The sequence below is a fragment of the Manihot esculenta genome, chromosome 13, assembly GCF_001659605.2.
Source record: "Manihot esculenta cultivar AM560-2 chromosome 13, M.esculenta_v8, whole genome shotgun sequence".
Taxonomy (NCBI): domain Eukaryota; kingdom Viridiplantae; phylum Streptophyta; class Magnoliopsida; order Malpighiales; family Euphorbiaceae; genus Manihot; species Manihot esculenta.
This window is the reverse complement of record NC_035173.2, coordinates 20841447-20913535: the sequence shown is the minus strand read 5'-3', so window position 1 is coordinate 20913535 and position 72089 is coordinate 20841447. Positions and strand designations below refer to the sequence as shown.

The following is a 72089-nucleotide window of genomic DNA, read 5'->3' as shown; positions in this document are numbered from 1 at the left end:
ATGGCACCCCAAACTTAGAGAAGCTGAAACACCAATGATCGAAGGATTTAGATGAGAATCCGACAAACGCCACAACGAATAGTTGATAAGTTAGCCAAGATTCCTGGTGCAATTGATGAAAGCAAATCCTCACTCTCACTCAAAGCAATACACGCCAAAGGCATGAAAGAAATTCTGAAAAGTTTGATTAAAAGCTGCCTCTTACAATTGTTTCTTATCCTTATATAGTAAGGAGAAAAACAAATAAAACCCTAAGACACTCTTCTTGGGCCTGACTTAAACACATAAGACCCAAGCCTAATCACACACTAAAATAACACATAGTATTAAAATATAAGCCCACAACATGGCCCAACAGTCTAAAACTTAAAAGATAAAATATGGCCAGAATACAAGCCCAAACAAAACTAAAATAAAACATGTGTTTAAATAATAAAACTAGCAAGCCCATCATAACAAAGTTGAATTTTCACAAAAGCCTTACTTGATCTTCACTTTAGGCTTTCCTTTATGTAGTTTTAGCCCATAGGTTTGATTAGGCTCCCTCAGCTTATGATTGCAAGTGTTGCACCAAATCTGTCCCATATGAATTAAAGCACGCCCCAAATATATATGGATTATATGAATATGATTTTGAACTACTCTTGGATCCATTGGAATGATATAAGTTTGCTCCACACCATTGTTAGAAATTTGTCCTATTGGATCCGTATCATTCCCTCTTTCTTTAGAAAAGATTCGTCCTCGAATCTTGCTGATATTTATGTCAAGAAGGAAAGCTTTAGGCACCCATGTATCTTCAAAGACCTCCTTTTGAATAGGTGGAAATAGTATAAAACTTTCATCATGGATGTTTTCATCAACAACCTGCACATCAAGAACAAATGAACTAGACATAAAAATATTAGTCATAGAAAGATCATGTGGATGTGACCCATTCTCCTCTACAACTTCCAAAACAGTCTTATTCATCTCCTCCACCTCATCAATCATGTGCTCCCCATGTCCACCATCATTCACAACCTCTTCTATAAGCTCATTAATGGAATCTTCAAGAACAACTACATTAGATGCATGCATTACAACTTCCTCTTCAATTTGAATCTCTATGGAAGTTGACATTGGAACTTTTGCCTCTTCTTTCTCCTTTTCTTTCTCCATCTTCCCTCCTTGAACTAGTCTTGATTCTTTTCCAGCCTCGTTACCCTCAAACTCACTCTTTTCTCTCATTTTTTCCACAGAACTCAAGCTCTCACTCACCTTTGTAGCCAAGGCCGAAGCCTCCCTCTCCCTCTCCAGCATTTTTATGTGATCGGCATATACCTCTTGAGGTGATAAAGGAGCGAGTATAAGCTTCTGTCCTTCATGAGTGAAGGAGTACTTGTTATTGAGCCCATCATGTTGCACCTTTCTATCATATTGCCACGGCCTACCCAACAATATATGGCTTGCCTGCATAGGTACCACATCGCACAAGATCTCATCCTTATACCTACCAATAGAAAATGGTATAACCACTTGGCGTGTAACTCTGACCTCACCACAGTCGTTCAACCATTGCAATCTGTATGGCTTAGGGTGTTTAATAGAAGCCAAGCCCAATTTCTCCACCATATACACACTAGCCACATTTGCACAACTACCTCCATCAACAATGACAGTACACACTTTTCCATTAACCAAACACCTAGTGTGAAATATGTTTTCCCGTTGTTTCAGGCTTTCTTCCTTAACCTGCATATTCAGAGCACGCCTAGCAACAAGCATCTCACAATGTGCAGCAAGCAACACATTATTAACAAACACATCCGAATCATCACAGTCATTATTGCAATTATGAGTTCTTTGAGGTATTCTTGTAGAAGTGGACGCTGGTGAGACATTTTGATCTTTACTCATCCTACCTTTAATCAACAAAGAACAAAGAGAACTAGCAAATATTGTGTTAGAAAAGAAAGAACTCAAGTGTTTGCACACTTACCACTCTTTTGCTGATTCTTCAATTGCACTTCAGAAACTAAGGTCAACCAACTAACCACAAGGTGCGTTTAATGAAACAAAAAAAAAACCAACCTAAAGAAAGAACGAAGAGCGCAAAAACTAGAAAGAAGACACTGACAATTTGGAAAGTAACACACGAACTAGGTTTTGTGCTACTTGAAAATATCACCTAGAGTATAGACCCAAGCAAACAATACTCCAGCAATGTCAAGGAAGCAAAAGCAAGTTTAAATCAAAAAAGAAACTTTGAATTCAAATAAAAACGAACCTGGACAAAAGTTTGAAATTAATTCACTTCAAAGCAAATTAAATATGGATCTAATTAAATCTACCCAAAAAGGAAAGTATCAAAACACTGCAAATAGAATCAGAAAAAAAAAATGTAAATTTCTGTCAGATCAGAGACATGGACGAAAATTCTGGTGTTAAAAGAAGGGATTGACATCAAATCAATGTAGATGCAATTGCCTTAAATGTGCACTTTAGGCAATAGGCAGAATTTCTTTTATCTCATAATCTGGATTCAACCCAATTCAAAATTCAAAATTCAAAATTAATTCCTATAATTTACTGCAATCAATTGAAATAGGTAAGGCAATATGGACGAAAAAGGAAGTATATCAGAATTTCGGCCAGATCAAGGTAAATAAGGCAAAGGCGATTTTTTTTTTTTTTTTTTGGATTTCAATTTTTTTTTTTTTTTAGATTAATAATCAAGAAGGTGCAGCCATGGATACACAAGCTTTCACCGGAAAGAACAAGGAAGAAAAGGAAAACTCAAAAACCCTAGATCCTAAGATAAATCAGAATTTACCTCACTTTGGCTCTGATACCAACTGACGCGGAACCCTATGGCACAAGCCTCAAACCCACACGCACAAGTAGATACGGAATCCAAATATCTGATAAACCCACCTCCTATGGCACCCCAAACTTAGAGAAGCTGAAACACCAATGATCGAAGGATTTAGATGAGAATCCGACAAACGCCACAACGAATAGTTGATAAGTTAGCCAAGATTCCTGGTGCAATTGATGAAAGCAAATCCTCACTCTCACTCAAAGCAATACACGCCAAAGGCATGAAAGAAATTCTGAAAAGTTTGATTAAAAGCTGCCTCTTACAATTGTTTCTTATCCTTATATAGTAAGGAGAAAAACAAATAAAACCCTAAGACACTCTTCTTGGGCCTGACTTAAACACATAAGACCCAAGCCTAATCACACACTAAAATAACACATAGTATTAAAATATAAGCCCACAACATGGCCCAACAGTCTAAAACTTAAAAGATAAAATATGGCCAGAATACAAGCCCAAACAAAACTAAAATAAAACATGTGTTTAAATAATAAAACTAGCAAGCCCATCATAACAAAGTTGAATTTTCACAAAAGCCTTACTTGATCTTCACTTTAGGCTTTCCTTTATGTAGTTTTAGCCCATAGGTTTGATTAGGCTCCCTCAGCTTATGATTGCAAGTGTTGCACCAAATCTGTCCCATATGAATTAAAGCACGCCCCAAATATATATGGATTATATGAATATGATTTTGAACTACTCTTGGATCCATTGGAATGATATAAGTTTGCTCCACACCATTGTTAGAAATTTGTCCTATTGGATCCGTATCACTAGGTAAGTCACTAAGGGAAAGCATGAACATGTTTCTGACCCAAAGGAAAGCTTAAGCACCTCCTTTCTCGGCCAAAAGCACCTTTAACAAAGAACCACCGCTTCACATTTGGTGGCTAAAGCTACATGCAACACCTCACCACCTTCGGAGGCCGAACATTAGAGTTTAGGGGGCCGAACATGGGGTACTTTCGGCGGCCGAACTTCAACTTTCGGGGGCCGAAAGTGGCAAAGACTTCCTTAGCCTTTTCTCTTCAAAACTCATTTCTTTTCTAACACAAAAGCTTAAAACATGTAAACACATTTTAGAAAACCTTCACTCTACCCTTCAGGGATGCTTTGACATCCTAGATTCCATCGGACGGTAGGAATTGCGATGTCTGAACATGCCGGGTATTACATTCTCCCCCCCTTAAGAACATTCGTCCTCGGATGTTTCTAAAACAATAAACACATAAAAAGGAGGAAACTAACCTCAAAACAGATATGGATATTGCTGAAGCATAGACTCTCGCGTCTCCCAGGTACACTCTTCTAAATTATGGTGGTTCCACAAAACCTTCACCATCGGAATCTCTTTGTTCCTTAGCTGTCTGATCTGTGTGTCAAGAATCCGTACTGGTTGCTCTATATATGAGAGATCTCCAAGGACCTCTATATCAGGCTCACTAAGAACCTTACTCGGATCTGACATGAATTTCCGTAGCATAGAAACATGAAATACCGGGTGAATTCTCTCCATGGAATTAGGTAAATCCAGCTTATACGACACATTTCCGATCCTCTGTAAAATTTCAAAGGGTCCAATGTACCGTGGAGCTAACTTACCTTTCTTTCCAAAACGAACCACTCCTTTCATTGGAGACACCTTCAGCAATACCCACTCACCTTCTTGAAACTCTATTTGTTTCCTACGAATGTCTGCATAGCTTTTCTGTCTACTCTGAGCTATTCTAATCCTCTCTCTGATGACAGGCACTGTTCTACTGGTAATCTCTACCAACTCTGGCCCTGCAATAGCCTTTTCTCCTACCTCTTCCCAGCAAATTGGTGATCTGCATTTCCTCCCATATAATGCTTCATAAGGAGCCATCCCTATGCTAGCATGATGGCTGTTATTGTAAGCAAACTCCACCAAAGGTAGATGCTGCTTCCAAGAACCGCCAAAGTCTAACACACACATTCTGAGCATATCCTCTATGGTCTAGATGGTCCTCTCCGTCTGCCCATCAGTCTGTGGGTGGAAAGCAGTACTAAAATCTAACCTCGTGCCCATCGCACTCTGCAGACTTCGCCAAAATTTGGAGGTGAACTGAGGTCCTCTGTCTGAGACTATAGACATTGGAACTCCATGTAACTTTACTATCTCGTCCACATAAACCTGTGCCAGTTTATCTACAGAATAGTTACTTTTAACTGGAATGAAATGAGCAGATTTCGTGAGTCTGTCCATAATCACCCATATGGAGTCTATCCTGCTGGACGCTGCCGGTAAGCCCACAACAAAATCCATAGCTATATTCTCCCATTTCCATTCTGGAATCGGCAGTGGGTTAAGCATTCCAGCCGCCTTCTGATGTTCAAGTTTCACCCTCTGGCAAACCTCACAAGCTATCACAAACTGCGCCACTTCTTTCTTCATAGCTGGCCACCAATATACCCTCTTCAGATCTCGATACATCTTGGTGGCTCCTGGGTGAATACTATACCTTGCATTATGAGCTTCCCTCATAATGTCTTCCCTCAGATTACTATCATCTGGTACACAAAGTCGACTCCCATAACGAAGGATCCCTTGACTATCAAATCTGAACTCTGCATTATTGCCTGACTGAACAGTCTTGGCAATTTTGTCCAACTCAGGGTCTTCATGCTGTTTCTGAGCTATCTGCTCAAGAAACACAGGTGTCACTCTCATCTGTGCTATCAACGCACCTGTATCAGACAACTCTAACTGTAACCCTTCATCAATGAGCTTATAAAGCTCCATCACCACTGGTCTCCGTTCTGCTGCTATCTGGGATAGACTGCCTAATGACTTCCGGCTTAAGGCGTCTGCCACAACATTTGCCTTACCCGGATGATAGTGGATCTTACAATCATAGTCACTGAGCAATTCTACCCATCTTCTCTGTCTCAAATTCAGCTCTCTCTGACTCAGGATGTACTGTAAACTCTTATGATCAGTGAAGATCTCGCATTTAACCCCGTAGAGGTAATGCCTCCACATCTTGAGTGCAAAGATAACTGCTGCCATCTCTAGGTCATGGGTGGGGTAATTCAACTCGTGCTTCTTCAACTGTCTAGAAGCATAAGCAATCACCCTGTCTCTCTGCATCAAAACACAACCCAATCCCACTCGAGACGCATCACAGAACACTGTGAAATCTGTATTACTAACAGGCAGAGCTAACACTGGTGCTGTGGTCAATCTCCTCTTGAGCTTCTCAAAGCTCTCTTCACACTGGTCTGACCAGACAAACTTCTGGTTCTTCTGAGTCAATTTGGTCATAGGAGCAGCTATTTTCGAGAAGTCCTGAACGAACCTCCTGTAATAACCTGCCAGTCCCAAAAAGCTTTTAATCTCTGTTACTGTAGTGGGTCTGGGCCAGTTAGTTACAGCCTCTATCTTCTTGGGGTCTACCTCAATCCCTTCTGCTGATACTACATGTCCCAAGAAGGAAATGCTCCTTAACCAAAATTCACACTTTGAGAACTTGGCATATAATCCACGCTCTCTCAGTGTCTGCAGAACTATTCTCAGATGCTGGGCATGCTCCTCTGCATTTCTGGAATACACTAAGATATCGTCAATGAAAACAATAACAAAGTGATCCAGATACTCGCTGAAAACTCGATTCATGAGATCCATGAATGCTGCAGGGGCGTTAGTCAACCCAAACGGCATTACTAAGAACTCATAATGCCCATATCTGGTCCTGAAAGCTGTCTTAGGCACATCTGTCTCTCTGACTCTCATCTGATGATATCCGGATCTCAGATCTATTTTAGAAAAACAACCTGCTCCAGCTAGCTGGTCAAATAGATCATCACTCCTAGGTAAAGGATACCTATTCTTGGTAGTGACCTTGTTCAACTGTCTGTAGTCGATACAAAGTCTGAGGGATCCATCCTTCTTCTTGACAAAAAGCACTGGAGCACCCCAAGGTGAGGTACTAGGGCGGATGAAACCCTTATCTACCAAGTCCTGCAACTGCTTCTTCAATTCTTTTAACTCTGCTGGCGCCATCCTATAGGGAGGAATAGAGATAGATCTAGTACCAGGCAGCAATTCAATTTCAAACTCTATCTCCCTATCAGGTGGTAGTCCTGGAAGTTCGTCTGGGAAAACGTCTGGAAACTCTTGGACTATTGGTATCGAAGCTGGCTCTCTAACCTGACTGTCTAGCTCTCTCACATGAGCTAGAAACCCCTGACAACCCCTCCTAAGCAAACAACGAGCCTGAAGGGCTGAAATCAAACCTCTGGGTGTACCTCTCTTGTCTCCTCTGAAGACACACTCTGACCCATCCTGGTCTCTGAGACTAACTATCTTATTTCTACAGTCCAAGTTAGCACCATATGTAGACAGCCAATCCATCCCTAGAATGACATCAAAATCAGTCAAGTCTAGAACCACAAGGTCAGCTGGAAGGCATCTACCCTTTATGAACACTGGACTGAAACGACAGACTGACACTGCCACTGATGGGTCACACTTGGGTCCACTGACCCAGAGAGGATACTCTAACTCAGAAATGATCAAACCCAATCTCTCTACGGCTCTCGAAGCAATAAAGGAATGAGAAGCACCGGGGTCCATCAAAGCATACACATCAGAACACCCAATGATGAGATTACCTGACACCACTGTGTTTGACGTGTTAGCCTCCTCCTGAGTCACAGTGAAAATCCGTGCTGGGGCTACCGGATTTCCACCTCGGGAACCTGCTGCTGAAGTAGAGGCTGCCCCTCTCCCTCTACCTCTGCCACTACTCTGAGGCATGACTGGAGCTGCTGGCTGTACGACACTGCCTGAACTCATCTGCTGAGATGGTGCCATAAAAGTCATCTGAGGACAATACCGAGCAATATGCCCTTCCTGTCCACATCTATAACAAGCTGTAGATCCCAACTGACAAGCTCCCCTATGTGGTCTTCCACATCTCTGACATACTGGATTAGCTGTGCCAGAGCTTGAGCCACTACCAAATCCCAGACCAGACTTAACTTTACCCCAGAACTTTTTCTTTGCTCCTTTTGCCTTGTCCCATCTCTTACTGCCTGATGTACCTGTACTAGGGGCCTTAGAACTCGAAGCCTGTGCTCTTGATTGTTTCTGAATATTGGAACTTGCCTCCATTTTCCTGGCTGCATCCACTATAGAGTGGAAACTCTCCTTTTCTGCTGGAAGAATCAAGGAAGAATACCTGGGATGAAGTCTCATAGTATATCTCCTTGCCTTCTTCTGATCAGTATCATAGGCTTGACCCACATATTGAAGCAAATCCAGGAACTTGTCTGTAAATTCATCAACACTCATTTCATCTGTCTGTCTCAACTGCTCAAATTCCACTACTTTCATCTCCCTAGAACTGTCAGGAAAAGCCCACCCTGCAAATTCATTGGCGAACTCTCCCCATGACATACTGGCCATCCTGGGTTCCACATAGTTTTTAAACCATTCCTGAGCTTTCTTGCATTTAAGTGTGAACCCTGCCATTTCAATGGCTCTACAATCATCTGCTCCCAACTCACTGGTTATCATCCTGACTGATCTGAGGTATTCAAATGGATCATCCCCTGGGTTAAACTTAGGAGCATCCAATTTCAGGTACTCTGTCATTTTCACCCTTCTTCTCTCGGGTAAATGAGGTCGAGGTATCTGAATTACTGGTTCTGGTTGTGGTGGAGGTACTGGTTCATCTTGTTCTGGATACGCTGTACTTTGATGCACAGGTGAGGGTGGATACATGGGATATGGTGGATCATAATGAGGTATGTATGGCATGTAAGGAGAATATGGGATGTAACTGGAGTACTCCGACACATCTCCCATTGAATAATCTGGGTCCTGAAAAGAGAATGGATAACCAAACCCCGAGGCCTGAGTGCCTCCCTGAAACTCTCCCATACCCTCATCAGACCTACCAATACCCATGCTTTCATCCATGGCCTGTTCTACCTCCATAGCTTCTCTCACTTCCTCTGATCTTCCTCCCCTAACAACGCCTCTTCTGCTCTCGTCTAAAGACCTTCTAGGGTCCATTGACATACCCTCCCTGCTTGATCTCTGAGATCTTGCCCTAGGCAAAACAGGAGGTTGAGCATCTACTCTCTCACTTTCTGGTGGATCTCTAGTCAATCGAACTGATCGACGAGCTCCTCGCATCTTAACTTTCTGAGAACAAAACACACAATATAGCACATCAACATATATACAGCACATGTCAATAATACACATGCATATTCATGGCATATCATAACAAGACAGGACTAACATCCTATCCGAGTGGACATGTTTTCCTATTGTGCTTGACCAATTCTATCCTCTATGAGCCCGACACTCTCTCTATAGGTCCGATCATGTGAACCTAGGGCTCTGATACCACTCTGTAACGACCAGGAAATGGACCGTCACCGGCGCTAGGATTCAGGTCGGCATAAGGCCGCCAGAACCCGTAGCAAGCCTGCTATACTCTCTGTGTACCTGTAAAAACTCATACATGATCATATATTTTCTGTGAAACTATGGCTTAACCTGTGCATGCACAATCTCTATACTTTGTACTCTGTACCCCTGACTAGAGCTTGCTCTTGATGGGTTAAATCATACCTGGTAAGCCTGGTTTTTCACCTGTTTGTAAAACAGTTATATAACTTGATCATGTATACAAAAGACTTATAAAATAGAATAACTAAGTCAAGCACACTTTAACTATTTACACAACTAATATATCTCTTTAATATTACATATCCACTCTAACTATTACAAGCTCTTTATTTATTTTTTTTTATGCACCTCTGACTTGCCCTTGTACAACCTGTATACTGAAACCTGCAAAACTGGGAATAAGGGAGAGGGATGAGCTCTATAGCCCAGTGAGTAGAACAATAAAACCTGTCATTAAAACATGATCTTATGGAATGCATCATATCACAGACAATTCACATCTAGGGTAAACCTGTCACCACATAGTCCCAGTATCTAATCCGTGCCAGGCCGTCGACTGGGGTCCTGGTCTTCCTGTAATGCATACATACATCCATACATACATACACACATATTTTAAATTTCCAGGCCATTGATGAGGTCCTGGATTTTTCCTGTATAAATAATAAATCTGCCAGGCCATCGCATGGGGTCCTGGACTTCCTGTACAAAAACAAACCTGTCAGGCCGTAGAATGGGGTCCTGAACTCTCTATACCTGCCAGGCCGTAGAATGGGGTCCTGGACTTCCTGTCTGGGACTATTGGATCATTCAGCATTCACCCACATCAACAATTAACTATGCAATGCAACATATTCGTGATTTCTAATGCAATCATCCTATGCATACTCATGATGAATGAAATATGCTAAAAACATTACATTTCGTAATTAAAAGAATTAAGTGTAGTTCCACTCACCTCTGACTGACTCTGACTGACTCTGCAGGCTCCTGAAGCGGTACTCACTGCTGAACTCTTTGGTTCCTCTGGTCTGTGCCTACACAGATAGACTTAAATGAGGGACCAAACATACTCTAACATATCTCTAAACATCTCCCCAAAAACCCCTTAAAACACCTTAGAACAACCATGGAAAACATGCAAAGGAAAGCTGGACAGGGCACTTTCGGGGGCACCTTCGGCGGCCGAATGTGCATGACAGATCCGAAAGTCCAAATGTTCGGGGGCAACCTTAGGCAGCCAAAACTGCCGAGGTTCGGCGGCCGAACTCCCACATTCGGCGGCCGAACCTGAGTTCATCCAGAACTCAGCTTCGTGCACAGCCATGCCATCCAAACACTAACCCTCCAAACATGCATCCCACCTCTCCAAACATGCTCTAACACTTAATCATGCATATAGGAGTCTTAAACCACATTAAAACTCCAACCAACAACACACATCAAGCATACATATAGCATAAACAATTTATGCACCCTACTATGCACAACTTATGCATACACATGCATAACTCCCCTTCTCCTTCATCAAGCTGATGTAAAACATGATAAAAACGAAGGATTCACACTTACCTCTTGAAGAACAAAGGCTGGTGTGACTCCAAACTTGAAGAGATGGAGATTCAAGCTTCACAAGTTCTTAAACTCCACAACTTCTCAAAACTATCTTAAACTCACTTTAAACTTGTTTTTCTTTGAAAGATTTGATGAGAAACTAGGTAAGTCACTAAGGGAAAGCATGAACATGTTTCTGACCCAAAGGAAAGCTTAAGCACCTCCTTTCTCGGCCAAAAGCACCTTTAACAAAGAACCACCGCTTCACATTTGGTGGCTAAAGCTACATGCAACACCTCACCACCTTCGGAGGCCGAACATTAGAGTTTAGGGGGCCGAACATGGGGTACTTTCGGCGGCCGAACTTCAACTTTCGGGGGCCGAAAGTGGCAAAGACTTCCTTAGCCTTTTCTCTTCAAAACTCATTTCTTTTCTAACACAAAAGCTTAAAACATGTAAACACATTTTAGAAAACCTTCACTCTACCCTTCAGGGATGCTTTGACATCCTAGATTCCATCGGACGGTAGGAATTGCGATGTCTGAACATGCCGGGTATTACAGTGGTGGGTGCCCATGGCAGCCATTTTGATACTCATGTCAGTATTTTGAAGAATAGAGAGAATGTAATGGATTACTTAAAACTTGAGTGATATTAGAGATAGCATACCTTTACCTATGGAATCGTGCTCCTTTTATATTATAAGAAGATGGAGATAAATATAGTATTTTCTGAAAATCCGGTGATGATGTGGTCGGCCGCTCAATAATAGACATTGTCTACTAATAGTTTGGTAATCCCGCAATCTCTGGCAAAATGAAAATGTGTCTGATAATGGTAATTTTGTGCCAAGACTCAGCCTATCAGGAGAGGGTGAGTTATGACGGCAATAAAGTGTCTAGGTCTCCCTCTACTCAGGTGAGGTCGTGTTTTCCACTTGTCAGATTTTTACCATGTGACTCCTGTCTTGTGGTGACAGTTCATAACTTATTTTAGACGGATGTTATGTTAAGTAACATCAATATTCATTTAAATTAATTTGATAATATTATTGAGCATGATCTAAGATCCAAATTTAGCTAATTGAATCATAATTTGGATGGCGAAAAAAAACTCATAATTTTTTATAGTTAAATTTTAAAAAATTACTTTCGTTCACTAATATAATTAAAAATTAAAAAAAAAACTGCAATTTTAAAATATTGTAATCAAATTAAACCACCAAACGAATGTTCATAATAAATAACGATTAAAACACGTATAAGTATAACAAAAATAATTTAGTTCAACTCATATTAACTTATGAATAATTGTTTGAAAATATAAGAAATTGCTTGTTGTCATAATATTATCTTTTAAAACAACAAAAAATGTCCTCGATAATAATTTATTGGGAGTTATTTTATTTTATTTTTTGTCTGAATTTTTTTTATTAAAAATAATATTTCTTTTCATCATTATTTTCAATATCATGTCCTTCGTTCTCTTCCTCTTATTTGAATTACTCGTATTCTTCCTCTTCTTCAATATTTTGTACAACACCTATTTAAGTTTTTATTTTTATTGTTGCTTCTTGCTTTTTTGGAAGTTGATTGGGTTTTGCGGAAAAGAGCATACTTTTGCTCTTAGTCCATGTTAATAAATACCATAGAGGTAAATGTTAGTAATATGACCTTCAGTCAATCTGTTAGTTATAGTTGGATATTATTTTTCATGTTTTTTAAGTATTAAATACATTATACAAAGAATGTTATTTATTTTTAGTGTTAATTTAATTGAATTTCAAGTAAAGACAAAGTTCATAAGACTATATCACTCTAAAAAAAAAAATTATGATGTAGTTATAATTGTGAGATTCCAATTATATTTAAGTAATGTCTCCAAATGTTACTGAGCGATGTTCTTATCATGATTGGACAATGATTAGAGCTGTTGAGACTAGTACATTTTATGTTCTTCCCTTTTAGAGAAAACAACTGATCTCATAAGTTGAGATATGTGATATCTAGAACTAATATGTATGTGCTTATTTTATGAATAAGTGCACAAAATTGATGTGCCTGAGAAATCCATATGGAAGATAATCTGTGTCTATAGATTACTCAAGTGATGGTTGTGTAAATGATCATTTGACTTGAAATCAATAAATAATCTTATATAGGAACTTTTATGTTTTGATTCATCTTACACATTACTTGGTTCATGAGTAACAGATGGCGATGAATTGGATATATTAGGAACTGTATGAAGATGTTTATGTAACTGAGATAGAATTTATCACCCTAGTTTAAATAAGGGAATGGAAATGTCTATTTGTTCCCTACTAGTATTGATCATGAAATCCTTGCACAAGGTAGAATGAAATTAGCAAATGAGATTTGAAATTTTATTCAATAGGCCAATGGCTAATAAATGAGAACTAATATGATTTAACATTGCAGAAACGTTCTATGCATTAAATGTTGAATCGGGACATTTGTGATTAAGGGATATTAATTACACTGACAAACTATGCGATGAAAGGTTAAGTCAAACCACTTTTGGCATTCTGAATATTTGGATAGTTTTGATATCTTGCGAGACAATGTTCTTGACCTTCAAATTAATTATGTAACAACCCGAAAACCGGACCACTACCGGCGCTAGAATCTAGATCAACTTAAGGTCACCGGGACCCGTAGCAAGCCTACTATACAACCTATACACCTGATAAAATCCCATACGTGATCATACATTTTCATAAAAACTTTAAACTTTTTATATACCAAGCTTGACCTATGCATGCACCGTAACTGTAAACATAAAACCCCACACTATAGCCCTCATCAAATGCTCTAGTGGGGCAACATAACATATACCAAGCCTGGTTCAACATAACTCATCATTAAAACATTAACATAAGATCATGTATAAAAAGGGATTAACCATATATTAGGGCCAAGCACAATACTAATCCTCATTATATCACTAGACAATACCTTGCATTATATTACATCATTTTACATATCATGTCCACTACTAATCTATTACATATACAAAGCTTTTACCCTTGACGACTTCCCGATCTATCCTGAACCTGCAAACCTGGGGGTTAGGGAAAGGGGTGAGCTACTAAAGCCCAGTGAGCAAAACAATAAAACAATTTAAATAACATATGCCTCCATGAAATGCATCACATCACAAACAAATCACATCAAGGATGGACTTGTCACCAATGACCCTCTACATAATCCAATGTGCCCGGCCCACAACGGGAGCTCCTCAGGACTTTCGCTTAACATATCATAACATAACATATCCAATGTGCCAGGGGCGTAGAATGGGCCTCGACCTGGACTTTCTCTTACTCTGTGCCAGGGGCATAGAATGGGCCTCGACCTAGACTTCCATACCATATCATATCATATCATATCAAGGGCCAATGGGTCATCCAACATCCATCCACATCAACATCATATTATGCAATGCATCATATTCGTGAATTCTAATGCAAAACAACCTATTACATACATGGCATTCATGATGCATGAACATGCTTAAAAGTTTAATTGCTTTTAATAAAAAGAGTTGTGTTCTACTCACCTCTGGCAAACTCTGAACTAACTCTGAAGCAGCTAACAGTGCTGGCCTCCTCGGTTCCTCGGGTCCGATCCTACACAAGTAGACTCAAATGAGGGACCAAACAAACTCTAACATGACTCTAAACAACTCCCCAAAAACCCCTTAAAACACTATAAAACATTCATAGAAAACATGCAAAGGAAGGCTGGACAGGGCACTTTTGGCGGCAGGTTCGGCGGCCGAAAGTCCCTCCAGAGCCAAAAGTCAGGCACTTTTGGGGGCAGGGTTTGGCGGCCGAAAGTCCTTCCAGAGCTGAAAGTCACCCACTTTTGGGGGCAGGTTCGGCGGCCAAAACTCCCCTCCAGAGCCGAAAGTCCAAACTTTCGGGGGCGAGTTTAGGCGGCCAAACTGCCTCCACAAGCAGGTTCAGCGGCCGGAACTGGCTTCAGCGGCCAAACCTGGGCTCTTCCAAAGGGCAGAACCCGATTCTGCCTTGCCAATCCAGCCACCCTCAACAACCCAACATGCATTCAACTATTCTAAAACATGCATAAATACTTATTCAAGCATATAGGGGCATAAAACTAGCCTATACCCCAACAAACATCACATCAAGCATACATTTATCAATAACTACACATAAACCCTAACATTTTACAACTTGCCTAAACATGCATCAAAACCCCCTTAATCCTTTTTAAAACTTAAAACATGAAAGAAGAGAAGGATCTACACTTACCTCTTGAAGATTGAGAGGAGGGTGATCCAAACTTTGAGATTGGGAGAAATCGAGCTCTGGGGGTCTCCAAGCTTTAAAAACTTGATCTTTGCTCAAAATCTTCAAAACAAAGTCAAAACTCATCAAAACTTGAAGGGATTTGAAGGAAAACAACAAATCGACTAAGGAAGGGCGAAATCTCACCTATGCCCGAAAATAGAGAGAGAAAACTCGCCCATTTTCAAACAAGGGGTCTTTTATAGGTGGTTAGCCAGACCACCTTCGAGGGCCAAAGGTGCTTCCGCAAACTCCCTATGTTCGGCGGCCGAACCTGGGTTTTCTTCCTTGGTCTTTTTCTTTCAAAACTCAATTTCTTTCTTTATTAAAACCATAAAAACACATGAAAACACTTTAGAAAACCACATTCTACCCTTCTAGAGGGTTCTGACATCCGAGATTCTGCCGGAAAGTGAGAATTTCGATGCTGGAGTCTAGCTGGGTATTACAAATTAATTATATTTGTTGCCAACATATTTGGAATGTAATGAGTCACACACGTAAAAAATTGCATGAGAAAATAAAACGAGAAGTTAAATTAAGCAGGACTTGATTACATATAAATTTTGAGATAAAATTGTAATTTAAAAGAATTACAATTTTAATTTAATTAATTAAGTAGAGACTTAATTAAAATTGTTTAAAATTTATATGGCCTATTTATTAAAGTTATGGATCATAATTGTAATTTATTTATTTAATTAGTTAAATAAATAAATAAGTACTATTATACTGAAACCATGGGATTTTAGTATAAAAGGGCATGTTATGATAACTGGGGGTGTAAATAAACAAAACTATTCGTTAGCTATTCAAGACTCGGCTCGATAAAAACTCGATCGGACTCGGCTCATTTTCTAAATGAGCCAAGCTCGATCTCACTTTTTAGGCTCATTTAATAAATGAGCCGAGCTTGAGTTTAGCAGTGTTCGGTTGGTTTAAGCTCGCGAGCTCAGCTAGTTTTCAAGTTTATGAACAAGGTCGCGAGCTGACTCGTGAACAGGTTCGCGAATAAGCTCGTGAGCAAGCTCGTGAACAAACTTATGAGCAGACTCGCGAACAAGCTCATGAGCAGGCTCGCGAACAAACTCGTGAACATGCTCGTTCGCCAACACCAGTTCCACATCCAAAGTTGAAGGGATATAGATGATTGTAGCTTGTCTATAAAAGGACAACTCTTCTATATTCTTTTTAATTAGTTTTGGCTTTGAAAATTTTTAATTAAATAAAAAAATTAATTTAAAAGTCTCTTAATACTTTATAATTTAAATTTTATTTTTAATTTAAATTTATTTATAATTTAAATGAATTTGAATGATTTTGAGCTTGTTTATAATATAATTGAGCTCAAATTGGAGTCTAAATGAGCTCAAATTCAATTTTTTGAGTGGAGTTTGAGTTGGCTCGTTAATATGATAAACGAACTTATTTGGAACTCGAGTTTAATATTTATTTTATGAATCGAGGTCGAGCTTATAAATAAAGCTCGAGTCGAGTTCGAACTCGAACTCGAACTTTTAAATTTATTTTCTAATCGAGCCTGAATTTATTGAAATTCAGCTCGGATCGACTCGGTTCGATTACGGCCCTAATGATAACCTGTGTGACTTTTGGTAAGAACCCTTTTAAGAGTCTCCAGAAATTTGTAAGAAAAGCAGAGAGCTAGCATTCAAAACCTCTCCCATTCTCAATCTCTTAAAACCATTCTAAAGTTTTTCGATTGCCGTTCTGTGTGGATATTGTTAAAAACTGGACATTTGGATATTTTATGGTTTGCGATAAATCAATTAAGACGAAATGTTTTACTGTAAAAAAAAATAAAAGGTTTTTTTTTATATTATTGCTTTTTCGCTTAAACGTGATTGAAAAACTTTTATTTTTCTATTTATTCCATTATATTCGATTCCATTGAAATCTAATGGTGGTATCAGAATCTGATTAAAGTATAATAATTAATTATATTTATTATTAGAGTAATCTAATTAAATTTTGTGTGCTAAATAAAAGTTGGTATTCTTAAAAAAATTTATGGGATTTGAAATCAAAACAATTTTAATAAAAGTTGGTATTCTTAAACAATTTCTTATTTGAATTTTTAATTGTTTATTAAAAAAATGGTTCCTGGAAAATGTGTTCATGAAGAACACGACTGCAGAGCCACGTCAATCGTCGTGCTTTCCTCCGGCGGCTTCGTGAGTGTCACGGACGATGGTCCTACAGATCCTACAACTTCAACGTCGCGGGAAGTGGCTGCTCTATGATTTGGCGGAGACGACTACTCCCTACTAATGGCATCAATCTCAACTCTTCACCATTTCTGAAATCACATGAGCTGCAAATTTTAGCCCATGATAGGCCACGCCAGACGGTGAGACCCGGTCGGCGTCCGCCGTCAAGTTGCATTGTTGCCTCTGTAGGCTGAGAGGTTGATCTCCTGTAACCTCTTAATCTCATCTCCCGAAAGCAAATGAACAATGGAGCCGAGCTCCGATCTCCTGTGACTCTGCAGCAAATCTTGCCATGCTCCGACCTGCTGTAATTCTGCACCAAACCTTGCCGAGCTCCGACCTGCTGTAATTCTGCAGTAGACCTTGCCGAGCTCCGACCTGCTGTAATTATGCAGTAGATCTTGCCGAGCTCCGACTTGCTGTAATTCTGTAGTAGATCTTGCCAAGCTCCGACCTTCGACCTCCTGTAATTCTGCAAACTATCAGCTTTAACGATTGTGTGCACTCCTCTTTCCTTACGAGCACAGTAACCGGACTGTCGACCTCCTCCTTCTCTCTCAAACCAAACTTTCGTGAATGTGAATATTACTATATGCAGAATGTAAACTCTCTTTTTGAAAAAATAGCCGATCAATTTGTTTCGGCTTTTCATTCTTATTTATACTGAATCAAATCAACCATTACGAACTGAAAACGAAATTTACTCCGACCTTGAAGCCACATCGCGTAAGATTCGGGTTATAGAATAGTGGGCAACAGACTCTTAACAAATTAAAACATGCAGAACACGTGGGTACGTGTTTTATTAATAAAACAGAAAACAGTGCACGTGAGTACGTGCTTAACAGAAAATGGTGCGAACAGGCTTACTTTCATCCTTTCTCCCCCATAAGCTTGTTCTTCACATCCCCGATCCCGATCATCATGCTCAGCTAGTCGATCTTGTCCCGAGACAATGGTTTTGTCAGAATGTCAGCCAGTTGTGCTTCAGTTGTGATAAACGGGATTCTTTGTGTGTGCGATTGCAGATTTGTTGTCCACTCTTAACACGAACTTGTTTGTCTTCCAACCGATCAGCTCATGTAACAGTCTACTAATCCAAGTGCCTTGACAAGTCCCTATTGTTGCAACAGTATGCTCGGCTTCACATGAAGATAAGGCTATGACTTTCTGCTTCTGTGAAATCCAGGTGACTGGGCTTTGGCCGAGAAAATAGATTACCCCTGTCGTACTTTTTCGATCATCTACGTCTCTGGCTAAGTCACTATCACTATAGCCTACCAGCTTGAACTCCTCCTCTTCAACTTTGTTGTAATTGCAGCCATGATGCAATGTGCCTTTTACATAGCGTAATATCTGTTTTATGGTTGCTAGATGTTTCATTGTTGGGGCTTCCATGAAGCGACTTACCATCCCAATTAAATATGCGAGATCGGGATGAGTGTTCACCAAGTACCTTAGACTTCCGATTGCACGTTTGTAAAGTGTTGCATCTACTGGAGGACTTCCGTCTGATTTGCTCAGTTTTACCCGTGTATCCATTGGAACCCGACACGGCTTACACTCAGCCATGCCAAGCTTCTCGAGTAACTTCTCTGCATACCCTGCCTGGTTAAGGGTGATACTATACGACCTCTGCTTGACTTCTATTCCCAAATAATAGCTTAGCTTTCCAAGATCACTCATCTCGAAGTTCTCTCTCATCTTGGCTTTGAAATCCTCCACTGCTCTCAGCTTTGAACCCATGATTATCAGATCATCTACGTACACTCCCACAATCTGCAATTCATCTCCTTTGTGTTTCTTGTAGACTGTATGTTCGATCACACATCTTTGAAGCCCTAGTTATCGGAGACATTTGTCTAGCTTTATATTTCATGCACGAGGCGCCTGTTTAAGACCATACAGGGCCTTCCGTAGCTTCAGAACCTTTTCCTCTTTCCCTTGTTCAACGAATCCGTCTGGTTGTGTCACATAAACCTCTTCTTCTATCTCACCATTCAAGAATGCGGATTTGACATCCATATGATGCACTATCCAGCCTTCTTGAGCGGCTACAACAAGTAATACTCTCACAGTCTCTAGCCTGGCTATGGGAGCAAAGACTTCTTCAAAGTCTATGCCTTGTTTCTACACATACCCCTTTGCAACTAGTCTCGCTTTATACTTAATGATCTCCCCCTCCGGATTCTTCTTTACTTTGAAAATCCATTTCAGACCAATAGCTCTCTGGTCCTTTAGGAGTTCTGTTAGTTCCCATGTTCCGTTTCTCCGAATAGCCTCCATTTCTTCTATCATTGCTTTTCACCAATGTTCACTATAGGCAGCTTCATGATAAGATGCTGGTTCTTCAATTGACATCAGGTAAAGACCGTAGTCTTGGTCGACCTCCATTGTGTTGTCATAAATTTCTTGAAGAGTCCTGAACCTCCTTGGTCCCTCCGAGCTGCTTTCTCCTGTCTCTGAATGTTCTGGACTTGATCCGGCTATAGGTGATAAGGAAACTGGCGTCAGTTCCTGACTTCAAAAGTTTTTGTCTTCTTGTATTTGTGCTTCCTTGTATATGATGACAAGTGGTCCTTCTGTTGTGGAGTTTGATGTTGTCTGGTCTTGCCATTTCCACTTCTCTTCTTCCTGAAACACAACATCCCGACTTACCACAATTCGATTAGACTTTGGATTCAATAATCGGTATGCTTTGGATCCTGGTTCATATCCCAATAAAACTAGCTTTATGCTCCTGTCATCCAATTTTCTCAAGTGAGGAGCTGTGTTCTTGGCATATGCAATGCAACCAAAAACACGCATATGATGAACACTTGGGAGTCTTCCATGCCACGCTTGATAGGGAGTCATGCCTTGGACACTTTTTGTGGGTGATCTGTTCAATATGTATACTGCAGTACGTGCAGCTTCTCCCCAGTATGTAGCTGGCACCCCGGAGCTATTTAATAGACACCTCATAATCTCCACTACGGTTTGGTTTCTCCGTTCTACTACACCGTTTTGCTGTGGGGAGTAAGGTGCAGTGAGTTGGCATTTGATACCATGTAACTTGCAGTACTCTCCAAACTCATCCGATGCAAACTCACCTCCTCTGTCTGTTCTAAACATTTTGAGCTTACATTCGGACTGGACTTCGATCTGAGCTTTCACTTTCTTGAAAGCATTAAAAACTTCATCTTTGCTCCTAAGCATTTCAATCCACATATAACGACTGTAGTCATCCACAAGCAAAAGAAAATACCTGTTTCTGCCGCATGTGGTAGGTGATATCGGCCCACACAGATCACCATGCATGAGCTCCAGAGGTTTAGTTGCTTGACACTCTCCTGCTTTCGGGAAACTTGTGCGATGCTGCTTACTGATCACACAAGGTTCACAAACGTACTTCACTATTTCTATCTCTGGTAAACCTTTCACCATGCTTTCTTGTGCAAGCTTGCGTAAAGCTTGATAGTTAAGGTGCTCATAGCGTGCATGCCATAAGCAAGACTTTTCTGACAACCTTGTCAAGTGGCACTCCGGTTTAGCTTGTATCATCTTCATCATATACAGATGATTTTCAGATCTCTATACCTTGGCTATCAATCTATCCTTTGCATCATATACTCTGAGAATTCCTCCATTCACCACCACTTTTGCTCCTGATTCGTCGAGTTGACCAAGGCTTATAATAATGGATCTTAATCGAGGAATGTAGTACACATTTGTTAGTTTAAAATGATCTCCATTCTTGCACTGAAACACTAAAGTACCTCGGCCTTCTACCTTAACGACGGAACCATCACCGAACTTGACATTCCCTTTGATTGTTTCATCGAGATCGATTAAGGCCTGCTTGTTGCCGGTCATATGGTTGCTTGCCCCCCTATCATAGTACCACATGGTTCCTTTTGTTTCTACATCTTCAAAGTCATGCATCTGTTCTTCATTCAACATTAGCTCTTTTCCTTTCTCTTCACCAATGTGAATCAGCTCACAGGTTTCTAGCATCAACAACGTCGACTCCTCTTCGAATTGCTCCATTAAATGTGCCTCATTTTTTTTCTTCCTTTCAGCTTTACAATCATATTGAAAATGACCATATTCATTGCAATTATAACACCTGACCTTTTTAATGTCAAACTTCTGATGGTGTTGTCCTTCGTCATCCTGACCTCGGCCTGTTCCTGGAGGGCCACGACCCCTGCCGCAACCTCCTCCTCTACCTCTGCCACGTCCTCTACCATGCCCACTTTCGCATCCTCGACCTCTACTCATGTCCTGCGGACGCTTCTCATTAGTTTTTGAGGACTCAGCTTGTGCTTTCCACTCTCCTTTAGTAAATAGCACGTGTTCGTCTATTCTGGAGTTGTAGCTCCGCAACCTCTCCTTATGAGCTTTGAGAGAACCGGTTACTTCTTCAATCGTCTTTATAGATAGATTTCCAAATTCTTCTATGGTTGAGGCAATCTGAAGATACTTAGGGGACACTGATCGCAACATTTTCTTTACTACATAAGTTTCATTAACCACTTCTCCAAGTGCTCGGAGCTTGTTGACAACAGTTGAGATTTTTCCAGTGAAATCATCAACAGACTCACCATTTTCCATTCTCATACTTTTGAGCTCCCAACGAAGAGCTTGTGCTCGTACTTCTTTGACCCTCTCTACACCGAGGTTCATAACCTTGAGAGCATCCCATGCCTCCTTAGCTGATTTCTTTACCCCCAACTGTAACAGGGTGTCTTCGGTGATCCCTTGAAAGATTGCTGCCAATGCAATTCGATCTGAACGAGGATCAACTGGATCTTCCGACTCAACGACATCCCATACACCTTGAGCTTGCATATAGACTTGCATCTTGATTGCCCAAGCCGCATAATTTGTCTTTGTTAGGAGCAGATATTGTAGAGAGACACCCCCTTCTCTTACGGGCGCTCTCACTACCGTTTTTGCCGTTTGATCACCATCTACGGATAGCACTCGACGATGATGATTCGTGCCGAGGCATGTATTTGGGCATAAACAAGGTCCCGAGCTCTAATACTAAGCGTAGGCTGAGAGGTTGATCTCCTGTAACCTCTTAATTTGATCTCCCGAAAGCAAGTGAACACAGGAGCCGAGCTCCAACCTCCTGTGACTCTGCAACAAATCTTGCCATGCTCCGACCTACTGTAATTCTGCAGTAGACCTTATCGAACTCCGACCTGCTGTAATTCTGCAGTAGATCTTGCCGAGCTCCGACCTGCTGTGATCCTGCAGTAGATCTTGCCGAGCTCCGACCTTCGACCTCCTGTAATTCTGAAAATGATCAGCTTTAACGAGTGTGTGCACTCCTCTTTCCTTATGAGCACAGTAACCGGACTGCCGACCTCCTCCTTCTCTCTCAAACCAAACTTTCGTGAATGTGAATATTACTATATGCAGAATGTAAACTATCTTTTTGAAAAAATAGCCGATCAATTTGTTTCGGCTTTTCATTCTTACTTATACTGAATCAAATCAATCATTACGAACTGAAAACAAAATTTACTCCGACCTTGAAGCCACATCGCGCAAGATTCGGGTTACAGAATACGTGGGCAACAGACTCTTAACAAATTAAAACATGCAGAACACGTGGGTATGTGTTTTATTAATAAAATAGAAAACAGTACACGTGAGTACGTGCTTAACAGAAAATGGTGCGAACAGGCTTACTTTCATTAGCCTCATGCTCTCATCGCGCAATGGCTGACGGCGAGGCCTTGCATGGCGTGGCTGAAGCAAGGCACGGGCATCGAGAAACCTCGACGATGGCGTTGCATGCTTGCTGTACGTAGCAGCCGCATCTGTGGCTGCTAAACTCATCCTCAGACGCCTCGAGCCACATCAAGGTCATGGGAGAAGCCTGTTGCACGACTCCAGGAGATCGTATGCCATCGGGATGCTGTCGACTCCGAGCTCGCCGGCACCGGAGTGTAGAAGCCGGTGATGCGCAAGTGCTGCGCTGCTCTATGACCTGTGCTGGCGGCTGGAGCATCCGGCGGGCTACTGGATCCTTGGGCAGCAGCTAGGGCAACTTCCTAGGGCAGAAGATGAGTTTGACAAATTATGATTTGGTCCCTGCAATGTTTTCAAAAGTTTTCAAGGAAGTCCTTCTAGGCTGAAAAATTAATGTAAAAATTATTTTCAGTCTATAAATTAAATGACTATTTAATTTAAAATATTTTTTATTAATTAGGGTCATTTAGATATTTTGAAGTAATTAAATTAATTTTATGTATTTTCTAATTTGATTAGAAACATGAATAAAATTATTTTATTCATTAAATTAATTTGAAAATTAATGACATTAAATTTAATTTTATAATTTACTATTAAAATTAATTTTTTAATATGATTAGAGGTCTAAATAAAATTATTTTATTCCTAAATTATTTGTCATTGACACCAAAATTAAAATATTAAATTTTTTAATTTTTAATTTTAGCATATAAAACTAATAATAAATATAAAATAAAGTAATAGTTAATTTACATGCATTTAATATGATTTATTTGCATGATGGATGGATGGTTATGGATAAAATTTATAAACTCAATGTGTATGGATGAATGATGGGATCATTTATTATTTTGGATTATAAAATTCTCTTCTTATTTATATCCCTTAAATGTAACTCAAAATTTCTTTTTCAATTATGTAATTGATATGTAATTAAAATATATAGATAGGATTTTTTTTGTAAACTCAAGAAGAAAAAGAGGCGTTAAAAAATATATGGAGTATTGGACATGGTGCAATGAAGGAGCACTCCTGAAGATCAAAGAAGCTGCCACCTATATTTTTAAACCATCAAATTCCCTCTATGACTAAGGGAATTATTTTTAAAATGTTCATAATCATCCAATTAAAATAGCATATTAGGTGTGTATGTTTATGTATGTGATATGTATGCCATACAATAATAATGCTTATACATGAGATCTTAATAGAAACCTTAGAATTAAATTTTCTAATTAAAATTTTAAGTACATGTTATGAACATAAGGGCTTACCGCCCATTCTTATAGCATAAAATTAGATTTTGATTGTTATCAACTTGTTGGGCAAATTCAATGTTAATTTCACCTGAATATGTTTAGTGCTATGAAATATATGATATTTATGAACAATAGTTCTACTTAACTAAATTAATTGATTTGGATGGGCAAACCCATCTAAATGTAAGTTTAGGATAAGCGTTAGGCATAACATATGAGATATGATACAGACGAAAAGTTGTCACCTAACTGATCTAGGAGTCACATAGAGATGTGATTGATAAATTATGTTATCTACCTAATTTAATTTATAATAATTTGTTAGGAAAATCCAAAGTTATTTAAATTAAATGGGATCCTAGGCTACTAGGAGATCTACCGCTAGATTTCTCAAATTAATAAATAGAGCTATTAATTTGAATAAAATAGTGGGAGATTAATTAAAGATTAAAGACCTTATCTAATAATTAGAAAAATACATGAGACTAATAATTAAATATCTCTACATGAATAGAATATAGTTCCACCCTGAGTAAATTATCTATCCCTACGTAACATACTTGATACTAACAAATTAACTAAATTGAACTTCTTGGACTGGTATTGTAATTTGAGAATGGTTCTCAAACAAGAAAAGAGGTTATATGTTCTCGATCAAGATATACTTGATGTTCTTGATGAGAATGTTAGTGATGATGTTAAAGAAAAGTACAATCGTCATATCAATGATGATGTGAAAGCTACACGTGTGATGTTAAATAACATGAGTCCTGAGCTTCAGGTATTTTATGATTCAAGAAGGAGAGATGGACCTACGAATGGTAAGTAAAGCAAATGTTGCTACGTTAGTTGTAGAAACTTATTATCTACCTTTAGCTTCTGGTTTAGTATTAGAATTGAATAATTATCATTATGTTCTAACACTTAGCAAAAATATTATTTCAGTTTCATTTTAACCTTGAATGATGGATTCAAGTTTACATACTTGTTCTTTTATAATAAAGGAGTTTATCATGGAACTGAAATTTATATAGATGATCTACATAATGTTTCTTCTAAAAAGCCTATTCTCAATATACATGAGATTCAAATTAGATAATCAACTTCTATCGCAATTTTAGTATTGTAGACTTGATTACATAAATGAAACAAGAATCACTAAGTTATATAAATATAGATATCATGATCCATTTAATTATGAATCATATGGAACTTGTGAAGCTTGTTTAATGGAAAAATCACCAAAATACCTTTTAAAGGAAAAGGTGAACAGTCACAAGAATTATTGAGTCTTATACATATGGATGTATGTGGACTAATGACTACCCAAACCATAGGTTATACTGATGACTATACTAGATATGGTTATGTGTATTTAATGAAATACAAATTTGAATCATTTGAAAAGTTCAAAGAATTCAAATTTGAAGTTAAAAAACATATTGGCAAAAGTATTAAATTACTTAGATATGATCGAAGTAACGAATATTTGAGTAAAGAGTTTCGTGATTATCTATAGAGAATGAGATTCTCTCATAATGGACTCCACCTGGAACACCACAATACAATGGAGTTTCAGAAAGGAGAAATTATACTTTTATTAGATATGGTACGATCCATGATGTGTCTTGCAGACTTACCTTTATCCCTTTGAGGATATGCCTTGCAAACTGCGATATACATTCTTAATAGAGTTCCATCCAAACCAGTTGATAAGAACCAATATAAGATGTGGACTAACAAAAAGTCAATTTTATCACACATTAAGATTTGGGGATGTAATGCTTATGTGAAGTGTCTGGTATTTGATACGCTAGGAGATAAATCAGATAAATTTAAGTTTGTGGGATATCCAAAAGAAACTATTGGATATTACTTCTATCATCCCATTGAGAAAAGACGTTTATCTCAAAACATGCTATCTTTCTAAAAAAGCATTTCTTTTGAAAGAAACGGTGAGAGTCATATAGAACTTGAAAAAATTCAAGAACCATAGACAGACATTCAAATGGAAATGAAACCAGAGATTATAACATCTATTGTAGAAATACAAGTTAAAGCACTACCATGAAGATCTATTAGGACAAGTCATGCTCTAGCAAGGTTAGACCTTCTTGTGGAGACTCATAATGATGTTTCACTCATACCTGATGAGCCTAACAACTATGAAGAAGCAAAGTCTAACATTGATTTTTCAAATTGGCTTGAAGCAATGAAATTTCAAATGGATTTCATATATATTAATCAAGTATGGACTTTGGTTGATGCACCTGAAGGAACAAAACCCATTGGGTGCAAGTGAGTTTCTAAGAGAAAAATTGACATGGAAGGTAATGTACAAACGTACAAAACTAGGCTACTTGCTAAAGTTTACAAACAAAAACAAGGTGTTGACTTTGATGAAACATTTTTACCAGTAGCTATGCTTTCCATAAAGATTTTACTTGCAAAAACAATATAACATAATTATGAAATTTAGCACATGGATGTAAAAACAGGATTCCTGAATGGGAATCTTCTTGAGGATGTATACATGATACAAACTGAAGGTTTTGAATCCAAGAAATTTCTTAATGAAGTATGCAAATTGGAAAGGTCCATTTATAGACTAAAGCAAATTGCGCATAGTGCAACATCCATTTTGACGAAAAAGTCAAAACAGTTTGATTTTATCAAAATTATGGATGAACCTTGTGTATACAAAAAGATTAGTTGGAGTAGAGTTGTATTTCTTATTTTATATGTAGATAACATATTAATAATAGGAAATAATATTCCATTACTACAAATCTGTAAAAATTTAGTTGTTTAAGAATTTCTTCAAGAAGGATTCGGAAAAAGCTGTTTATATTCTAGAAATTAAGATCTATAGAGATAGATCCAAGAGTTGCTAGGATTATCTCAATCTGGTTACAATTTTACTCTAAATAGTGGAGCAGTGAGTTGAAAAGGTTTAAAGCTAGAGATCATTGCATATTCTATGACAAAAGTTAAGTACACTTCTATGTCCTAGGCAGCAAAGGAAACAATTTTGGATCAAAGTTTATTTCTGAACTTGGTGTGATTTCTAGTATTGTTGATCCAATTATAATGAACCGTAATAACAATGGAGCCATTGCATAAACAAGGGAACCTAGGTCTCATTAAAGATCCAAGTATGTACTCAGACAATTGCAAATGATTAGAGAGATCATTGAAAGGAAAGATGTAGAGATAAAGCGAGTTCACTAATGAGAATCTTAAAGATTCTCTTACTAAGGTACTGTTCCAATAGAAACATAATCACTGCATTTATACTTATGGGATAAGTCACATAGGTGATTGATTTTAGTGCAAGTGGGAGATTATTAGTAATATGCCTTATAGCCAATCTATTGATTGTAGTTGGATATAATCCTTCATGTATTTCAAGTATTTAAACACATTATACAAAGGCTATTATTTATCTTTAGTGTTAATTTAATTAAACTCTGAGTAAATATAAAGTCCATGAGACTATATTACTGTGCAAAGAAATTTATAATGTGGTTATAATTGTGAGATTTCTATTGTATTTAAGTAATGCCTCCAAATATTCCTGATCAATATTCTTATCACGATTGGATAATGATTAGAGCTGTTGAGACTAGTACATATTATGTTCTTTCCTTTTAGAGGAAACAATTGATCTCATAGGTTGAGATATGTGAGATATCTATAACTAATAGGTATGTGCTTATTTTATGAATAAGTACACTGAACTGATCTATCTGAAAAATCCATATGGAAGATAACCTGTGTCTATGGATTACTCAAGTGATAGTTGTGTAAGTGATTCTTTGACTTGAAATCAATAAATAATCTTATATAGGGACTTTTATGTTTTGATTCATCTTCCACGTTATTTGGTTCATGAGTAACAAATAGCGATGAATTTGATATATTAGAAACTGTATGAAAGTATTTATGTAATTGAGATAAGATTCATCACCCTAGATTAAATGAGTGCATGGAAATGTCCCATTTATTCTCTACTAGCATTGATAATGAAATTCTTGTGCAAGGTGGAGACGGCACGAAGATCTTCTAGTACACAAGTTCCTCATCAATTATCCTGTGTGTGTAATTTATATCCTAATGCAAATTGATGTGTTGTTTTTTATCAAAAGGTTTCTCCATAAGTTCATCATCTTCATCATACTTACAGTCACTAACTTAATTATAATAGTCCCTGGGATTTAACAAATTTTATAATTTAATCCTTTCTATTTCAATGAGAAACAATTTAATCTTTAAATTTTCGTTATATCAATAGTATAAAATTTATTGTTAGACTATAATAATTTAATTTTTTAAATTTCACTTTTTATTATAATTTAATCTCTTTAGTTTTAATAATTAGTAACAATTTAGTCTTTATAGTTTTAATATTTATAACAATTTGTAAATTTAGCAAAATGACTATTTTATTAATAAAATGAAAAATTCAGAGATTAAACTATTTACACTTTAAAAAGTAGGGAGTAAGTTATGAATTTGGATAAATCTCAGGAATTGTACTATAAATTACCTATTATAATTTGATGAAACTTGATTATGATTACTATATTAACAATATTTTTCTTTATCATTTTTTGCTATCCTCTCTTCTACCTCTTACTCTTCTTCGAATTCCTTATAGTATTTCTTTTCTTCAACACGATTTACACTATCTTGTATTATTGTTGCTGCTTTTCAGGGTTGTGCATTCTCTGAAATTAAAATCATACTTTTGCTTTTTAGTAATCTTATAAAGGAAAGAAAATCATATAAGGTCATAAATATCGCCTAAGTAGGGTATACATGTGCGTGGACGGGAAGTAAAATTTTGTTTGATTTATTTTTAAAAATTTGAAAAAAAATTCAACGTATTTTAAATAGTTCAGTTTAATGACTTGTTTAAACTAAAAAAATATAAAAATTGGTATAATTCACACACTATATATATATAGTATTCTCAAAACAATGCTCAGTTGGATGAATTCATTGATATCTTTCCAAAGAGGATTTTCTTAGTGGCACTATGGGTAGTAATTGTAGTTTTGCAAGGAGGAGCAAACTGCATGCCTAGGATTTGTTAGTTAAAGATATCAGATGGTGAATTGGATATATTTTATAGGAGGTATGGGAGGATCCTTGGATCGGAGGCAACGAAATATTTTGGCTAACTACTCTTATTGAAGGGTTAAAGGACTTCTCAGTATCGGGTTTGATTAATGAGGATATCAAGAGTTGGAATTTAGGCCTTTGAAATGAACTCTTACAACCACATGATGTTCAAAGTATCATCCAGATTCTCCTTATTAGTTCTAATCATGAGGATAGGAGAATGTGGCATCACAACAGCTCGAATAACTATTCTATGAATTCTGGTCATTCAGTTGCAATTCAGTGAACTAATGAGTTAGCTAGACAGGTTTGTAGACTAGAGGGTGATTGGCAGAAAATATGGAATCTATATATGCCACTAAAGTTTAAAAACTTTGTATGACTTACTATGAGAGGTATTTTGCCATCAACAACTAATCTAAGGGCCAAATCAATTAACATGGATAGTAGTTGTCCGCATTGTAGCTATGAGGACAATTTACATCTCCTAGCTTTATCTGTTTGCAGCTGTGTGTTGGAAGATTTGAGTGTTATTTCTCTTTCTTCATGTCTAGGCCTGCTTCAATATTATTGGAATCTGTCAGATGTTTTTGCAATAGAAAATATTTGTGCTATCATGTGGAGCCTGTGAACAAGGAGAAATTGGTTATTGTGGAAAGGAAAGACGTCTAACTGCAACGATGTGCTAGAATCAGGGATCAAAGTGTTAAGAGGAATGGCAGGCGATGCGTAGTGCCCTTAATAATGATACAGATATTTGGGCAAGACCTTCAATTGTGGGCTAAGCCAATAGAGGGACGTATTAAATGCAACGTTTCAAGAAAGAAGAACTGCATTTGCTGTTATTCTTTGTTATCACTACGGTTCTTTCTAGCATGCCTTGCAAAAAACATTTTTCTAGTATTTTTCCTACGTATAGCAGAGGCGTTGGCCCTCAGGGAGGCATATATATGGTTGCTTGCCAATAATCATAGGCATGTGGATATTAAATCTGATGTCAAGGTGATAATAGATGTGATTACATCAGTTTTTGATACTGGTTTAAATTTGAACACATTATTCAAAATTGTAAAGCTGTATTATTAAACCGGTCAAGTTGAACCCTAAAATAGATTTGAAGACAAGTTAATATGGCTGCACATAGTTTCTCTAAATCGGCCATTTGTTATCCTAATAATAGGACTTGGTTGAAGCTTTCTGAGTTTCTTATGTACTATTCTTCAAAATGATGCTTCAATTTTTTTTACTTACATTTCATATTCTAAATTGGTATATGTGGAGATGTCTGTTAACTTAGATTAGAAATGTTAAGTTTTTTCTGAACATATTAATAAAATATTATTTTTAAAAAAGGAAAATGCTGTAGTGGAATACCATTTCAACCAGTTAATGACATCATACTTTGCTTCTTTCAGTACTATATAAAAAATGGAAGATTTACTCACCCAACGTATTAATAGAACAGTTTTATATTCCTGACATATATTAAAATTAATATTATATTTCTCAATTTAGAACAGTTTAATCCTGTATTTGATAGAAGACCCACCATCAAAACAGTATTTTTTCAATGTGATAAAATTAAAATATAGAAACTAAATTATTTATTTTTCAAAAAATCAGTACTATAAATATTAATTTTAATATAATTCAATGATAAAATAATATTATATATTTAAAGATATTTTGATAAAAATAATTAATGGAAATAGTCAAAATATAAAAATTAAATTTTTTAATTTTAAAAATGAAAGAATACTTTTGTTAGTATATTAACCTAAATTAAATTCCATCTTCCATCTCTTAGACCAATGAATTTTTCCCTTTGGTAAAGCAGAAGTGTCTCCACCCGTGAATTTTTATATGAACTACCACATCAATGCTGTCTCAACGCAAAGCTGTATAGCGGAAGGGCCCCTTAGCTTTATCCACTGCTAAATTATTAGATGGGATTTGTAAACTAATATCCAAAAGAGAATGAATGCATGTACTTGTGCACCTCACCTGTGCCCCAGCAATCCCACAACCACATGCCTCATGTCTCGACCTAATTGTCACATGGAATGGGGAATTGGAGATAGACCCACACACATATATACAAATTTCACCAATACCTCCAGCTGACTTGGCTGTGGACATCTCAACTTAAACCTATTATTGCCATCTTTTATTGTCCCCACTTATTTCTGTTCAAGCATATTTTGTGATATGACTTGATTACTAAACTATGATTTGAGCACTTCTATCTACTGTAGCATGACTATTGAACATGGTAAATCTCATAAGGATTCCATCATAATCAATAACCAGATTGTATTTGCTCTCCATGCAATGGTCTCACTAAATAATTCTCAACAGATCCTAACACAATATGTATGGAACAAACATCAAACGGATGAGGCGTAGTCCCATAAAAGAAATACACGAGAATGCATAATTTAAGAAACTGATTTCAGAATACCAAACAAAATATTACAAGCAATGGTTTATGCCTTAAACCAATATTACACAGCATCATTCTTTTTTTCTTCCGCAATAGGTTACAAACATAGGAATAGATTAGATGATGAAACACCTTTTGTTAGTTACTTTCAGGACAACTTGTTTCAGTTTTCTTTACTCACAGAAGTATTGCGACAATACCAGGAACTTTTAGCAAATTATCCTTTGAAAATTTGTAAAATGTAATCTGAACAACATCAAAGCGCCTCTGGTATTGTCTTACCTAGGCATTTTCATACTAAGTAAAAGTCCAAAGGCTCGCAGTATAGACTGACCTACCAAAATAGATTACCGGTCCATCTCTACAGTATGTTATTCCTGTGATCAATGATATCACCTCCTTTGCTCATAACAGACCAAGATTTTTCAACTGCTGAACATGCTCGGGTGGGAGAGGTGGAGGAGACCAATCAGATCCCGTCATCTCACCATCAACATCCTCCACGACATATTCCTAATACAGCAGAAACAAATAAAAACCATCAAATCAAGTAAAAATTGCTTACATGTCAATGAGTTGATGTGTGATGCACCACCCAGCAACAAAGGTTTTGATGAGAATAACAAAGTGAAACATGTGCCAAATTGGAAACTTTCAACTCCCAAAAATAGACCAACTTATTCAATAAAATAAAGTCAAATTTGCCAACACCAGGGTTCAGAAAGATCCTTTGACTAATGAGATTTCAAGACAACAGATTAGCCACTCACTTTTGTTAGCATCCTTTTTGCAAGTATGTGATAATGCCGTTGCCAAATTCGTTGTCCAACCATAGTAGCTACTAAAACACTATAGAATATACCAATCACTGTAAAAAGTCCCAGCACAATCAAAGCCATTATAAATAATAACGGTAACCCTGCTTCACCAGCACCTCCCAAGCAACCACATTCACCAGCTGCACTTGCACAGCTTTCAAAGCAAGTGGTACAGTCGGTCCACATACAAAGAGTTCCAGGTAAATGGCAGTCTGCACACATTCTGCAAAATTAAGAAAGCCAAATGGATAACCAAAATTATCACTAAGCTTACTTACTGAAATCAAATAACTGTGGCTTAGTAATGTAAAAGATGAAGAGACATGTTCATTCAATATCCAGGCATACCTTTTGCAATTCATTTTAATATTTGCCTAATAATGCAGAACAAGATGGCACAAAGGCAGATTAAGTAGAATGTCATCATATACAAAAGGAAGAGGTGAAAGAAGACTGGCCCAATGTAAGGAAGAACCGGTTGCTTAAAGCAAGAAATAAGAATATGAAAGTCTTAATTTTTGAAGGCAGGTTTTAAAATGACTAGAAAGGCCATCCGGCCTTTTCTCTGCTTAAACAGGATACAAAATTGACAAGCAAAAAATAAGAAAAACCCCAATTCAATAGATGGAAGTTCTAGAAAGTACAAGATAAGAATGATAGTCAACATGCTAGTCATATTTACAAAGAAAACACATAATATGCAAGAGGCAAACACGTAATATGCAAAAGGTTCTTTTAATTTCAAACTCAGAAAAGGAGGGAAAGGTTAAATGAAGTTATTTTATGGCAGTAAAAGATGATATAAGTTTCATAGTAAGAACAATTCAAATAATGGTTTTAAGATTCCTCAATCCTAAATTATCCCTTGTCCAATTCCTCATTCCTTCCATCAAGCATGCAGAGAGAACAAGGAACTAATTCTCTCACAAAATATGCATGATAAACATAGTTTATAAATGGAGGGGGTGGGGTTTCATTGCTCCAAATATCAACAAGCCATATCAGCTCCTGTAAGAGCTAAGAATCAAAACACTAGTAAGTACTACAAAATGTGCATCAACTTCCGAAATAAGAAATAGTAGACTTGTACCCAGGCTGACAGCAACAAAGACATAATTCTCGGCAAGGCTGAGCCAGATCACTGCGAACTCTTCGATCATAACAAGTAATGAAGCACCCAGATAGCCCCAGCAAAGCAAAAAACAAAAGTGCTCCTGTAGCAACACATACATGAAGATGACATCCACAAATTCTGGTAACCAATTATAAAAATACCTGAATAGTCAAAATTAAGGAACAGGTAACACTGATTTATCTTCATATACATTATAAATTTCAGTGAGAAGTTTCGGAATTAGCAAGAACAGCTTAACATCACAAGTATCCCCCGGAAATAATAAACTTCTGCAGTCTAAATCAAGGTGAGATAAAATGGAGTCCAGAGAATGTCAAGTTACAATAAAGTTTCAGGTAGGCTGAGACCTGAGAGGTAAATTCCATAAAAGATAAAGCTAAAGCTAAGCCAGGGATACTCTATACTTGAGTATTCTGCAGTAGATAAATTAATATGTCCATAAAATTAGGATAGCTGAAAAAAATATATTCTAATGTTGATTTTTGGAAACACAAGAAAGAATAAAATAGGAAACAAGATCATTTACAGAAGGCAGAAGTGTGACAAATTAAAGTATGAAAGGTTGCATTACTACAGTGCAAGTTGAGTGACAGTTTATCAAAAATAATTTAGTCATATCTGACATAAATGGATCATGGATGCACCAATGGGATGAGTTGCTGGCACATGACTGAGAACAGACCTGGCTCCAGTCTGTGTTGCACCAAAACTGGACTTAAAATGACCCGGTCAAACTGGTACATATATACACATATATAGATATATATAAGCTAAAGCTACAGCTAAGCCAGATACTCTATAATTGAGTATTCTGCAGCAGATAAAATAATATGTTCATAAAATTAGTAGAGCTGAAAAAAAATTTCTAATGTCCGATTTTTGCAAACACAATAAAGTCTAAAATAGGAAACAAGAGCATTTACAGAAAGGCAGAAGTGAGACTAATTTAAGGTATGAAAGGTTGCACTACTAAAGTGCAAGTTGAGTTACAGTTTATCAGAAATAATTTAGTCATATCTGACATAGATAGATGCACCAACAGGACAAGTTGGACTCCAGTGGCACATGACTGAGAAACCAGGCCTGGCTGCAGTCTGGGCTGGACCAAAACTGGAGTGAAAATGAGCTGGTCAAACCGGAATTGGTCCACAGTTCATGGCTCTAATTATACATAATTCAAGATCAATGTTGAACTGGACTCAAATTGGATATGTCATTGTATTTTCTTTCCACCCATAAAATGTAAAACTATGTCCCAAAATTCCTTATTCTCACACATAAATCTCTTCATTCTCAAGCTTCCTTTCATAACCTCCCTCAATTTCGCTCTTTACATCTTAATTCTCTTTTTCTTTCCCAAGTTGAATACCCTTTACCTTCTGATTACCACAGATTTGCAACATCTTAGGCTTTTCAGCATTTTCCAACATCTTAGGCTTTTCAGCATTTTCCATGAAGCTATAGGCTGCCACTTTTGTTTAGAATGAATAATTCAAGTTCATGTTTGTTGTCAATTTCTGAGGTTATCAGCATTTTCCATGAAGGTTTAAGCTGCCACTTTTGTTTTGGATGAATAATTCAAGTTCATGTTTCTTGTCAATTTCTGCAGTTATAAGGTATGATTACAATATCCTCTCTCTCTCTCTCATTCATTTGGACTAAATTGTCAGATATTAAGTCTCTCTCTCTCTCACACACACATTCATTTTGACTACTTTTAAATATTAAGTTCCATTAAGTTAAAGAAAAAAACTCAAGTAGAAATTGCTGTTTAAATTTCAACCTTATCTTTAGATGCATCTGTACTTCTCATCTCTATCACATGGCCAAAACAACTGATGAAACAACAACTATTACAGTTTGGTTGTAATTCGTTTACCAACCAACTGAACCCACTGATTCCTCACCCCTAGTCATATAAAGTGTTAAAATTTGGACTAGCTTGTGTCTAGTTTTTAGGTGGAGAAGGAAAGGGGAGATAGGGAACCAACAGTGGAAAAGGGAGATAGGGAGCCAACAGTGGAAAGATATATATACATATATACACACACACACACACAGAGAGAGAGAGAGAGAGAGAAAGCAAGTTGAATTAGGAATTCAACTTAAATCTTTTTGAATATCAAGAATCAGCAAGAACCCAGAGGAATAGTAGGGAGAAATCAACACAAAGAAAAAGCAGAGGAGAGACCCAAATTAATTCTAGAGAGGAAATGTTATTAAGGTTTATCAACGCATAGATGCACTTGCAATACGGTCCATCCAATCCACTCTGTATATTGACAATGAAACTAGCCCTAGCTAACTAAGTAATATTTTACTGCATTTGATAAATGGACTTTTATATTCACTTATTTTAATTGCATCAAAGTCCTACCACCAAAGATGGAATTAAGCTATTGCTACAAATCCTTATGTGCTTTTAACTCCTTGCAGCTATTAAAATTGTAAGCTTGTAAAGCATGGAAATTATTAGAATCTACTAACTCTGCAGTGGCAACCACTGACATCCTTATAACTATCACTATAAAGAATGAAATAAATATCTTCTTGATTACAGCTCATTACTCTTGATAATCTTTCCTTGGTGATGGTCTATCAGCATAGAAACACTAGGTCCTTGAAACATGGAGACCGAACCAAATTCAATCACCTTCAAAAAATTTCCAACATCTTATCTGTGTTACCATCAAACCTTTACACATATCTTGGACACCAAAATTTTAGTTTCTTTCTTGGTGTCAAAGTTAAAATGATAGAAAAGAAAAAAGAAAATAGTAAGAGAAAATTTATGTGGTTCGGCTAAAAGAGCTATGTCCATGGACACAAAATCTAAACAGGCTAGATCTTTATTTAATTGTATTCTATGTCTTATAATACATGAGCTTCTGTCTTTATAATAGAAACCCAAGATACTTATGGTATACGATATCATAAATTAAGGAATTCTCTAACTAAATAGGAATATATTAACATAAACTACCCTATCAATTTAGGAACACAAATCCTACACTTAAAAGGAATAACTTTCTACAACACTCCTTTAAGTTGGGGAATAGGATTTCTTCAATTCCAATATTTCCCTTTGATGCAATTCTATGTGGAAGCCGAAAGCTCCTCACAACCCAATACAAGAACTTGATACCCAACTTGTTATAAAACATCCATTCCATTAGAACACTGCAATAAGTCCAGCAACACTCAATTCCTCACAGTTTCATCTAACTCCACAATTCATATTCAGACCACAAAATGTTGCACCTTTATGTGGGTATGACAATTATTTTCGGAGGTAATGTGTAAAGGTGTAATTAATTGATGTGAAACACTAATGCAGTTTTCTACAACAATAAGAAATAAGATCATCAAAAGAGCCAGTGCCAAAACCAGAAGTATGATGGACCAGCACTATGATAAATATTAGTTCAGGTTCTTAAGATTTACCGCATATGTAATAGAAACTAAGCTCATTATCCAAGCCCCATGCATGTCGAAGCCAAGAATGCTGATAACTATCGATTAAATACACCAAATATGCAAGTGAAGCAATGACCTGCACACAATGAACATAAAGAAAAAAATAATTTTTTGAAAAGAAAAAAAGGGAAGGAAATGACAGATGGTGGAAAGGAAACAATATAAACTAAAATGGAAAAAGTAAAATTATGGAACTGATACTTACAAGCTGAACAGCCAGAAATATAAAAGCTATGTCTCTAGTCACAAAGAACCTAAATTTCAGAGTTCTCCATTTCCTATCGGCAGCAACATGAACTCTCAAATGGTAAGGGGCCTTGCAGGTTGTGCAATGAGCAAATGCAAACCCCTCCTACAAAAATAAAAGAGAAACAATTGCCAAAAATAAGAAAACAATTAAGGTCAGGACATAACTAAATAGCTCCAGCAGCAAGGTAAGTGTGCATGCATGTCAAAAGGTCCAACATAGGCCTAAAAGTAAATGCAACACTAAAGTACACAGACACATTTGAATGCAATTGCCTCTTTTCACAAAAACGTTCTGCTTCATTATCACCACGGAAGATGGCACTAAATAGACAATGTTTGGACAATTTTACAACATAGACCTAAAAGTAAATGCTCAAGAACATCTTTAACTTTGACCAAAACCATGTGACTGATCACTGGCTTCTCAAGGGGGCTTCAGTTGGATCACAACACAAGTAGATTCACTTCACAAAAAGCAGCTGCATGGAATGCAAGCAACAGTGGATCATCTGTAACATGGTACACCTATCACTAAGCTCACACAAGAACTCATAAATACTGATTTAGCAATCAAGATAAAGAAAACAAAGATGGAATTCATACCCTCACAGCTCGCCAATGGTCCAAACATTCCCGATGCACATACTTCGACGTTCCTTTGCATTTGCACGGGGCTATAAAATCCCTACCTAAGTGGACAAAGGTATGAAATAAATGAGGATCAGCCAAAATTTCTAACATAAAACAAAAGCTATGAGAAGTGTTGGTAATCTGTAGGCAAAAATTCTTACGCATAGGTATTGGGACACATGAATGTCCATAACAAAATCCTTGGCTGTCAGTCCCAAGTTAGAAAAGATTATCTCATTCTTTTACATTTCAACAGGACTCAAATTCGTGCTTGTGCCCAAAAATGAAACATAATAACCAAAAGAAAAATCACAAAGAAAATAGCAAAAGCTTCAGAGTCAAGCGACATCATTCCTCTTAATTTACAACTGTTGCAGCCGCCAGTAAATTAGATAATAGTTATAATACTAATAATTATAATAAAAAAGAAAAAGACAACTGATTTCCTAAAAGAAAAAAGAAGCAGCACAAAACCTCCATCGATGAGAAGTTAAAAAAGAACCAATGTAACAAACAAATAATGAAAAACATGCTACATTTTCAAGAATCCAGGGAAAAACACAGAGAAGATACATCCAAACGTAGGCATACAAATTCAAACAAGTTATACAGTTATATTTTGTCAGATTTTCCAAAAACACACATCAAACAGGAAAGAAAGAGTAACTTGAGACAAATGACAAGAAAGCTTTAGAAATCTTGAAACCTAAGCAATGAAAATAAGAGGGGGAAGAAATATTACCGTCAGTTTCAAGGCAAATTCGACACTGAATTTGGTCGCCGGGGCCGGCCTCAAGATCGATCTCGGTGGGCTCGGTGATCGGAGAGGGAGGGATGAGAGAAGAAGAATCAGAAACATCGGCCATTGGAAATAGAGGGAGAGGATGAAATTAAAATAATTAAGAAATTAGATTGAGAAATTGAGAATTTTCATTAATGGAGGTTAAGTTAAAACCCCCGAATTTTAAGTCTCTCTTCGAGGAGAAACCAATTACCTCCCACTGTGTTTCAGTTTCAGTTTCAGTTTCAGCAGTGGAAATGGAAGGAAAGCGTCAGGCGTGTCAGAAATACAAAGAAAAGCGAAAAATGTCCAGTTGCTATGGCTGTGGTAGAATAATATCCACGTCTTTTTATCTATTTACTGTTTTATCCCATCTCATCTACTTTCTTTTCTTTTTATTTTTTTTCAGTGAAGGGAGAATTAATTAATATCTGATTCTTACAATTTTTTTTAAAAAATTATTAATTCACCCCTATATTAAAATAAAAATGTATCATGCCTTATAAAATAAAATGATTTAATTTTTTATAATAAAATTATTTAAGTTTTTTATAAAAAAATTATTAATTAATTTATGTCTATATATTTTTAATTACAATTAACAAATTATAAGTATAATTAAAATTATAAAAAATACAAAATATAAATATTTAAGATTGATAATAGTTTTTTTTTTTGCTTTAAAGAGGTTGTTTCAGAAGATAATTTAATTAAATGGTGTTTTAAATAGAAAGGATGAATTTTTTAAAAATATAGGTATTTTACAATAATTTTTTTTTTTTATGATTGATAGAAGGATAAATTATACTGTAATTTTTAAATTTTAATATAATTAATAAATCTGATGACCGCTGGATTTCTTCATCCCGGATCAGGAGCTTGACCACAGCCAAAGGCCTATAACGTAGAGGCCCACGCACCTGATATGCACAACAAGCCTGGCTCATTCAACCTTCAAGGCCGGGCTCAACCAAGTTTCTTCACTAAGATCGGCCCAGTCTGCGACCTGCAGGCCCTCTCCTCTCAGGCTCAGCGTCCGGCTCGACTCTCGGCCCAGCCCAGTATCTAGAGCCATACTCAGACAGCCTAGCAGATCCGCTCGAGCGTACGCACGGGGAGAATCAGAGGCCGTTACGCATGGAGCAGGCGGCTGATACCCTCGTACGCCCGAATCTGTATGTCAGAGACGCGTGTCCCAATTATGGAGAGGCCTTTACACGTCACCAGCAAGCATAGCGAAATGGATAAAAGGGGAGTCCCCTCCCCAGAAAGTTCAAGTTTATTTTTCAATACCAAAACCCTTGTAAAACCCTATTCTATTGGATCTCAGATCATCAATTGGCGCCGTCTGTGGGAAACGAAGGAGATCTTTTCATCACCGGAGTTTTCACTTTCAAAACCCACTGAGATCCACGATGGCAAACCACCAAGAAAGTAACCTTAACATTCCAAATGACCTGAGCTCTGCCCAAGATGGGCAGCAGTTCTCCTTTTCTAGCCCTACAACGTTGAATAACCAAACGCCTATCCCTCTTAACCCCTCGCCAAGCTTGGCAGGGAATACTCCCACCGTGACTCTGTCTAACCAGGACATTCAAACCATGGCTCTCCAGCTACAGACTACTGCTCATTGGTTAGGGCAGATAATGCAACAGAGGGGCCTTAGCACCCCAGTAAATGCACTCCCAGTAGTGGAGGAACCCAGAACCAATGAACCCCGACCTACCTCTAACCGCCTCCAAACTAACAGCCACGATGCCGGGGAAGAGGAAGAACCGAAGGCCCGAATCCATGGGAGAAGGGCAAGAGAGTTGATAGAAAATGAGGAGGCGGACAACTATTCTGCCGGAACAACCAGGGAAATGGGAACTGAAACAGAGGAGGAGGAATATAGCTGGGGCAAAGGATCCAGCCCGGAAGATGAGAAAATGAACCAAAAGCTGAAAAGGTTGAAAGAGCAGCTCTTAGCCGAGCTAGGTAAGAAAGATCAGAGCCAAACCTCCTTGCCCACTTCTTCTCCTTTCTCAAAGATAGTGCAGCAGGAGACCGTTCCCAAGAAGTTTATGATGCCGCCGATGGCGGCCTATAATGGAGCTGGTAACCCGAGAGAGCATGTCATGAACTATAAGACCTTCATGGAGTTGCAAACCCTGTCAGATGCCTTAATGTGTAAGGTGTTCCCAACAACACTCTCGGGACCAGCGCGGGCGTGGTTCAACAGCCTGGAGGCCGGAAGCATTAAAAGTTTTGGAGATCTTGCCACCCGCTTCATCAGCCGGTTCATAGCCGGGGTGCCAGCAGATAGGAAGACGAGCTATCTAGAAACAGTGAAACAGAAAGAAGGTGAATCACTCAGAGAGTATGTCGCCCGCTTCAATACGGAGGCCCTGCAGATTCCCGAGCTAGATGAAGGAAGGGCGGTGGAGGCCATGCAAAAGGGAACAACCTCTGCCGAGTTCTTTGGTTCTTTGAGCAGGAAACCTCCGACCTCACTGGCTGAGTTGATGAAGAGGGCAGAGAAGTATATAAGGCAGGATGACGCCTTAGTGACGAGTAGATTTGCTAAAGGGATGGCAGGAAAAGAGAAAGCCCCGGAGGAGAGGAGGCCGGAGAGACACGAGAAGAAACATGGAAAGAGGCCTGAGCCGTACAAACAGGCCTGGGAGAGAAGGGATCAAAGGCCTCCTCCTCCTCCTCAGGCTCTTGAACCAAGAGTGCTCCCTCCTTGGGTTCCCGAGAAACCAACCCCCCTCAACGCTTCCAGAGCTGAAGTGCTCATGGCAGTCCAGGATAAGGAGTTCCTCCAGTGGCCCAAACCCATGAAGTCGGAAGCAGATCAAAGAAATCCTGACAAGTATTGTTAGTACCACCGGAGCCACGGGCACGATACGAATAATTGTTTTCAGTTAATCGCGGAGATTGAGAGGCTGATAAAAAGGGGGCACCTCAAAAATTTTGTGAAGAAACCAGAGGGACAGAGGCCTCAGCCTGGTTCGACAACTCAGACGCCTAGGAGAATAGGAGCTGGACCAGTGAATGATGGGTCCAGTGGGACCATCCACATGATTGTTGGAGGAACGGGAGGACGGATGAGCCATCGAGGAAAGAAGAGAAATCGGGAAGGAGAGACCAGCAATAGTGAAGTCATGCAAATCGTTGACCACTCTCCCATGATCATCACTTTCTCCTCAAAAGATGCTCAGGGTATTCAGATGCCCCATGATGACGCGCTTGTCATTGAAGCCGTCATTCATAATTATCGGGTAAAGAAGGTCTTAGTGGATGATGGGAGTAAAGTCAACTTGCTGCCATACCGAGTGTTTCAGCAGATGGGAATTCCAGAGGAACAGCTGGTTCGGGACCAGTCACCAATCAAGGGGATCGGAGGAGCACCGGTACTTGTAGAAGGAAAGGTGAAGCTGGCTCTTACCTTGGGAGAAGCACCCAGAGCTCGCACCCATCATGAGGTGTTTTTGGTGGTCAAACTCCCACTGAGCTACAATGCGATTTTGGGGAGACCAACGTTGTTCGACTTTGAAGCTGTCACTAGCATCAGGTATTTGGCACTCAAGTTCCCAACGGAAGAAGGAGTGGGAATGGTCCGGGGCAGCCAGGAAGAAGCAAGGGCGGTATACTTGACCACAGTAACTGAGCCGAGCTCAACTGGAGAAGCACTCGACTCGGAAGTTCTGGAGGTCAGAGATGAAACAATAGAAGCTCGGACAGAGCCAGTTGGAGAGTTGGAAACCTTCCCCTTATCAGAAGCAGATGCAAACAAGGTCTTCAGTCTTAATGCCAGCCTCACCAAAGAACAAAAAGGTGAAGTCATGGCCCTGATCCGAAGTCACGCGCCGACCTTCGCATGGAAGCCTTCAGACATGCCGGGAATTGACCCCAAAGTGATGACACACCGATTGAATGTCCTCCCCGAGGCCAGACCAGTAAAGCAAAAGAAGAGAGTAGTGGGAAGAGAGAAGCAGCAGGCTACCCGGAAAGAAGTGCAGAAGCTAGAAGAGGCAGGCTTTATTAGGGAAGTCATGTACCCACAGTGGTTGGCAAATCCTGTGTTAGTCAAAAAAGCCAATGGCAAATACAGGATGTGTATAGATTTTACCGACCTAAATAAGGCCTGCCCTAAAGATTGTTACCCCCTACCTGATATTAATAAAATGGTCGACTCAACGGCCGATTTTGATTATATGTCTTCTTTGGATGCTATGTCGGGTTATCATCAAATCCCAATGGAAAGGTCGGATGAGGAAAAGACCTCATTTATAACTGAAGATGGAACTTATTGTTATAGGGCTATGCCCTTTGGATTGAGAAATGCCAGGGCAACGTATCAGAGGTTGATGAATAAAATCTTCAAAAACCAGATCGGCAGAAATCTGGAATTGTATGTGGACGATATGGTGGTCAAAAGTTCCACTTTCCAACAACACATAGCAGATTTGAGGGAGATATTTGGGGTGTTAGATCAATACAGAATGAAGTTGAACCCAGCAAAATGTGCCTTCTTCATTAGGGGAGGAAAATTTTTGGGGTACATGGTGAGTGGTAAAGGCATTGAGCCTAATCCGGAGAAAGTGGAAGCCATACTGAATATGCCAGAACCGACCTGTGTAAGAGATATTCAGAGACTAACCGGGAGAGTAGTAGCGCTTAACCGATTCATGTCGAGGTCGGCAGAAAAGTGCTTGCCATTCTTCAAAAAGTTGAGAAAAGTACCGAATTTCGAATGGACAGAAGATTGCCAAAAGGCCTTCATAGAGCTTAAGAAGTATCTTAGCTCGCCTCACGTGCTCAGCAGTCCCATAAAAGGAGAAGAACTTCTGATATATCTGGCGGCCTCGGAACAAGCAGTCAGCGCAGTGCTAGTAAGGGTGGAAGAAGAAGAGCAGAAACCTGTTTTCTACATTAGCAAGGTACTCAGAGACACTGAGGTCAGATATTCGAACATTGAAAAATTGGCTTACGCCTTATTGCTAGCAGTCCGGAAATTCAGAGTTTATCTAGAAGGCCACCAAGGAGTCGTGATGACAGACCAACCCTTAAAGAAGATTCTACATAGGCCGGAAACTTTAGGGCGGATGTTGGCATGGTCTGTAGAAATTAGCCCTTACTGTCTAGAGTACCGACCTCGAACAGCCATAAAATCCCAAGCTCTGGCTGACTTCATAGCGGAATGCGCATTCAATGAGGCGAAAGGAGGATCATCCTCAGAGATATCAAGAAAGGGGGAAGAGAGAGTGTAATACCCGGCTAGAATCCGGCACCGGAATTTCTATTGTCTGGTGGAATCCGGGGTGTTGGGATTCTATATAAGGGTAGGAGTTATGGTTTCTAAGTGTTATGTTGTGTTTTATAGTTTTTCAGGTCAATAGTTTTGAGTGTTGAAGAGAAAATAGTTCATTGCGACTTCAGCCAAGTTCGGCCGCCGAAGATAAGTTCGGCCGCCGAAAGTGCTCAATGTTTGGCTTCCGAAGTTCAGGTTCGGCCCCCGAATGTTGCATGGTTTTGCATGCGATTCGGCAGCCGAAGCTGTGTTGGTCAGCCAGCTTTTGAGCCATCCTTAGTCAGCATTGTGGACAGGTGTTATGTCCAACTTGTTGCCAGAAGTTGGCCACGTCTCCTTTGGTTTATTTGCTGAGTTTGAGCAGCTCATGCAGAGTTGTTTGATCATTCACAAGGGTTTGAAGGTTGTGAAGCAAAAAGTGAGTTTGAGAGAGAGTTTGAGAGTGTGAGAAGAGGTGATCCGTTTTCCCTTGTTCAGAGTGTGTAGCTTCTTACTACAGGAGGTACGTGATGCTCTTGAATATGTTTTGATGTGTTCTGACGGTTTAGTGGGATTTGTGGAAGGAGATGCATGTTTAGGTTTTTAATGGGAGTTTAGATGATTTATGCATGTATACATGATTATGTGTTATGTTTGTTTTGTTGTTTGGGGTTATTAGATAGTTTTGGACCCCTGTGATCATATACGTAAGTATATGTGTGTTGAGGAGTTGGAGTATATATGGTTTGAGTGGTTGAAGGGAAGGAGAAGATGGTTTGCCGTTGAAGCTGAGTTCTGGATGAACTCAGGTTCGGCAGCCGAAGGTTCATTCGGCCGCCGAACCTCCTGCATGGTGGCTTAGTTGCCACAGTTTGCCGCCGAGTGTTTTTGCATGTTCGGCTCTGTTTGGGGGATTCGACCGCCGAAGGTGCCGCCGAAGGTGCTTGAGTTTCGTCTCTGGAGAGGACATTCGGCCGCCGAACCTGCCGCCGAAAGTGTCCTGTCCAGCTTTCTTTTGCATGCTTTGCATGGCTAGTTAAGTGAGTTTCAGGGGATTCTTGGGGAATTTAATAGAGGTATTGATAAGTTAGTTTGGTCCCTCATTTGAGTCTATCTGTATAGGTACAGACCAGAGGAACCAGAGAGAGCAGCAGTGAGTACTGCTCCAGAGGTTCAGAGCCTGCAGAGTCAGTCAGTCCAGATAGCCAGAGGTGAGTGGAACTAAACTTATGACTTTTAATTGAACCACAAACTGCTTTTAGCATATCTCATGCATCATGTTTATGCCATAGGTTGATTGCATTAGTATACACGAATATGTTGCATTGCATCATTATTTGGTGATGTGAGTAAATGCTGAATGATCCAATAGTCTCAGACAGGAAGTCCAGGAGCCTTTGACTACGCCCTGGCAGGTATAGTGAAGTCCAGGAGCCTTTGACTACGCCCTGGCAGGTATAGTGAAGTCCAGGAGCCTTTGACTATGCCCTGGCAGGTATAGTAAAGTCCAGGAGCCTTTGACTACGCCCTGGCAATGGTAAGTACAGAGGTGTTATATACACATATACATATATGACAGGAAGACCAGGTGCTCGATTCTACGCCCTAGCACAGAGTTACTGGGACTATGTGGTGACAGGTTTACTCTTGATGTGGCTTGTCTGTGATATGGTGCATTCCATGAGATCATATTTTACTGAGATGTTTTACTGTTCTACTCACTGGGCTATAGAGCTCATCCCACTCCCTTAATCCCAGTTTTGCAGGTTCAGTGTACAGTGTACAGGGACAGTCCAGCAGAGTACAGGAAAAGTAAAGAGATCTGTAATAGCTTAGAGTGGACATGTAATATTAAAGAGATGTAATAGTTGTTGCTTGACCTAGTGATGTATGTTTTGTACATGATCTGTATATGTATATATGTTTTCCTGTATGTGAAAACCAGGCTTAACAGGTATGAGTTACCCATCTAGAGCAAGCTCTAGTCAGGGATACAGAGTACAGAGTACATGAGTACAGAGTACAGAGATAGTGCATGCATAGGTTAAGCCTTGGTTCAGAAATGAGTTTTATTTTTTTACAGAAAATGTATGATCATGTATGAGTGGTACAGGTACACAGAGAGTATAGCAGGCTTGCTACGGGTTCTGGCGGCCTTAAGCCGACCTGAATCCTAGTGCCGGTGACGGTCCTTTTTGGGGTCGTTACAGATTGGTATCAGAGCCCTAGGTTCACATGATCGGACCTATAGAGACAGTGTTGGGCTCAGACAGGTTAGAAGTGGTCAAGCACAATAGGAAATCATGTCCACTAGGATAGGGTCTTGAGTCCTATCTGCTATGATATGCCATGAGTGTTGTATGTGTATGACTGATATGTGATGTTTATGTGCTAAAGTGGTATGTTATATGTTGTGTTTCCAGAGTAAAGATGCGAGGAACTCGTCGATCAGCTCGATTGACTGGAGTCCCACCAGAGAATGAGAGACCAGCTGCTCGTCCTCCTGCATTGCCAAGGGCAAGGTCTCAGAGATCTAGCAGGGAAGGTATGTCAATAGACCCTAGAAGGTCTGTCGACGAGAGCAGAAGAGGAACAGTTAGGGGAGGAAGATCAGAGGAAAGGAGGGAAGCTATGGAGATTGATCAGTCTAGAGATGACAGCATGGGTATAGGCAGTTTTGAGGAAGGTATGGGAGAGTCGCAGGGAGGTGCTTAGACCTCAGGTTTTGGCTATCCAGAGTATCCGATGGGAGGTATGTCGGAGTACTCGAGTTTTGTGCCATATCCTCCTTATATGCCTTATATGCCTTATCCTTACTATCCACCATATCCTATGTATCCATCTTCCCCTACCCATCCAAGTGCAGCACACCTAGAGTCAAATGAACCAGTACTACCACCAGAACCAGTAATCCCAGTTGTTGACAGACATGAACCTAGCTCATCTGGAGGTAAAGTCCAAATGACGGAGTACTTGAAATTGGATGCTCCTAAATATAACACAGGAAATGATCCATTTGATTACCTCAGAGCAGTTAGGATGATAACCGGTGAATTGGGAGTAGATGATAGGAGAGCCATTGAGATGGCAGGTTTCACAATAAAATGCAAGAAAGCCAGAGAATGGTTTAAGAATTATGTGGAGCCTAGAATGGACAGCATGTCATGGGGAGAGTTCGCCAATGAGTTTGCAGGGTGGGCTTTTCCTGACAGTTCAAGGGAGATGAAAGTAATTGAATTTGAACAGTTGCGACAGACAGATGAGATGAGTGTTGATGAATTCACAGATAAGTTCCTGGATCTGCTTCAGTATGTGGGTCAAGCCTATGATACTGATCAGAAGAAAGCAAGGAGATATACTATGAGACTGCATCCCAGGTATGCTTCCTTGATTCTTCCAGCAGAAAAGGAGAGTTTCCATACTATAGTAGACGCAGCTAGGAAAATGGAAGCTAGTGCCAATATTCAGAAACAGTCAAAGGCATAGGCTTCAGGTTCTAAAGTCCCCACACCAAGCAGTAAAAGATGGGATAGAGCAAAAGGAACAAAGAGTAAGTTCTGGAATAAAGTCAAGTCAGGTCTGGGAATAGGTAGTGGCTCAAGCTCTGGCACAGCTCCAGTCTGCAGACGATGCGGAAAACCACATGGAGGAGTTTGTCGGTTGGGATCTACAGCTTGTTTTCAATGTGGACAGGAAGGGCATATTGCTCGGGATTGTTCGCAGATGACTTTTGCACCATCCCAGCAGATGAGTTCAGGCAGTGTGGTACAGCCAGTTGTACGGCCAGTAGCTCCAGTCATGCCTCAGACTAGTGGCAGAGGTAGAGGGAGAGGGGTAGCCTCTACTTCAGCAGCAGGTTCCCGAGGTGGAAATCCGATAGCCCCAGCACGGATTTTCACAGTGACACAGGAGGAGGCTAACACGTCGAACACAGTGGTGTCAGGTAATCTCATCATTGGGTATTCAGATGTGTATGCTTTGATGGACCCCGGTGCTTCTCATTCCTTTATTGCTTCGAGAGCCATAGAGCGATTGGGTTTGATCAGTTCTGAGTTAGAGTATCCTCTCTGGGTCAGTGGACCTAGATGTGACCCATCAGTGGCAGTGTCAGTCTGTCATTTCAGTCCAGTGTTTATCGAGGGTAGATGCCTTCCAGCTGACCTTGTGGTTCTAGACTTGACAGATTTTGATGTCATTCTAGGGATGGATTGGTTATCTACATATAGTGCTACGTTGGACTGTCGAGAAAAGTTAGTGAGTCTCAGAGACCAGGATGGGTCAGAGTGTGTCTTCAGAGGAGACAGGAGAGGTACACCCAGAGATATGATTTCAGCCCTTCAGGCTCGTCGTTTGCTTAGGAGGGGTTGTCAGGGGTTTCTAGCTCATGTGAGAGAGCTAGACAGTCAGGTGAGGGAACCAGCCACAGTACCAGTAGTCCGAGAGTTTCTCGATGTGTTCCCAGACGATTTGCCAGGACTACCACCTGATAGGGAGATAGGGTTTGAAATTGAATTACTGCCAGATACTAGACCTATCTCTATTCCTCCCTACAGGATGGCGCCAGCTGAGTTAACAGAGTTGAAAGAACAGTTGCAGGACTTGGTAGATAAGGGTTTCATCCGCCCTAGTACCTCACCTTGGGGTGCTCCAGTGCTCTTTGTCAGAAAGAAGGATGGATCCCTTAGACTTTGTATCGACTACAGACAGTTGAACAAGGTCACTATCAAGAATAGGTATCCTTTACCTAGGATTGATGATCTATTTGACCAGCTAGCTGGAGCAGGTTGTTTCTCGAAAATAGATCTGAGATCTGGGTATCATCAGTTGAGAGTCAGAGAGGCAGATGTGCCTAAGACAGCTTTCCGGACCAGATATGGGCATTATGAGTTCTTAGTAATGCCGTTCGGGTTGACTAACGCCCCTGCAGCATTTATGGATCTCATGAACAGGGTATTCAGTGAATTTCTGGATCACTTTGTCATTGTGTTTATCGATGATATCTTAGTGTATTCCAGAGATGCAGAGGAGCATGCCCAGCATCTGAGGATAGTTTTGCAGACATTGAGAGAGCATGGTTTATATGCCAAGTTCTCGAAGTGTGAGTTTTGGTTACGGAGCATTGCCTTCTTGGGACATGTGGTATCAGCAGAGGGTATTGAGGTAGACCCCAAGAAGATAGAGGCTGTAGCTAACTGGCCCAGACCCACGACAGTGACTGAGATTAAAAGCTTTCTGGGACTGGCAGGTTACTACAGGAGGTTCGTTCAGAACTTCTCAAAGATAGCAGCTCCTATGACCAAATTGACGCAGAAGAACCAGAAGTTTATCTGGTCAGACCAGTGTGAAGAGAGCTTTGAGGAGCTCAAGAGGAGATTGACAATAGCACCAGTGTTAGCTCTGCCTGTCAGTAATGAGGATTTCACAGTGTTCTGTGATGCATCTCGAGTGGGATTGGGTTGTGTATTGATGCAGAGTGATAGAGTAATAGCTTATGCTTCTCGACAGTTGAAGAAGCACGAGTTGAATTACCCTACCCATGACCTAGAGATGGCAGCAGTTATCTTTGCACTTAAGATGTGGCGGCATTACCTCTACGGGGTTAAATGCGAGATCTTCACTGATCACAAGAGTTTACAGTACATCTTAAGTCAGAGAGAGCTGAATTTGAGGCAGCAGAGATGGGTAGAATTGCTCAGTGATTATGATTGTAAGATCCAGTATCATCCGGGTAAGGCGAATGTTGTCGCAGACGCCCTAAGCCGGAAGTCACTAGGCAGTTTATCCCATATAGCAGCAGAGCGGAGACCAGTTGTGAAGGAGCTTTATAAGCTCTTTGACGAGGGATTACAGCTAGAGTTGTCTGGTACAGGTGCGTTGATAGCACAGATGAGAGTGACACCTGTGTTTCTGGAGCAGATAGCTCAGAGATAGCATGAGGACCCTGAGTTGATGAAAATTGCCAGGACTGTTCAGTCAGGTAATAGTGTAGAGTTCAGATTTGACAACAAAGGGATCCTTCGCTATGGGAGTCGACTTTGTGTACCAGATAGGGGCAGTGTGAAGGAAGACATTATGAGGGAAGCTCATAATGCGAGGTATAGTGTTCACCCAGGAGCTACCAAGATGTATCAGGATCTGAAAAGGGTTTATTGGTGGCCAGCCATGAAGAAAGACGTGGCGCAGTTTGTGACAGCCTGTGAGGTTTGTCAGAGGGTGAAATTAGAGCATTAGAAACCAGCAGGAATGCTTAACCCATTACCGATTCCAGAGTGGAAATGGGAGAACATAGCCATGGATTTTGTAGTGGGTTTACCAGTAGTATCCAACAGGATAGACTCGATATGGGTGATTGTGGACAGACTCACGAAATCTGCTCATTTTCTTCCAGTACGGAGTAACTATTCTGTGGATAAGTTGGCACAGGTCTATTTGGATGAGATAGTGAGATTACATGGAGTCCCAGTGTCTATAGTTTCAGACAGAGGACCTCAGTTTACCTCTCGCTTTTGGCGAAGTCTGCAAAGTGCGATGGGCACGAGATTAGATTTTAGTACTGCTTTCCACCCACAGACTGATGGACAGTCAGAAAGGACCATCCAGACCATAGAGGATATGCTTCGCCTATGTGTGTTAGACTTTGGCGGTTCTTGGAGGCAGCATCTACCTTTGGTGGAGTTTGCCTACAATAACAGTCATCATGCTAGCATTGGGATGGCTCCTTATGAAGCATTATATGGGAGGAAGTGCAGATCCCCTGTTTGTTGGGAAGAGGTAGGAGAGAAGGCTCTTGCAGGGCCAGAGTTAGTAGACATTACCAGTAGAATGGTGCCCATGATCAGAGAGAGAATCAGAACAGCTCAGAGTAGACAGAAAAGTTATGCAGATGTTCGCAGAAAGCAGTTAGAGTTTCAAGAGGGTAATTGGGTATTGCTGAAAGTGTCTCCAATGAAAGGAGTGGTTCGTTTTGGGAAGAAGGGTAAATTAGCTCCACGGTACATTGGACCCTTTGAGGTGTTGCAGAAGATCGGAAATGTGTCGTATAAGCTGAATTTACCTGCTTCTATGGAGAGAATTCACCCGGTATTTCATGTTTCTATGCTACGACAGTTTGTGTCAGATCCGAATCAGGTTCTGAGTGAGCCTGAGGTGGAGATTCATACAGATCTCACCTATATAGAGCAGCCAGTACGGATTCTGGACACGCAGATCAGACAGCTAAGGAACAAGGAGATTCCGATGGTGAAAGTACTATGGAACCACCATAATCTAGAAGAGTGCACCTGGGAGACGCGAGAGTCTATGCTCCAGCAGTATCCATATTTGTTTTGAGGTTAGTTTTCTCCATTTCATGTGTTCATTATGTGTTTTAGGAACATCCGAGGATGAATGTTCTTAAGGAGGGGAGAATGTAATACCCGGCTAGAATCCGGCACCGGAATTTCTATTGTCTGGTGGAATCCGGGGTGTTGGGATTCTATATAAGGGTAGGAGTTATGGTTTCTAAGTGTTATGTTGTGTTTTATAGTTTTTCAGGTCAATAGTTTTGAGTGTTGAAGAGAAAATAGTTCATGGCGACTTCAGCCAAGTTCGGCCGCCGAAGATAAGTTCGGCCGCCGAAAGTGCTCAATGTTTGGCTTCCGAAGTTCAGGTTCGGCCCCCGAATGTTGCATGGTTTTGCATGCGATTCAGCAGCCGAAGCTGTGTTGGTCAGCCAGCTTTTGAGCCATCCTTAGTCAGCATTGTGGACAGGTGTTATGTCCAACTTGTTGCCAGAAGTTGGCCACGTCTCCTTTGGTTTATTTGCTGAGTTTGAGCAGCTCATGCAGAGTTGTTTGATCATTCACAAGGGTTTGAAGGTTGTGAAGCAAAAAGTGAGTTTGAGAGAGTTTGAGAGTGTGAGAAGAGGTGATCCGTTTTCCCTTGTTCAGAGTGTGTAGCTTCTTACTACAGGAGGTACGTGATGCTCTTGAATATGTTTTGATGTGTTCTGACGGTTTAGTGGGATTTGTGGAAGGAGATGCATGTTTAGGTTTTTAATGGGAGTTTAGATGATTTATGCATGTATACATGATTATGTGTTATGTTTGTTTTGTTGTTTGGGGTTATTAGATAGTTTTGGACCCCTGTGATCATATACGTAAGTATATGTGTGTTGAGGAGTTGGAGTATATATGGTTTGAGTGGTTGAAGGGAAGGAGAAGATGGTTTGCCGTTGAAGCTGAGTTCTGGATGAACTCAGGTTCGGCAGCCGAAGGTTCATTCGGCCGCCGAACCTCCTGCATGGTGGCTTAGTTGCCACAGTTTGCCCCCGAGTGTTTTTGCATGTTCGGCTCTGTTTGGGGGATTCGGCCGCCGAAGGTGCCGCCGAAGGTGCTTGAGTTTCATCTCTGGAGAGGACATTCGGCCGCCGAACCTGCCGCCGAAAGTGTCCTGTCCAGCTTTCTTTTGCATGCTTTGCATGGCTAGTTAAGTGAGTTTCAGGGGATTCTTGGGGAATTTAATAGAGGTATTGATAAGTTAGTTTGGTCCCTCATTTGAGTCTATCTGTATAGGTACAGACCAGAGGAACCAGAGAGAGCAGCAGTGAGTACTGCTCCAGAGGTTCAGAGCCTGCAGAGTCAGTCAGTCCAGATAGCCAGAGGTGAGTGGAACTAAACTTATGACTTTTAATTGAACCACAAACTGCTTTTAGCATATCTCATGCATCATGTTTATGCCATAGGTTGATTGCATTAGTATACACGAATATGTTGCATTGCATCATTATTTGGTGATGTGAGTAAATGCTGAATGATCCAATAGTCTCAGACAGGAAGTCCAACAGCCTTTGACTACGCCCTGGCAGGTATAGTGAAGTCCAGGAGCCTTTGACTACGCCCTGGCAGGTATAGTAAAGTCCAGGAGCCTTTGACTATGCCCTGGCAATGGTAAGTACAGAGGTGTTATATACACATATACATATATGACAGGAAGACCAGGTGCTCGATTCTACGCCCTGGCACAGAGTTACTGGGACTATGTGGTGACAGGTTTACTCTTGATGTGGCTTGTCTGTGATATGGTGCATTCCATGAGATCATATTTTACTGAGATGTTTTACTGTTCTACTCACTGGGCTATAGAGCTCATCCCACTCCCTTAACCCCAGTTTTGCAGGTTCAGTGTACAGTGTACAGGGACAGTCCAGCAGAGTACAGGAAAAGTAAAGAGATCTGTAATAGCTTAGAGTGAACATGTAATATTAAAGAGATGTAATAGTTGTTGCTTGACCTAGTGATGTATGTTTTGTACATGATCTGTATATGTATATATGTTTTCCTGTATGTGAAAACCAGGCTTAACAGGTATGAGTTACCCATCTAGAGCAAGCTCTAGTCAGAGATACAGAGTACAGAGTACATGAGTACAGGGATAGTGCATGCACAGGTTAAGCCTTGGTTCAGAAATGAGTTTTATTTTTTTACAGAAAATGTATGATCATGTATGAGTGGTACAGGTACACAGAGAGTATAGCAGGCTTGCTACGGGTTCTGGCGGCCTTAAGCCGACCTGAATCCTAGCGCCGATGACGGTCCTTTTTGGGGTCGTTACAGAGAGAGCCCCCCCAAGAATTTAGCTGGAAGCTGTATGTAGACGGAGCATCAGGTGCTGAGGGCAGTGGCGCTGGGATAATGCTTAAAGGGCCAGAAGGTTTTAAAGTATGTTATGCCTTGCGTCTAGAATTTACGGCTTCTAACAATATGGCCGAATATGAAGCCCTAGTAAATGGAATGTTGGTAGCTTCGGAGGTAGGGGTAACCGACCTCGAGGTGAATAGCGACTCTCAGTTGGTGATCAACCAGGTGACGGGAGTATATCAGGCTAGGGACCCCATCATGCAAAACTATCTTGATAAAGTAAAAACTATAGAAGCCGAGCTCACGGGTCGGGGAGTTATCGTCAGATTTCAAAAAATACCTCGGGATGAAAATGAGGAAGCAGACCTGCTAAGTCGATTGACCAAAGAGGAGTTAGAACAGCTTCCCGATGAAGTATATATACAGCATGTTCGTACACCTGCTTTTAAAAAGACAAACACGGTACTGCAGGTAGAACAGAGCCCAACTTGGATGACCCCATACCTGAGATACTTAGAGGAGGGTGAGCTCCCCGAAGATAAAGATGAAGCCAGAAAGATAGCAGCTCGTGCTGCCAACTACCAAGCAATAAGGGGAACTTTATACAGAAAAGGGAAGTCCAGCCCATGGCTCCGGTGTGTGAGTCCGGAAGAAGCTGCAAAGGTAATGGAGGAAATACATAGAGGCCTATGTGGGGCTCACGAGGGAGCAGGGACATTAGCCAATAAAATATTCAGGCAAGGGTACTACTGGCCCACTGTTAAAAAAGAAGCAGAAGAGTTTGTCCGAAGGTGCGACGTATGTCAGAGATTTGCTAACGCCATCAGAACCCCTGCCACTCCTCAAGCGAGCATATCCAGTCCATGGCCTTTCTCACAATGGAGAATCGACATCCTGGGACCTTTCCCCAAGACTACGGGGCAAAGGAAATTCGTGGTGGTGGCTGTGGAATACTTCTCGAAATGGCCAGAGGCAGAAGCAATAGCCACAATCACAGCTCGCAAGATGATAGATTTCGTATGGGGACATATCATCTGCAGATTTGGCATACCTAGAGTACTTATCTCAGACAACGGCAGACAATTTGACTGCAGCATTTTCAGAGCCTTCACGACGAACATGGGCATATGGCATAAGTTCTCCTCCGTGGCTCATCCTCAGACTAATGGCCAAACAGAAGTCACTAACAGAGCTATCCTTCAAGGATTAAAGAAACGGCTGGATGGCGCAAAGGAGAATTGGGCAGAAGAACTCAATAGCATACTATGGGCACTCCGAACCACTCCCAGAGCGCCCACTAAAGAAACAACGTTTGCACTTGCTTATGGCACAGAAGCCGTAGTCCCAGTTGAATTGCAGATCCCCACTCATCGAGTCCAATTCGTTAGTGAGAATACTAATGAGGATAAGTTAAGAAGCAACCTAGATGCTCTTGAGGAAGTCAGGGAAGAAGCCCAAGTCCGAACTGCCGCTTATCAACAACGAGCAGCAAGATATTACAACCAAAAGGTCAGAGAGAGAAGCTTAAAAGTGGGAGATCTGACCTTAAGAAACCTGGAAGCTACAGGAAAAAGAGCGGCCGCGGGCAAATTAGCACCGACCTGGGAAGGTCCTTTCAAAGTGACAAAAGTGGTCAAGCCAGGGGTATACCGAATCGAAGATATGCAAGGAAACCCCGAGCCCCACGCTTGGAACATCCAGCACCTAAAAAGGTATTTCCCTTGAAATATTTGTAAAGAAAAACATTGTATTTTGACAAATATGAGTAAATAAAAATTGTTTATACAATGTGAGTTACCTTTATGAATAACATTCCTCCATGAAAAAGATAGAACAGGGCTCAGAAAGATCCCTTGAAACAAGACCTCAGTTAGGCACAAAACCAACTGAGATGACGAAGCGACAGTAAGGCCAATGAGCCTGAATCTCGTGCAAACACCTCAAGAAGATACAAAAAACTGCCGGTGGGGCCCCGAGGTCACCCCGGAACGGCCGGTGAGGATCTTAAAGATGCCTCCCGGAGCATGAAGACCGGGATCCCCTAGAACTCCCGGGAAAACAAAACAAAAAAACTGCCGGCGGGGCCCCGAGGTCACCCCGGAACGGCCGGTGAGGATCTTAAAGATGCCTCCCGGAGCATGAAGACCGGGATCCCCTAGAACTCCCGGGAAAACAAAACAAAAAACTGCCGGCGGGGCCCCGAGGTCACCCCGGAACGGCCGGTGAGGATCTTAAAGATGCCTCCCGGAGCATGAAGACCGGGATCCCAAAGAACTCCCGGGAAAACAAAACAAAAAAACTGCCGGCGGGACCCCGAGGTCACCTTGGAACAAAAACAGCCAGGGTCTCGTAAAGATCTCCTAAAAACAAAATGGTCGGAGAAGGACTTAAGAGCCTCCCAAAATGAAAATTTCCCATATCATATGCAGGGACAATTTATAAAATACAGTTCCGACCTCACAAAAAAGAGAGGAGCCCAGAGCTACCAAGGCAAAATCAGGTTCCGACCTCCTGAAGAGGTTCGGGGCACAATAGCCAGGAAGCGCCGACCTCGAAACAGACGCTAGACCTCGAAACAAACGCTAACGCTGAAAGTTTGGCTATCGGGCAAAATGCCGAGCTCTCACCTCGGACAGACCTATATTAAGTTCAATGCCGAACTCCCAGCTCGGATAGACCTATATTAAGCTCAAGGTCGAAGCTCCAGCTCGGATAGACTTGTATCCTCAAAAAATCCAAGGTCGAGCTCCCAGCTCGGATAGACTTGCATCCTCAAAAGCCCAAGGTATGAAGGCCAAAGCAAAAGGCCGAGCTCCCTCTTTCAAAAGGCTCATAAACGAAGAAACCTGTAAGAGGATAAATGAAGAAGAGAAAGGCTAAAAGCAAAAAACAGACACGCTAGTCGCCATTAAAAGGTATGAGATTTGATCTCTCAGACTATTAGCTTAGAGCTGAGCTCGCGACTTAAGATCAATTCAGAGCTTATGAATAAGAATACGTAGTGTACGTTACAAATACGAAAAGTAGAGATAAATTCCAAGATATATGAAAAATAAGAGTAGTCCTTAAAGGAAAACTGATATTTCATTAAAATAGATATTACAATTTATCTTGCTGGCGAGGTGGGAGGATAAATAGTCCTTAAAGGACTTACATTAGTAGGAACATCCTCGCCTATATTATTTCTATTTGCAGCCACATCTGAAGGAAGCTCGGTATCCTTTGGATCAGAGCTCTCGACATTAACAACAGGGGCAACCTCTGACCCAAGGTGGAGGTCCTCCTTCTCAGAGTCAGGGTCATCTTCCTCTGACCCGAGGACTTCCACGTCCTCCCCCTCTAGCTCGGATCCCTCTAAGGGAGACCCAGTTGACCGGTATATGTTCCTCCGGCAATCTCCTCGGGGCATAGGGAAATCATCCTCCCCATATAGCACTGGCTCGCCATCTGAGTCCACTTCGTACTTGCAAAGCTCGGCCAAAGGAGTATCAGGAGCGTGTCTGGCTTCTCTTAAACCGCGATTGTAGCCGGTCACATACATACGGAAGGCTTTCTTAAGAATAGCCGACTTCATTTCACCAGAAGCTTTATATTCATTGAGATGTTCTTCACAGGCCTCAGCTACAAATTCCTTAAACTCAGAAGAGTCCTTGTAGTCCTGAAGGTGAGCCTCACAGGCCTGCTCGATCTTCCTTTTCAGCTCGTCAGACTCCTGATACTCCGTTATACATTGTTCGCGCACCAGCGAAGCCTTGTCCTCAATGTGTTTTACTACCTTGAGCAGAGCTAAGCACTTACTTTCCAGGGTCCTGACTTCATGGTTGAGCTGTTGATGGCGAAGCTTAAGCTCTTCAGCCGATGAAGCCAGGTCTCTGATGTGATCAGAACTCGTACTCAATTCCTGCTCAAGGACCTTCACCCGAGCTAGGGCCATTTCCTTCTGAGCCTTCACTTCCTTCAGCTGAGCTTGAAGCTCTTCAAAATCAGCCTTTAAGGCCTCATATTGTTGCTGGACCTCAGCTTTTTGGCTCACGGCCTCATCCCTTTCGCTAATGGCCTCCGTCATAGAGGCCAGCTGCTTCAAAACTTCTTTACAACGAACCTCTACTGCAGCTGCCCTCTCATCAGACGCCTTGAGAACCCTGCGAGTCTGAGACAACTCTGCTTCTAAAGACTTGGTATGATCTGCTGATTCAGCCGCCTTCTCATCAGCCTTTTTAAGGGCCTCCAGCTGCAGAACGTAACTCCACTTGGAGGGACTGCACCTGCTCCCGAGCGGCTACCAGATTACCCCTCGCGTCATTGGTTGCAGATAAGTTCTCCTCCAGACGCGCCTCTTCAATCCGGCGGTCTACAGATTCCTGGAGGGAGCGATCACGGGCGTCCACCTCCATAAAGAGGCCCGTCACCTAGTACGGAAGAACAACTGTCAAGAAAAGGAAACAAAGCAAACTGAAAAGAAGTGAAGAAAGTAATTTACCATCAGAAGCATTTCCCTGATCGTGGATCTGAGCTCCTCACGAGAGCGAGATCGAAAGGATGCTTGCTCCTTGGTAGAGCTGGCTAAGAGACCAGTCAGGGCAAGAAGGCGTGGATCCGAGGCCTCGGTGATTCCGTCGAACATTCGCTCCCGGAGAAGTTCGGCAACAGCACTGGCCGGAGACTCGGAGGTAATGCCTGACGCGTTCAGAACATTGTCAGTAAGAGATAACGAAGGCATAGCAGAAACACCTTTCTCCTTCCCAATGGGAGGAAGAGCTGGAGAAGATCCTGCAGCAGCCCTGGACTTCTTCCGAGCAGGAGACGGGGCAGATGTTCTGGAGGGGGCTGGACGCTTGTCCCCGGTCTTTGATGAAATGCCCTCAGATCCCTCAGGCTCAGTCCTCATAGGGGCAGGGGCATCTTGAGCAGAAACCTATGAGATTTGGTCATCTAGGAGGATGATCTCCATCCCTGTCCCAGAGGCCTCCTTGTCTTCAGTAGCAGGGGACTTAGATTTTCCCCCTGACACCCTTCCAGGAGAATGGGCAATACCCTGCTCCACTTGTTCAGCACCTTGGGTCTGCTCTACAATAGCTAGGGAGGCTTCCCTCACGACCTCTGAGGTGGCTGGAGCAGATCTAGACCCTTCAGCAGGCTTCGAAGTTGAGCTCGATCCACCCCGGCTAGATAGCCGAGATGACTTGGTGCTGCGAGAGCTCGGCTTCGAAGCTCTAGAAGAAGCTTTGGCGGGAGGTCGGCTAACCTTCTTAGAGGAAGCAGCTTGAACCATCTCCGCAGCAATCTCAGTCACTGAACGCCCATCCCCAAAGGCGTCGAAAATGGCATGCATATTATCTCGAGACAAGACAAAGTTCTTGGGGAACTTGATGTCATCCATTTTTATCTCAGAAGCTGCAAAAGAAACGAAATTATAAAGAATCAGCATACTTTCCGATATTATGAGCAAAGAAGAAACAGAATAGTCGGACAAGGCATTATACCCGTGTCCCGGATATCCCTAAGATTGGACGCGAACATACACTTCTCGACGTCATACTTCCTCTCAACGGAAGTCAGTCGAAGCAGCCCGACCTGCTCAACAAGACTCAATTGGGGCAGCTCGTTGCAACCCGGAAAGATCTCCCCCCAACTTAGATCCACCTCCCACGTTCGGGCGGACCCTAATTTTAACTCCGCCACAAGGAAGTTCTCCACCCATCCCTTTATGGAGTCCTTGTACCCCGTGAAAAGAGATAACCCACTACGGGGGGAAAAATAATATAAATTTTGAACCGCCCTAACCAGACGGAAAAAAGTGACAAACAGACAGGCCGTGGGTGTAAAACCCCAACTCAGGCAGATAGACTCAAAACAGGACATGAACAAAATGGAGTTTGGGGATAACATCCGAGGAGTTACCCCGAAGTATTCAAAGACCTCAATAAAGAAAGGGGTAAAAGGAAATGGTAGACCGAATTCTCTCTGCTTCAAGAAAAACACTATAAGACGACCCTCTTGGGGATCCACCAAACCCGGAGGGGGAGGGTAAGGAAGGACTATCCTTTCATTTGAAAGAGGTGCTCGAATGAGATACAGCGGAGCATCTAAAAGTCTCTGGGAAATATACTTAGTTATGTTGAAGGGGGTAATATGCGACTCAAGGTTAACAATATCAGGAAGCTTTGAACTTGCCATGGAAGAACAAGGAAGCGTACCTGAGAACACAATGGGGTGAAAAATGCAGAAGGAGTTGCAGGAAGACAGAGAGCAGAAAAGAGCTAGTTTCGTCAGAAGACAGAAGGAATTCGAGATGAAAGGCAATAATGAGACGGAACGTTGATCTGAACAGTTTTGTCTTGGAGCGGCGCGATCATTAATTACTCTCGAAGTTTACCCTCTCAACGGTTAGATAAATAATCGGTGAGAAGGTAAAGGGGCAAAAAGATGATCGCTGGGCTTCTCCACATCCGTAAAGGGCCAGATCCGTGATTACAGCCCATCAATCAAAAGCCCATTCGCCACCTACATAATACAAGCCCAACTCGCCAGTCAGAGCAACTTAGCCCGCAGGAACAACTCAACCTGCAAAATTCACCACCTCCATGGTAAATACCAAGGAAACAGAGGGGCAAGTCATAAAAAGACTCAAAAGTACAAGCAAATGGGAGCATGATAAAGGTCAGACTTACTCATCACTTCAAAAAGTTATAAGATTTGATTTATCGTTATGGAACAAAGGCTGCGAGATCGGAAAGAGGCGACAAGGGCACCTCGGAATCATACAGAGCTGAGAGCTCAGAAATCAACTCAAGGATTAAAAGACCGAGCTCACAGGTCGGATTAGTCCAGCTCGAAAAACATAACTTGAGAGCTCGGTCGGCTAAAGGAGGCTCAAAGCTTAATCCATCAGTAAAGACCGAGCTCACAGGTCGGTTAGTCAAGCTCGAAAAAGTAAACCGATCGTCCAGTTGGTTAAGTAGGCCCGGAGCTCAGCTCATCGACTAAAAGCAAGAGTTCACGAAATATGGTCAGTTCAGCTCGGAAAAAACGAAACAAAATTTAGTTGGCTAAAGCTACGAAGAAAAGCAGTATCAGTACTTCATCCATAACAGAGAAAGAACAAGTATGAGTAAAAAAAAAGAATTTCATTAAAAGAAAAGTACATTACAGCACGTTACAAAGGCCTACACTACGGGATGAAAGACTATCCTTAAAGGATTTACATAACCACATACATCATCTACGTTTACATCACTGACATCTGCTCTACTATCTTAGTCTTAATTCCGGGGACTATCCTAGTACGGAAAGCGAGCTCTACAGGTCGGCTGAGCTCTGTCTCGTTATTATAGGGGAACTGAACAAGTTGATTCCCATAAGCATTTCTCACTGTTCCCCTAGGCAAACGTTCGGTTACCCAAGTGTGATGCACGGTACATTCGGACAAGCTCAGATATTATATGTCGGCCGTGCACCACACATGAAAAACATAAGTCTTCGAGTTACGGCACCGAAGAGATCACAAAGCATACATTCGAAGAAATCGCTGGAGACTTGACTGAGTGCAGCTGATCTCAGTCCCTCATAACGTAAGCACCCCACACTGAAGGAAACAATAAGCTGATCTTTCTCGCCACTTCCATTTATATCAAAAGAAGATAACAGGGGCATCGGAGAAATTTCTTTCTCCCTTTTGAGGGAAGGCAAAGTTAGAGCAAACTCCCCAACAGCCCAGAACCTCTTTGGAGCCCGGACAACAAACAGAGGAGGAGGCCGGCCAGACGACCTGGGTAAAACAGTCTCAGCAGCTTGCGAATAGTCCCACCCATCGGCCGCCCTACCAGAAGGATCTCCAAAGCACCGTCCAGACTCCTTAGAGGTAACATCAAATTTTCAAGAATTTTGAACTGACCCATTCTTATCTCAGGTACTGCAAAAAGTTTCAAAGCAGAAACAAGTCAGAAATAATTCTCCATCAAGATGATAAAAGCAAGATTAAAACAAACCTCTGGGGCAACAAAGCAATACAAACGCAAGCTCACCTCATTCTGTTTGAAGAAGGCGTCAAATGGATCCTTTGCAGATAAAACAGAACAATCAGAACAATCAGAACAATCTCGCTGGAGGAAAGAAGCAGACAGAGAAACGGAAAGGAAGAACCTCTTGTTCCAGTAGAGGATTTGAGAATGAAGAAAAGTTAGCGTTGATATATACCCAGAGCCTGAGGCCTTAGCACGGAGCAGAGCTATGCTAGACTCTAAGCTAACGGTGTCAGAATTTTAAAAGATAGTCATGGAAAAGGAAAGAAAGGACATGTCCAGATAATGACGACAGGAAAGCAAAGACAACAAAGAACACGAAGAATGGAGAAAAGCCAGAAGGGGGAAAGAGCAGATAGGATTCGGAAACTGCACAACGACAGAAAGATGAAAGGATGTTATTAAGGCACCTGGACACGAACAGGCGCGGTCATAATGGTTCTTGATATTCACCCCCTCGGCAGTGGGAGCAATAACTACCGAGAAGGTGAAGGGGCAATTGATGACCGCTGGATTTCTTCACCCCGGATCAGGGGCTTGACCACAGCCAAAGGCCCATAACGTAGAGGCCCACGCACCTGATATGCACAACAAGCCTGGCTCATTCAACCTTCAAGGCCGGGCTCAACCAAGCTTCTTCACTCAGATCGGTCCAGTCTGCGACCTGCAGGCCCTCTCCTCTCAGGCTCAGCGTCCGGCCCGACTCTCGGCCCAGCCCAGTATCCAGAGCCATACTCAGACAGCCTAGCAGATCCGCTCGAGCGTACGCACGGGGAGAATCAGAGGCCGTTACGCATGGAGCAGGCGGCTAATACCCTCGTACGCCCGAATCTGTATGTCAGAGACGCGTGTCCCAATCATGGAGAGGCCTTTACACGTCACCAGCAAGCATAGCGAAATGGATAAAAGGGGAGTCCCCTCCCCAGAAAGTTCAAGTTTATTTTTCAATACCAAAACCCTTGTAAAACCCTATTCTATTGGATTTCAGATCATCAAAATCCATCTTTATATTTTTTAAATCAAACACTTAAATTTTTCTATAATTAATACGCTTAAATATGAGATCATTCCATTTATTTTTATTATTAAAATTTATTTTTACTCTTTTAAATGAATAAACTACATGTTAATTTTTAAATTTTATATAATTAATGAATAGTTTCTGTATTTTTAAATTAAATACTTAAATCTATCTATAATAAATTTATTCAGATTTTAATTTTTTTTTCATCAATTTCTTATAATTAAAAGTATGAAAATGTGTTTATTATCCTCTTTATTTAAATAAAAAAAATTAAAAATTAGAATTTCATCCATTTTTCATTTTTTATTTTTTATTTGAAAGAACACTTAAATCCCCCATTAACTTATATTCAGATTATTATATTCAGCTAAATTTTAATAATTTTTGTTACTCAATTTTTATTTATTATAATACTCCAATACTTGATGATTTCAAAAGTTTAAAAAATATTTACAACGTAAATTATTTTTAAATGGTACCAAATAGCTTTAATATATATTATAGATTTTTAAAAAAGGTATTTAGGAATAGATTGAAATTTGATTATCCACTAATTTTAAACTAATATTTATAATGGATGGATGAAAAAACAGTAATTTTGAATGGATAGAATATAGAGAAATTTAAGAATTCAATTTTAAAAATATAAGTAGTAATATGTTAATTATACTAAAATTTAAGAATAAAGTACAGTTTACTCAATATAAAATATTTTACCTACATTGATAAGAATTTAAGTATTTATGAGGGTATTTTAGGTATTTAAAATATTTATTCTCCTTTAACCTATTGACTAATGGAATTATGGGCGGAAGGACCTTCCCTTTGGACGAACTGATTATAGAAAAATTTAAGTGTTTGATTTTTAAAATATAGAAACTAATCCGTTAATTATACTAAATTTACCCTAGATTGAAAGGAGAAAATATATTATACTGCTTGCATTTGTAATATATTTTAGTATTTTTTTAGGTGGGTTGATATAAAAAGTCAAAATTTTATATTTAATTATGATTATAGCTAAAATTTTTAATTTTGAATAACAAAACTTTAATTTAAAAATTTATTATAATTATAGCCAAATATAATATGTCTAGTTGGATATAAAAAGTCTAAAACTTTATATTTACTTACTATTATAGCTAAAATTTTTAATTTTATCTCCAAATCTTTTTTTTTTTACAATTTAGTTAATCCTTAAAATAATTCAATCAATTTTAAATTAGTGTACCGAGTCATGCTGTATTATTTATTTATCTTTTAAAATATTAATTAAATCTATATAAGTAATTTTTTTAACTTTAAATAATCGAATGCTATAAAAAGTACTTGACTCTTATTATTTTAATTCTAAATTTAAATCTGAAATATCTAATTTGAATGAATTTCTAAATTTAATTAGTTTTAAATTAAAAATTTTATAGTTTAAATTATAAATTAGGAATTAGGATAATAAAAGTCATGTGTTTTTAGAATTTTTAGAGTATATAGTTAATTAGAGTTACATGATCGCTTATATAGATTTAATTAATATTTAAAAAATATAAATAAATAACAGGACAAGACACATACATTAGTTTAAAATTGATCAAAATTATTTTAAGGATAAGCTATAATTGCAGAAAAAAAGAAATTAAATATAAAATTGAAAGTTTTAGCTATAATTATAATATCCGGCTAAATTCTGGCGTCGAAATTCTAATCTTCCAACGGAATTCCCGTTGGAATCCGGAATCTCGAAGCTGGAATCTCTTATAAGGGTAAAATTAAGGTTTTCATAAAATGAATTTAAATTTTGAATTTTTAATCTTGAGATAATTCGAAAAATTCGGTATGGTGGTTGGTATAGTTTTTGTAATAGTATAGTTGTTGACATGTATTGTTTAATCGATTAGAATTGTGCTTTGCCCTTTTTTTTTTTTTTTTTTTTGACCTTGTAATCCCTATTTTCTTGATCCTTTTGTAAAGGTTTTATGTATGAGTTTATGCCTGAACCAAACTTGAGGCATGTGATGTTTACCATACTGGAGCATTTAATGAGGGTTCTAGTATGGGTTTTAAGTTTATAGTTTTGTTACATGCACAGATCAAGTCTTGGTTCATGAAATGCTTAAGTTTTTGTTATATCGTGTGATCATGTGTGGGATTCTATCAGGCATAGCAGGATGTACAGTAGGCTTGCTACGAGCTCCGGTGACCTTAAGTCGATCTGAACCTTAGCGCCGGTAGCGGTCCGGTCCTTGGGTAATTACAGAGTGGTATTAGAGCCCTAGGTTCATATGGTCGGACCTAGAGTGTTGGGCTCATAGATGTTATAGAAATGCAAGCACATTAGGAAAAATCATGCCCACTAGGATAGGATGTAGAGTCCTGTCTTGATGAATGTATGATTATGTGTAATGCCATGATTGTATGCATGTGCATTAATGATATGTTGTGTATGTTGAGGGTTCATGTGTATCCATATGAACCATATAATACTAATGTCTATATGTTAATTGTTGTTATCAGAAGACAGGATGCGAGGCTCACGTCAATCTGCACGGTTGACTGGAGTTCCACCTGAAAATGGGGGTATGGATGCCCTTCCTCCTACTGCTCCATCAAGAGCACGGTCGAGTAGGACTAGTAGAGATGGAACGTCAAAGGAACCTAGAAGGTCCTTTGACGTAAACAGAAGAAGAACAAATCCAGGAAGGATGTCGGCAGACGTTAGGGAAACAGTGGGGGATGATCAGAAGAGAGATGGAAGTTTGGGTGTAAGTTTTGAAGGAGAGGGTATGGGAGAATCTAATGGAGGCGCTCAGACCTCAGGATCTGTCTACCCACCTCAGTACCAACCTTACCCACAGGGACCCGGGTATCCAATGGGAGGCACATCGGATTACTCTAGCTACTACCCGTATCCCTCACATATGCCCTATCCTCCCTACTACCCACCATATCCACCTTACCCTATGTTTTCACCTCCATTTTATTATCATAATCCAGCAAAACCTAATACAGGGAGTGCTGCACCACCTCCTCCCCTAGCAGAGCTAGTAATTCCTGAAGCTAAACCACCCAAACCTAACCCATCAGTAGGGAGCCAAGTCAAAATGACAGATAACCTGAAGTTGGATGCTCCAAAGTATAAAGAGGGGGATGACCCGTTTGAATACATAAAAGCAGTGAAGATGATAGCCGACGAGTTAGGAGCTAGTGACAGCAGAGCCATTCAGATGGCGGGATTCACTCTAAAGTGCAAGAAGGCAAAGCAGTGGTTCAAGAATTATGTGGACCCGAAACTGGACAGCTTATCCTGGAAACAGTTTGCAAATGAGTTTGCAGGATAGACTTTTCCAGACAGTTCGAGGGAGTTGAAGGTGATAGAATTTGAGCAGTTGAGGTAGACTGAAGATATGAGTGTGGATGAGTACACAAATAAATTTTTGGAGTTACTTCAGTTTGTAGGTCAGGCTTATGATTTGACTAGAAGAAGGCTAAGAGGTATACCATGAAACTCCACTCTAGGTATTCCTCCTTGATCTTAGCAGTAGAGAGAGATAATTTTCACACTACAGTGGATGCAGCCAGAAAGATGGAGGCTAGTGCCATTATATAGGGAACGGTAAAACAACAGATGGCACAGTCTTCGGATTCCAAAACCTCAAGTGCAGGAAATTTTGATCTCTCTTCTCTGAGTGCAGCAGCCACAGGAAGTAAAAAGTGGAATAGATCCACTAAAAAGACAAAGAAGAACAAGTTCTGGAACAGGTTGAAGTCTGGTCTGGGAATGGATAGTGGTTCAAGCTCCGGTTCAGATAGCTCTGGATGTGTGAGGTGCGATAAGCCGCACAAAGGGCTTTGTTGGTTTGGGACTACAGCTTGTTACAGATGTGGACAAGAGGGGCATATGGCACGTGAGTGTCCCAATGCTTCTAGGATGACATAGTCCCAACAGACGGCTTCTGGCAGCGTGGCTCAGCCAGCAGCCTTAGCCACATCTCAGGGGCAGAGAGCAAGGTAGAGGGAGAGGGACAGCCTCTTCTTCAGCAGATTCCCAAGGGAAAGGTCCTTCAGCTCCAGTACGGATCTTCACCATGACACAACAGGAGGCCAACACATCAAACACAGTGGTGTCAGGTAAACTCACTATTGAGTGTTCTGATGTGTATGCTCTTATGGACCATGGTGCCTCTCATTCTTTTATTTTTTCGAGAGCCATAGACAGTTTGGGTTTGATAGATTCCAGGCTAAAGTGTCCTCTTTGGGTTAGTGGGCCCAAGTGCGATCCATCTGTGGCAGAGACAGTCTACCGGTTCAGCCTAGTTATAGTTGAGGATAGGTGCCTTCCAGCCGACCTTGTGGTTCTAGATTTGACTAATTTTGATGTCATTCTAGGGATAGATTGGCTCTCTACTCATGTGCTACCTTGGACTGCAGAGACAAGGTAGTTAGGTTCAGAGAACTAGATGGATTAAAGGTCGTCTTCCGAGGGGACAAGATAGGTATGCCTAGAGGTCTGATATCTTCCCTGCAGGCTCATAAGTTGCTTAGGAGGGGTTGTCAGGGGTTTCTTGCTCATGTTAGAGAGTTTAATGGTCAGGTTAGGGAACCAGTTTCAGTGCCAGTGGTTGGAGAGTTTCTTAACATTTTTCCAGACGAGCTACCAGGTTTACCACCTGCTAGGGAAGTAGAGTTTGAAATTGAAGTGATATCAGGAACCATACCCATCTCTATTCCTCCCTACAGGATGGCACCTGCTGAGTTGAAAGAATTAAAAGAACAGCTACAAGAATTGGTAGATAAGGGTTTCATTCGACCTAGTACCTCACCTTGGGGTGCTCCAGTTTTGTTCATGAAAAAGAAGGATGGATCCCTAAGGCTTTGTATCGACTACAGACAGTTGAACAAAGTCACTACTAAGAATAAGTATCCGTTACTCAAGATTGATGATCTGTTTGTGCAGCTAGCAGGAGCCCGTTGTTTCTCCAAGATAGATTTGAGATCTGGGTATCATCAATTGAGAGTCAGAGAAGAAGACGTACCTAAGACAACTTTCAAGACCAGATATGGGCATTATGAGTTCCTAGTGATGTCGTTCGGGCTAACCAATACCCCTGCAGCATTCATGGATCTCATGAACAGAGTTTTTAGTCAGTTTTTGGATCACTTTGTTATTGTTTTCATTGATGATACCTTGGTGTATTCCAGAAACGTAGAAGAGCATGCCCATCATTTGAGGAGAGTGTTGCAGACCTTGAGGGAACACGACTTGTATGCCAAGTTCTCTAAATGTGAGTTCTGGTTAAGGAGTATCTCTTTCTTGGGGCATATAGTGTCAGAAAAAGGAATCGAGGTAGACCCTAAGAAAGTAAAAGCTATAGCTAACTGGTCCAGACCCACTACAATGACAAAGATCAAAAGCTTTTTGGGTTTGGCATGTTACTACAGGAGATTTGTCCAGGATTTCTCCAAGATTGTTACTCCTATGACCAGGTTGACCAAGAAGAATCAAAAGTTTGTCTGGTCATATCAGTGTGAGGAAAGTTTTGAAGAGTTAAAGAGAAGACTGACATCAGCACCAGTGTTAGCTTTGCCTACAAGTAATGAGGATTTCACAGTGTTTTGTAACGCATCCAGAGTGGGACTAGGTTTTGTGTTGATGCAGAATGAGAGGGTAATTGCTTACGCTTCTAGACAGTTGAAGAAGCATGAGTTAAATTATTCTACACATGATCTAGAGATGGCAGCTGTGATCTTCACACTCAAGATGTGGAGGCATTACCTGTATGGGGTAAAATGTGAGATCTTTACAGATCATAAGAGTTTGCAATACATCTTGAGTCAGAAAGAATTAAACTTGAGGCAGAGAAGATGGGTAGAACTGCTTAGCGATTATGATTGCAAAATTCAGTATCATCCGGGTAAAGCAAATGTGGTGCAGATGCTCTTAACCGGAAATCACTTGGCGGTTTATCCCACATCACAGTAGAGAGAAGACCAGTGGTGAAAGAATTCTACAAGCTTGTTAGTGAAGGCTTGCAGTTGGAGTTGTCTGGTACAGGCGCATTGGTAGCACAGATGAAGGTGACACCCGTGTTTCTGGAGCAAGTGGCATAAAAACAGCACGAGGACCCCGAGTTGGTGAAAATAGCAAGAGCTGTTTAAACAGGCAAGAATAGTGATTTTAGATTCGACAACAAAGGGATCCTCTGTTACGAAAATAGATTGTGTGTACCAGATGACGTAAGCTTGAAAGGAGACATTATGAGAGAGACTCATATTGCCAGGTACAGTGTTTACCCTGGGCCACCAAAATGTATCAGGATCTAAAGAGAGTTTATTGGTGGCCAACTATGAAGAGGGAAGTGGCTCAATTTGTGTCCGCTTGTGAGATATGTTAGAGGGTGAAGTTAGAACATCAGAAGTCAGCTAGGATGCCCACTACCGATTCCAGAGTGGAAATGGGAACGTGTGGCGATGGATTTCGTGGTGGGATTACAGCAACGTCCAACAGACTAGACTCTATATGGGTAATAGTGGACAGATTGACCAAATCTGCTCACTTTATGCCTGTCAGGAGTGGTTACTCTGTGGACAAGTTGGCGCAGGTATATGTGGAAGAGATTGTCAGGCTGCATGAGACTCCAGTTTCGATAGTGTCAGATAGGGGACCTCAGTTTACCTCCAGATTTTAGCGGAGTCTGCAAAATGCTAAGAGCACGAGGCTGGACTTTAGCATTGCCTTCCATCCACAAATTGATGGACAGTCGGAAGGACCATCCAAACTATAGAATGTCTTTCTAAGGATGTGTGTGCTAGACTTTGGTGGTTCTTGAAGGCAACATCTACCATTGGTGGAGTTTGTCTACAATAACAGTTACCATGCTAGCATTGGGATGGCTCCTTATGAAGCTCTATATAGGAGGAAGTTCAGGTCACTTGTCTGCTGGGAAGAAGTAGGAGAAAGGGCTTTAGCAGGGCCAGAATTAGTAGAGATCACCAGCAGGGTAGTGCCTATCATTAGAGAGAGGATCAGAACGGCAGTGAGCAGACAAAAGAGCTATGCAGACATCCACAGAAAGCATGTTGTTTTCCAAGAGGGAGATATAGTATTGCTTAAGGTGTCTCCTATGAAGGGGGTGATTCGTTTTGGGAAGAAGGGTAAACTAGCTCCAAGGTACATCGGGCCCTTTGAAATCCTGCAAAGGATTGGGAATTGATAGAGCATATTTTAGTCCATATTATCATGATCTTATTGATGTTTATTTGCACCTATTCTACCTAATTTTGTGGTTTTAATCATGTTTTACAGATATTAGGTGTAAAGGAACAATTTGGAGAAAATGCTCTTAAAAATGCCAAAAAGTGTCAAAAACTCAACCACCTTCGGAAGCACTTTCGGAAGCCGAAACTCAACCACCTTCGGAAGCACCTTCGGAAGCACTTTCGGAAGCCGAAAGTCACCCACTTTCGGAAGCACTTTCGGAAGCCGAAAGTCCAGTCCAGAGGCGAAAGTCACCCACCTTCGGCGGCACCTTCGGCCGCCGAACCTTGCGTCCAAAGCCGAAAGTCCAGCCTCCGAAACTCATCTTAGGCGGCCGAAAATGCCCCCGAACAGTCTCCTCCTTATTTAAGAAGCCAAATCTTGAAGATCACATGTTTCCCACTTAGTGTCATGCACATTCAAAATTCAAATCAAGGCTCCACCTTCCTCTTTAGTGCATGAATAATGTGAAGAAGGCTTCTTGAACACACTTGGGCATCAATCAAAAGACCAAAAAGGGCTTGCAACTCCACACATACACATAGAAGACTCAAGGGCACTTTGGACAATCTCTACAAAGATGCATGGACACCCAAAAAACCCTAGGCAGCCTCTCAACATCTATTTAAAGGCCTCAAAAAGACAAGAAGAGGCAACATTCAAGATTTCATACACCTCTCCTCCAAGGAATTGGCAAGGCTTCTCCAAGGGTTCTTTCCTTTAGTTCTTCATCTTCTTGCTTTCTTTTCTTTTATTTTCTGTTTTGGTTCAGCCATGAGTGGCTGAAACCCTTATTCTAGTTGAAGTTTGGTTGAAACTAAGGTTGTTTAAAAGGTTGTGAGATCTGAACATAAAGTATTTGCTTTTGATTTATTCAATATTCATGCAATTGTGCTTAATTCTAAGATTGCTTTGTTGTTTTAATCAAATTGGCCACTTGATTCTTGATTGCAAAGTTAATTGATTATTGGTTAGGATATTTGTTAGTCCGTAATTGCTTGAAATATTCTGACCTAAGAACACTTAGTGTAAAAACTAGGGAATTGCATGATCTAGCAACATCTCATGCGTTTGAGTAGCTAGGGTTAGATCTCTCTCATTCTTTATGCAATTGACAATTGTTTTGATGCCTAAGGCCCAAGGACGTTCCTTGGCAATTTGTTAATTAGTAATTGATTAGAGGACGTTCCCTAATTAATTTAATCATAAGGAGAAACATGGTGGTGAGAAGCGTTTTTCACCCCCATAACTAATCTATTGAATCAATCAAGATAACCTAAGTTTCAATGATCAACCCAAACAATCAAAGTGGATCCATATCTTCAACTAGACTTTTCTCATATTGATTTCCTCTTTTATTTTAATTACTTGCTGTTTTAATTGTTTTCAATAGTTGTTAATCAAATCAATCTCAAAACCCCCTTTTTACTTTCTTGCACTTTATCTTTGTTCTACTTTCAATAACTTGCTTTCAATTGTGTTTTCAATTGGTTCTCTTGGTCTTGATTGAGAAAAATAAATAGGTAATCAATTCTCTGTGGATTCGATCCTTCACCACTATCTGCAGTTGTAAATCGTTGATAACCAAGAAGGTTATTTTTGACCGGCTTCGACAACCGCACTATCAGGAATGTATCTTACAAGTTAGATTTACCTGCTTCTATGGAGAGGATCCATCCGGTTTTTCATATTTCTATGTTACGAAAATTCGTGTCAGATCCGGATAAGGTTCTTAGTGAACCTGATGTGGAGATCCTAAGAGATCTCACATATGTTGAGCAGCCAGTTCGGATTATAGACA

The 72089-nt window shown here is 40.3% G+C and overlaps 1 protein-coding gene across 1 annotated transcript; it reads right to left on the bottom strand.

The window, feature by feature from the left end:
- Positions 1 to 31996: 31996 nt before the first annotated feature.
- Positions 31997 to 39410, bottom strand: LOC110630210. The gene is made up of 7 exons (XM_021777577.2): positions 39061 to 39410; positions 38292 to 38377; positions 37645 to 37791; positions 37407 to 37515; positions 33918 to 34041; positions 32780 to 33050; positions 31997 to 32522 (listed from the first exon to the last, which is right to left on the bottom strand). Exons 1-7 carry the CDS (start codon positions 39182 to 39184, stop codon positions 32415 to 32417), a joined length of 969 nt encoding a protein of 322 aa, XP_021633269.1. The 5' UTR covers positions 39185 to 39410; the 3' UTR covers positions 31997 to 32414.
- Between the last annotated feature and the right edge of the window lie 32679 nt (positions 39411 to 72089).

What these genes read in the sequence shown, in the direction of transcription:
- LOC110630210 (XM_021777577.2), bottom strand. Translation starts at nt 39,184, where the DNA reads ATGGCCGATGTTTCTGATTCTTCTTCTCTCATCCCTCCCTCTCCGATC. An exon ending in AATTTGCCTTGAAACTGACG is followed by an intron (nt 38,378 to 39,060) that starts GTAATATTTCTT and finishes TTGTCCACTTAG; the next exon opens with GTAGGGATTTTATAGCCCCG. An exon ending in TATTTCTGGCTGTTCAGCTT is followed by an intron (nt 37,516 to 37,644) that starts GTAAGTATCAGT and finishes CATTGTGTGCAG; the next exon opens with GTCATTGCTTCACTTGCATA.